Source organism: Mustela nivalis, assembly GCF_964662115.1.
Source record: "Mustela nivalis genome assembly, chromosome: 12".
NCBI classification, from domain to species: Eukaryota; Metazoa; Chordata; class Mammalia; order Carnivora; family Mustelidae; genus Mustela; species Mustela nivalis.
Window position 1 is genome coordinate 66,128,180 of NC_139031.1, and position 60,948 is coordinate 66,189,127.

The 60,948-nt window shown below is 39.3% G+C and overlaps 1 protein-coding gene and 1 long non-coding RNA gene across 2 annotated transcripts; one reads left to right on the forward strand and one right to left on the reverse strand.

Annotated features, from left to right (window-relative positions):
- Positions 1–2,567: 2,567 nt before the first annotated feature.
- On the reverse strand, positions 2,568–40,032 carry LOC309845523. Its single transcript, XR_014301323.1, has 4 exons — positions 39,980–40,032; positions 6,539–6,760; positions 3,020–3,339; positions 2,568–2,925 (listed from the first exon to the last, which is right to left on the reverse strand). It is a non-coding gene; the product is annotated as an uncharacterized lncRNA (long non-coding RNA).
- Positions 40,033–40,146: 114 nt separating this feature from the next.
- On the forward strand, positions 40,147–54,231 carry PDK4 (pyruvate dehydrogenase kinase 4). The gene is made up of 11 exons (XM_082693607.1): positions 40,147–40,580; positions 41,742–41,883; positions 43,460–43,531; positions 44,286–44,470; positions 44,630–44,716; positions 45,173–45,250; positions 46,980–47,056; positions 49,171–49,269; positions 49,698–49,808; positions 50,109–50,222; positions 52,026–54,231. Exons 1-11 carry the CDS (start codon positions 40,451–40,453, stop codon positions 52,167–52,169), a joined length of 1,239 nt encoding a protein of 412 aa, XP_082549733.1. The 5' UTR covers positions 40,147–40,450; the 3' UTR covers positions 52,170–54,231.
- The last annotated feature ends 6,717 nt before the right edge of the window (positions 54,232–60,948 follow it).

Sequence of the window (60,948 nt, forward strand, 5' to 3'; positions counted from 1 at the left end):
AGCGGTTGAGTAGTCAAGATAAGGACTCCAACCCAGCTGCAGCTGCGAGGCAGATGGGGAGAGGACCTAGATGGTGGCACGGTGGCGTAAGTCACATCCTCAAGGCAAGAAGCCACCAGATCACAGTAAGGCTGACAGAGACAGAGCTGACTTCAGCTTCTTAAATGCTCGAACCAGGCTGAAGTAATCATTCTTTCTTCCAAGAAAAGAATGTTCAAGACCTCTGAGCTGACCTGGAGGACTTTGCCTGGGAAACTCATGGTGGCCGGAGGAGGGAACATGGCTTCAGCTGGGGTTACAGTACTCAGAGCAGGTGGAAGAGTTCGGTGAGGCTGCAAGCCGGGCCAAAGCTAGATGCTGGCCAGCCGCACCACGCAGAACAGGGCCATTTGGAATCCTTCCAGTCGGAAGCAGGTTTGAAACCTGGGGTGGTATCTGTGCCAGTAATCTACAGACGGCATTTTATAGGATGTGGGGGATGGGGGACTTGAGAAGTAACATGTGGATGGATGGGGACCATCAAAGCCACAGAATTTACTCGGTACCACCGTGCAAGGACTCTGTGGCAAAGATGAGGGGATGTTATCTGCAAGGAGCCGAGCACATTTCATTTTCAAAACAGCAGACTTGGCAATAGGACCCACACTGAGGTTGACGCCCAGAGCATGGCCAATCCCAAACCCAACACTCCTTAGCTTGAGCCGGTTCTCTGACTCATTCTTAGGAGTGACCGGGCAAAACTCTATTCACAAGGACGTCTGTCCCCGAGTTCCTGGCTACGCCAGATGCAACTTTGGTGTTTGGAGAATAAAAATCAATTTCCTGCAAGAATGCTATGCAAAAGAATGTGTCATTTCAAAGTATTATGAAGAGTTCTATGAGCATTATTGACTTGGAAAATCACTTTGAGGGGAACACAATGATATTTCTTGAATGGGAAACTTATCCAATTTCAGAATAACTTTTTCAAGACCAGTTTTCTTCCTAGTTTACCTCTCACTGAGAACATTAGCAATGTTCTCAGAGAGTCAATATTTGCTTGTGGATGCGTAGGTTTCCTCTATAATTTTAATTAATTTCAGCACATGCATTATGGTTTGGGATGCCATTTTTCACCTGGCATAAGTATGTCCCTACCCAGGGCCCTCCAAAGTGCTGTGATTTGACATTTGGTAGGACAGGTAGCTTTCTCTGTCACACAAAATCTCTTATTCATCATCAGTGACGCCAAAGAAAACACCTGAGTGCTTTTGAGCATCAATAACAAAGGTCTGCTTTTTCCAAATGCCCTTCAACTTGAAAAGAAATAAATCCTCGCAAATTCTACCGCCCACACCAGGAAGTTTATTTCATCACAACTTAGAGTGGGAAGCAAACTCTTGGGGGGAATAATTGGACTTTCTAATCCCAGAGTAAAAGGTTTAAGGTCTTAGATCATGACTCAAGATTTTTAATTAATAATATTGTTCTGTGTTTCTTCCACTCACCCTTTCTTTTACCTAGTTAAATATTCAATTTGTTTTTAAAATGTCTTTATTTCAGTGTCTTTATTACACATCTCTAAGCTATAAGATTCATTAGTAAAATCATCATAATTACAATTTCGGGTGCTGGGTTCTCTCCAGTACTTTGGGGAGGGGGACAATGTCCCGATGTTCCTCCTCTGTTCTGGCTTATAGATAAACTTAAATATTCTTCCATTAAAAAATCTTTTTCCCACCAGCCTCAGCCTCTGTGGCCATCCAAAATTCTGACATTTCTCTAGAATATTCCATAGGCTTCAAACTTAAATTAGATCCAGGCCTATTTTGGAAAATTGGAATTTTGTTTGTATATGAGGAAAATAAAATTGCCTTTAAAAATTTTTTTTAAGTGAAAACACTGGAGCTGTGTTCTAAACAGGTAGCAGGATTTATCACTTTTCTTTGGGAGGATTTATTTCCAAGTCTTATTGTCATTCTGGTAAAGAACGGCCTGTGGGCTAGTCTGGAAGGAAGATACTGAGAAAGGGCAGAAGCCAGATTATATGTTGTATGATAAAATTACAAGGATTCTTGACTTCCCCCCTGGCAGCTAGAAGGGTATTGGGGACCCCATGAAATGTAGGAAGTGGGAAGATGGGAACTTGCAGACCCCCCCAGTAACACGAGACAATTATGGCTGAAGAGAAAGATGGCCACTAATGGGTTCTCCTAGAGAAGGACTGGCCACGTACTTTAGGAATACTGAGGTCAGCCATCCAGTTAGCTTCTCCTCTGTATTCTGATCCTTCTACTATTCCCAAATCTTTATTAAAATCCTGTGACAATAGCAGCTTTGTTGTGACAGAATTGCTGTGGAGAATAGGGTAGCTTATGCCTGAAGGAAGGAGAAAGAAGTCGGCAAAAGTGTTGACAAAACACACTTGTTGGCAGAGGCAAAGCCAGGGAAGGAATTCTGAGGGACAGATGACAAACAGCATCCAGAAGAATGTATACTTCTCCCATCCAAGGAGCTTCACACATACCATAGGATCCGACCTTTTCAACGCCCTATGGCATGGGGATGTAGCTCGAATAAGACCTGTGTCCAGAATGCTATAAGACTCAGAAATCTATGAATTATGCATAACTCACAAACCTCTTTTTCCTTCTCTGAAAAGTCAATATCATGTCACCATCTGATGATATCAATGTGGAAAACACTCATTGCCATTCTTCTTATGGTTTATTCTCTTTGATCGAAAGCACATGAATCCAAAGGAACTGGTTATTATCTGCCAATCCAACTCATGAAAGATTTGTTTTGTTGGACACTGACAAAAGAATTTTGTTCTGTATTACATCTTATAGTGGAATCTAAACATTCCTGTGAGTGAGAGCATTTTCAAACCGTTGTGCTGCTTTCTGGCGGCTCTGTTCACTACAGTCCTCCTCAACTTCATTCCTTTCAAAGATGCAAGCAAGAAGACAAAGTTATGACTCTGTATATCCAGAGGACGTAAAATGGGGATAAACTTAAGAAATGCCATGACTCCCACCTCATGGACATGGGGTTCTTTGCTGATAAGTCCAGACTCATCTTATGGATTCTTCTTAATCCCAGACTCCCAGCAGCCACTACAAGTCGGTTAGAACTGACATGTTGAGATGTGGTAGTTTCTTCCCGCACCCTGTCTCTTCCCCTTGGCTCACTTTCCACTGCAGACACTGCTGCAGCCAGTACCTCTGCTCGCAGGTGCATCCTGATAGCCCCTCACATCGACTTCACCCCTTATCTCTTGCATTCCGACCTCTGGCTTTTCTGCTGCCATCTTGAAGGACCCTTTGGGAATCTGTCACCCTCTCTCACATGTACAGCCTGGAAAAACAAGGGAGTTAATACTCACAGGTCAAATTTAACCCATGAGGGTTGCAAGCTAGTAGATAAGGGGCACATGCCCCCTTTTTCCATCTCCTGGGTAATACACTCTGAGGCACAGTCTACACTGTTAGAGAGTCCCAGACGCCAACAATAGTGCCCAACCCAAGAAAGCACACTTATACTGGCTTTCCCTCCTTTTTTCCACTACCTACTGTCCTCTGTTGCTGTTTCTTGGGACTGCTTCCCAAAATGAACTACCCTCATACAAGCCTTTGTTTTTTAAGGGGAAAACCAGGCTAAGCAAACTATACCTTAACTCGTGAAACAACATTTCATAAATAAAATAATTTCATTTCTATTTGTTATGCTTCTTTTAAAAAAGATTTTATTTATTTATTTGACAGTGAGAGACACAGTGAAAGGGGGAACACAAGCAAGGGGAATGCAGGAGGGAGAAGCAGGCCCCCTACTGAGCAAGGAGCCTGGGCTCAATCCCAGGACACAGGGATCATGACCTGAGCCGAAGGCAGCTGTCCAAAGACTGAGCCACCCACGTGCCCCTGTTATGCTTATTTTATAAGCTCTCCCTCAAGAAACCTACAAAGGATTTAAGCATAGGGCCATGACAAATTGTCCTTTACACCTCTTCCCTGTCTGGTGTAAAATACTGTCATGTCGATGAATTTAATCTCTAATTAGTTTCATGTTTGCATTTTTAATAATAATCTATAGATGTTAAAAATATTTGTTCTTGGTTTAGTTGTTGATGATTTAAAGTAAATAGAATTTATCACTTAACTTTTATTTTTACTTTAGATCTGGCTTTGCTTTTATTCCAATTTAGTATGTTGACTTATTTTTATACTAGGCACTTGTTTTTGTGGATTATATGAGATGGTTTTGCTCGAATGTAATGTCAAGTTTACCCGTATTGTCCCTTCCCTCTAGGAAACTCTGGCTGTTAAGGCATGCTTTAAAATAAAAAGGACAGATCTGAGATGTCTCGGGACAATCAAGGCTTGGAGTTTGCTCTCTGCTGTTGCTGCCTGGTTTCTGGGAATCCATGGAAATGGGAGTTGCATGGCAAAGCTAAGTAGTTACAATCAATCTCAGCAGTCAATTGTGTTGAGGACAATATAATCAATAGTTAATGTAACCATTGTAACTAATAGCTAGAACTCTCCAATTCTAAGTCTTAACATCGGACTTGCTCTTTCCCATCTGGACAGTGAAGGCAAGTCTCTTTGTACCTGAATGTGAGGGTGAACCCTTGTTCACCCTCACATTCGTCATCCAGCAGGCTTCTCCCTTCCAGTGCCATCACTGGGGGTGGTGCTGGATGCCACCTGCCCAGAAAGCTGCCTATCACAATCTCTGGCTTAGGAGTGTCTGCGGGTGGGGAGAAGGTGTAGAGTGGTGGTTGGTTTCCCAGGACCAGGGAAACATCACCTTTCATTGTCTTTGAAGGAAGGTCTAAGTGATTGGAGAGGAGTCTTTAGTATCAAGAATAAAGGTCCTCCTTTGTTTCAGCCTGACAACCTACCCACATTTTACACACTCATAAGACTTCCAAGGCTAGGGGTGCCTGACTGGCTCAGTGGTTTAAGCCTCTGCCTTCGGGTCAGGTCATGATCTCGAGCCCCACACTGGGCTCTCTGATCAGCATGGAGCCTGCTTCCTCTTCTTTCTCTGCCTGCCTCTCTGCCTACTTGTGATCTCTGTCAAACAAATAAATAAAATCTCAAAAAAAAAAAAAAGACTTTTTCAAGGCTAGTGCTTTATAATTTGTTGTCTTATTCTTTTGTAATGTCAAATAACTTTTACATTATTTCAAAGGCAAGGGCAGAAGTCCCTCTAAGAAGTTAACCTGTGATAACTTGCGATAAGTTAACTCTTGATTTTGTGTGAGTGAGTTAGGAGTCCAAAGGGATCAAGGAGATCTTACCCAGTGGCATTTGAGAAAAGCTATTCAAAGCCAAGGAATAGTCATGATCGAATCAGTGAAAAACAGGCCAACGTGACCTCTAAAATGAAGTATTGAGCAATTAATGGTCTTAGAAAACAGAAATTCTCATAAGATTACGCCTCCAGTAGGTGTGAAAAAGAGTTGGGGTTAATCCTGGACTGCAGGTTCAAAGCTTTAGGACAGCTTAGAAATGAGAAAAACGAAAGTGTTTCCCTAGGAAAGAAACTATGATTTTTCTTGCTATTTGGTTTATTCATACTTTTAAATCTAAATTCCACCATTGGAATTTTTCTTTAATATCATCTAAAAAGCTATATAAATAAAAAGATACCTGCACTTTTAGAATAGTGAAAAGTTAGAAACCATCTAAATAACACCTTACATTTTAATTGGCTAAATACATTATAATACATCAATCAATAGAATATTTAGCAAACCAAAAAGGAAAGATTATGAAGACCTTACAGTGAGAATATAGAAAACACTCCAGATATCTTATTAAAAGGTAAGGTTTCTCAACTTCAACACTATTGACATTCAAGGTCAGATCATTGTCCTGTGCATTGCAGGATATTCAGGAACGCCACTGGTCTCTAACCCTCTAGAAGACTAAGGCACTGCCACCCCAGCTGAGATGACCAAAAATGTCTCCAGACATTGCTAAAAGTCCCAGTCTGTGAGTGGAGTGTGGGGGAAAAGCTCCAGGTTTAAAACTACTATTAAAGGGAAAACCAAACTACAATATCTCTTCTCTACTATAATTAAATCTAATGAAATTAGGTATGCATCTAGATCAGAACAAAGATTAAACAAACATACAAAAAAACCCCCAGAACACTAATTTATTAAGGTGGTGGGATTCTGAATGATTTTCTTTTTGTAAATTCTTAATAAATAAAAATTTATAGGGAAAGTATCAGGATTGGAGTAACATAATATTACAGTGGTATTACATTTGCATGATAAATGAATGGTATGGTTAAAAGTATAAATGAAGGAATGGTTTTCTTACCTCTCATACTAATGAAGTCTACCCATTAGACATCAATCACCTAGAGCAAATTTCATGATTTATCTTCTAGAAGTTTCCTACTCACAGAGTTATGATGACTGAAACATGATTAGGTTTTGAAAACCTTTTGTTTTCTTCAGTGATGGAAGGTCAGTGTATGGGTTTGCTAGGGCTGCCATAACCCATACCACAGATGGGGGGACCGCCAGAACACTTACCACAGAACAGGTGGCTTGAATAATAGAAATGTATTATCTCCTAGTTCTGAAGACTAGAAATTCAAAATTAAATTGTTGGCAGAGTCGGTTCCTTTTGAGAGCTGAGAGGCAAGGATCTGTTCCAGACATTTCTCCCTGGCTTGTGGATGGTGGTTGGTCTTAATGTTCACATGTCCTTTTCCTTATATCTTCATGTTGTCTTCCTCTGTCTTCTGATTTTCCCTTTTCGTAAGAATACGAGTCATATTGATTAAGGTGCACCCAGTGGACTTCATTTTAACTTGATTATTTCTATAATGACCCCATCTCCAAATAAGGTCACTTCTGGGGTAATATCAGGTTAGGACTTGAACACCTGAGTTTGGGGAAGCATAATTCAACCCATAATAGTCAGAGTCTCAAGATGAGTGGGAAGAGCTATTTCTAACTGCACACAAAGCCCTGAAAATTCTGATGGGTTTGGTTTTAGGTTGGCTCCTCACACATTTCTTCCAAATGGACAGATACCCCTCTTTCTTCCTTTCCCTGCCCCATTTCCTAAGGGAGTATCTTGCCTTGTGAGTGAAGAAAATGTGTGGTATCTTCCAGGTAGTATTGGGGTAAAGCAGTCACCATTGGCCTTGGATAATGATTTAATAGCCTAAATAATAAATATTTATATGCCCTTAAAGCAAGATTTTTTTCCCTCCCCTTCCATGCATCAACTACATGCAGATGAAGAGCTGCAAATAATATTCCTTCCTGTGGTTTAAACACAAAGTAGAGGGGCACCTGGGTGGCTCAGAGGGTTAAGCCTCTGCCTTTGCCTTGGGTCATGATCTCAGGGTCCTGGGATTGAGTCCCACATCGGGCTCTCTGCTCAATTGGGAGCCTGCTTCCCCCTCTCTCTGCCTGCCTCTCTGCATACTTATGATCTCTCTCTTAAATAAAATAAAATCTTAAAAAAAAACCAAAGTAGAAAATTTATAAGTAATAGCCATGGGATGGATTAATTTCCTTAAAGTGGTGTTCTCTGCAGTTTCAATTTCATGCAGAGAATTCTAAGAGTGCCAAGATGCTACTCCACAGAGCCCTGCTTATTTGATGTGCAGTGGAGGAAACAGTTATGGATTCTGGCTTAGTTTCCAATCTGAAAGGATTTAAAGAAAGTAGTATTTTCATCTGTAAGTCTCAAAAGTTCACCATATTTTAGAATTAGATGAAACAGAAGTCATAAATTATGCTTTCTATGGATTATATAGACCTACACTCAAAGTTGATGTTAAATTGGGACCATTTCATAGAGATGCCAGTGCACATTTAAATGTGCACATTAAACTGGGCCATGAGTAATTCTTTATTAAAGAGTATTGGGACGTTTCCCCAATAAGTCAGAGGTATGAAGAGGGTCTATATGCCTGTGTTTATTTATCTCTGCTCTTCTTATATCAGACAACTGGAAGCCCAGATTCAGAATTCAAACTCTTCCCATATTCCCACAGGAATTCCAATGACTTTAGGCACGGATTTGGATTTTGTACACACACTGAAGAGCCAGGGATGACGGGGAGCCGAGAGAAGAGAATTCTGCTAGTTCCTAAGCTTCTTTCCTCCTAGTTTCTTTTCTTGTTTTATCCTTTCTGTATTCTTTCCACCCTATGCCCCTTCTTAAGTCACCACAGCAGCAACAACAATTCCTTTTGTCAGCTTGTGCATAATATGGAACGCAACATGTCAAATTATTTCCTCGAATATATGCGTGCTTAATATAATCAGGAGAATAAACCTTTCTCTATTCCATGACACACTGACCGTGTGTAATTTACTTAACCTCTTTAAAGGAATACGGTGAAAGTCACCCTATATGGTGAATTTCTGTATACCATGATCAGCAATGACTTCCATCCTCTGATCAGCCCCTTCTCAATCAAAGGAAGGTTAAGTTTGTCTGGGCGGGAGGAAAAGAGGGTGAAGATAGAAGGAACAATAGGGATCGATATCAACTTGAGGAAAGCAGGAAGAGGAAAATGGATTCCTGAATCCTGGAATACCTTCCTGGCCCAAACTGGCCTTCTAACTGGGAAATTTCAGACTGCAGCAAGGTGGAGGTGGGCACGGACTGGTACTCTTGGGTCCTGGAACTTCCTGCATTTCTTGTGCAATCAAATTACTCCCTATTGGGTATGACTGAAGGTTTAGACCTTGCTTATTGTGTTCTGATGGAGTTTATCTGAATATGTTATTATTTTTTAAAAAAACACTTTAGTATGTCATCTTACAGCAGTCTCAAAATAACTACCCCATTTAATACTAACACAACACCACTGCCAACAATCAGACACTTCTGAAGGAAGCAAAGTTCTTAACAAATTAATAACGAGAGTTGGGACTCCTACCAGTTCTTCTGATGGCAACTACACTGGTTTTTCCTGGACAGCATGCTTCCTTCCCCAGGAGACCTCATCAAGACTAGATAACAGGAACCTATTCTTCCTCCAAAACAGTTATTTGGACTGATACTCGGTTAATTATCTCGTGATTCTCCTGGCCTGTGTCCATATGTTTTAGGCACTGTGTGGGCCCGTGCCTTCCTATTGGTGGCCTCCAACTGCAAGCTGGGTCTAAACCTGGCAGTTTGGTGAATTCAAAGAGACAAGCAGTCACTTCAGTTAAATAAATAAGATGAGTTGTTCTAAGTCATCCTCTACTTCCCCCGAGTGAAATTTTCACTCCCCACTGGGATAAAGAGTTTTGCAATAATATCAAAATTGGAAGTGGGAAAAAATTGGCTCTGTAGTGATTCCCTGGCAAAGATGTGTAATAATAATAAGAAGAACAATAGCATCAACCTCTATTTCTTGATTATATGCTTACTGTATTCTAGGTACTGCACTCAACACACCATATAATTTAATTAGAAACAATTTTGTGATCTAATTTTGTCTTTTTCACTATAAATGAAGAATTTTGTGTGGATGACAAAACAAGAGTTAGGAGTCCTACCGGTTCTTCTGATGGCAACTGCACTGATTTTTCCTGGACAGCATGCTGGGCCTTGGTGCCTACTCTCTGATCTAATGAGCAGATGTGAGCAATTACAGTTCAGCCTCCAAGCACTGCTGTCTGGTGGAAGAACAGGAACAGCAAGAAATGACCATGATACTTGATTTAGTCTTTGCCTCTTATACACTGCAACATTTGTACTCTCCATTTATCTACCCAGTGGGTATAAGTTAATGCTCATGACCTGGTGTTCTGTATCGGCTACTTCTCATATGGCAGAAAATACTCATACGTCTTACAAGAAAAACACTGTCCATAGCCAGGAGCAAGTTTCTCCCTGAGGGTCCAGGATGATTTGCCTACTTTTATCAGCACGGATTTTTCTCTGCTTTCACAAGCAACTTGAACTTGTCTGCTAGATGAGGAAGGATATTGGAGCAATTTTGGTCTTAAGGTTCCTGTAGCATCATTTATTGAGGAGGACGTTTACATTTAATCCCAATGCTGTGTAGTCTGTTGGTATTATCAGAAGGAGGATTTGGAGACCAGAGCAAAAAGAGTGGACATCTAGTGACAGATTGCATGTTGGAATTTTGATCACAGGCAGCCTGGGTTTAAATCTCCCGTCTACCATTTATGAACTGTGTTATCTTAGACGTTTTACCTGCCTTCCCCAAGTTTTAATTTTCTCATCTTTAAAATGAAGACAAGAGGGTGCCTGGGTGGCTCAGTGGGTTAAAGCCTCTGCTTTTGGCTCAAGTCATGATCCTAGGGTCCTGGGATCGAGCCCCGCATCAGGCTCTCTGCTCAAGCAGTGAGCCTGCTTCCTTCCCTCTCTCTGCCTGCCTCTCTGACTACTTGTGATCTCTGTCTATCAAATAAATAAAATCTTTAAAAAATTATAAAATGAAGATAAGAACAATGTCTGTTTCATAGGGTTAGTTTGAGGGCTCAGGGAGATATGGCACAACAATGTGTTGGCATACTGCTTGGCACCTAACACAGCTCAATAAATGCTAGTTATTGTGTAAGCAATTCCTCTCTTTGCCCCTCCTTGGATATGCAACTTTGGCCAAGTCATGCAATGTTTCTAACCTCTGCTTCTATAAGAAAATAGACTAGACAAAATGGTTTCTAAGATCTTTTTCAGGGGCACCTGGGTGGCTCAGGTGGTGAAGCATCTGCCTTCGGCTCAGGTCGTGATCTCAGGGTCCTGGGATCGAGCCCTGCATCAGACTCTCAGATCAGTAGGGAGCCTGCTTCTGCCTCTCTTTCTGCCTTTCTTTCTGCCCACATGCTTGCTTTCTCTGACAAAGAAATAAATAAAATCTCTTAAAGATAAATAAATAAATAAATAAAATCTTTTCTCACCCCTGGCTCCCTATACATCAAAATCATTTTGTACATTCATAGCACATAGTAGTCACCAAACACTCGATAGGCTCCTCTGCATTTTTCAGCACTCTAGTTAGTTTGGGATGTCATACATAGTTTTGGCCAATGGAAATACATGTGTAAATGATGTGTAATTAAAGATCAACATGTGGCCTGAGAGGCATGCATGAAAAAACATAGAAGGGGCCAAAAAACCCAATACGCAGTGTTGCATGTGTAGCTCCAGGATTTTTTGGCATTTACTAGATGCTACCCTTTTCCTCATTGGCATGGTTCCAGGTTTATTTCACTGTATATGTAGGATGGCTCTAACTCTCAAGTCGGAAATTCTTCAGCCTGTTTTTTTATAACACCTTAGCATTTCTCCTGGTATTTCACAGGGCATTAGGAAATTCTGAAGCATAATTATTTCTGTTCTAACTACACTAATTATAAGAAGCAAAACTTTTCACATCAGTAAAATGGAAAGGCACACAGTATCTTGCATCTCCATCTCACAAGATTGTTGTGAAAATCAAAGTAGACAGCAGAGATTGAAGAGGGAAGTGTTGTGCAGTAAGGCGAGGGGAACAATGTGATGGTGGAGTGAGAAGGGTATTGGAAAGGGTATTGGTATTTTATTGGTATCATAAAAGAATTTGAATGTCTGATAGAGGAGACCTATATTTTTAAAGAGAAGAAACATATGAAAGTCAAAATGCAAAGTATGGCCAGAGACCTACACAGGAACTTTAATTAGAAGAGCCTAGCTTCATTCCACAGATTACATCTCATTTCCCTATTTTATTTCTTTAAAAAGAAAGAGGTACTAACTTAATATATCCAAAAAAGAAATAATAACACCTTCCTCAGAATAACTGAAATTCAAAGAACAGTGAGAATGCTGTTTTTAAGTAGCTGTTTACTTACCCAACTCTGGATAATTTAGGGAAACTGGAATTCTTTGAATTTGCCAACCCTATTTTCTTAACTAAGAAATAATGTTGGTTGACATATATCAATGTCATTTTATTAATAATGATTGATTTAAATGTGAATCTGAAAAGTAAATAAATACTAGTGATTCAGCTCTCCTTGTCATTTATCAAGATGCATTTATCCAAGCCATTTGTGATTTGGATAGAATGTTGGAACACAGACCAATGCACTGTAACAAACAAGATAGATGAAAATCTCAGAGGATGACTGTTGACCTAATCCAAACAAAATAACTCCTGGTTCCATTTGCTGTTGCCAAGTCTCAGTAGAGTGCTAATCATAAATATAGCACAAGTATGGAAAGGGTTCTGCTTGTCTTTCTGTTTGTGACTGTTCAAGCAGATGAGTGATAGAACTGTGAGCTGATCTTCACTAACTGCCTGGAAGTCAGCAAGTCCTTGACGTCAATGCTCAAATCCAGGTATGCTGTGAAAGCTGTAGTCCTTCACCAGGTAAAAGGAAAAAGTAAACAGTATTATCTAAGGAAGAGAACGAGGCACGAGGCAATGAATCAGGTCACTGAGGCAAGAATAATGCATCACTTCACTACACCAACACACACCACCTAGTGAGGCCACACTTTGGACCCTAGCAGTGACGGGTGTCCTAAGAGGTTATTGATGAAAACTTGGTAGGTGATGTGAAAAGGTACTTAACAGTATCATTTCCATATCAGAAGGACCAATGATTCATGTCTTCTCTGAGCCTTTGAGCTAGGTACATTGTTTAATTTATGGGAGACCTGTTTCCCCAAATTCGGGCCAACAGTTGGTCATTTCATCTCATATTCATTCAAGCTATGTATTGAATACACTATGATTTTAAAAAGAGGCAAAAATGTATGTTTAATAATTGTCAGTGACTCTGCATTAGATGTTACTAACCACCAAATGGTGCCACGACACTGGTATATAGAATAGTTCTTTGGCTCATCACTCCATGTGGACCAATCAGCGAGAGGGTTGCTACCAATAGGGAGAGAGAACAGGAGTGAGATGTGTAAGACTTAGAGGATGGAAGGAGGGGGTAAAAGCACCATGGGAATAGACAGTACCAATAGTCTAACACCTGCATTTCAATAATTTGGTCTTCTCTTGGCCACAAATTCCCTAACTGGAGGAGCAGAAGACTTGCCAGCCAACTGAACTCCCCCCTTTTTACTCCTGCCCCCCCCCCCCCCTGTACACACATACACTTCTGAAGCCTTTATTTCACTTTCTTGTTTAAATGCTCTGGCTAGAATCTCCAGTACAATGTTGGTTAGAGGTAATGAGAGAAGACATCTTTGTCTGATTTTAGGGGGAAGGTCTTCAGTCTTATAGAACATTTGCTGTGAGCTTTTTGTTTGGGTCCTTTACCAGGTTGGGAAACTGAACTTTTATTCCTAATTTTTTAAGTGTCTTTATCATGAAAAGGTATAGGATTTTGTGAAATGGTTTTGTTGCAACTATTCAGATGATCATGCGGGACTTTTGTCCTTCATTTCATTAATATTACATATTACATTAATTGATTTTTAGATGTAAAAACCAAACTTGCATTAATCCCATTTGGTTAACATGTATAATTCTTTTCATATGTTGTTGAATTCGGTTTGCCAGTATTTTGTTGAGGACCTGCATCCACATTTATGAGAGATATTGGTCCATAGTTTTCCTTTATTTTGACATCTTTGGGCTTGATATTAACATAAAAATGATCTCATAGGATGAATAAAGAATTGTTCCCTCCTCAAGGCTCAGTCAGTTAAGTCTCTACCTTCAGCTCAGGTCACGATCCCAGGGTCTTGGGACTAAGCCCTGAATTGAGCCCTGCATCAGGCTCCCTGTTCAGCAGGGAATCTGATTCTCCCTCTGCCCCTCCCCCTGCTCATACTTCCTCGTGCTCTCTCCCTCTCTCCCAAATAAATAAATAAAATCTTAGAAAAATTTTTTAAAAAGAATTGTCCCCTCCTCTTCCCTCTTTATTTTTTGGAAGAGTTTATGAAGAATTGGTATTCATTCTTTAAATGTTTGGTGGCACTCACCAGTAAAACTGTCTAGGAGTTTTCTTTGTGCATATATTTTTTTTTATTACTAATTAAATGCCTTTTGTTGTTACATGTCTATTTAGATTTTATATTTCTTACTTAGTAAGTTTTGGCAGTCTGTGCTTCTGTAAGAACATCTTCATTTAATCCAAGTTACCTAATTTATTGTCATACAATTGTTCATATTATTTCTTTTTAATTCTTTTTTATTTCTGTAAGGTTGATAGTCACATCCCCACTTTCCTTCCTGATTTTAATAAGTTGAGTCCTCTTTTCTTCCTTGGTCAGTCTAGCCTAAGTTTTGCCAATTTTATTGATTTTTCAAAGCAGTTTTTATTTCATTGATTTTTCTCTATGTTTTTCTTATTCCCCATTTCATTAACTTCTGCTATAATCTTTGTTACATCACCAAAATGAGAAGGAGAACGTAAGCTATCTTTTTCAAAATCCAGTCTTATGAATGAAAATAAGCAGAGTCCCAAACTCATACTATAGGAAGATAGTTATTGCTTTAAACTGTCTTTAGACTCTCAAGTTCAATAACCCACTGCAGAAGTTGGTTTATGTGTACAGATCTTCCTTGACCTTCTGTGGGGTTACATCTCAATAAATCCATCATAAATTGAAAATATAAGTTGAAGCTGCCTTTAGTATACCAAAACCACTCAACATCGTAAGTTAACCTCACCTACCTTAACTAAGCTCAGAACACTTGCATTAGTATACAGTTGGGCAAAATCATTTAACACAATTCCTGTTAAAATAAATTGTCAAATACCATGTAATTTATTGAATATTGTACTGAAAGTGAAAAACAGAATGGCTGCAAAGGTACAGAACATTCATAAAAACATACTGGTTGTTCGCCCTCCTGATTGCATGGCTGCCTGGGAACTGTGGCTTACTGCTGCTACCTAGCATCACGAGACTATCCTATTACTTACATTATCCCAGGAAAAGATCCAAATTCAAAATTCAAAATATGGGTTCTACTGAATGTGTATTGTTTTCATACCATCATAAAGTAGAAAACTCGTAAGTCAACCCATGGTAAGTCAGGGACCATCTGTATAGGAATCCAAAGTCTGGAAGGAAGATCAAAAAATGTCATCTCCCCTCACGCTCAACAGCATTTCTCATCAAAATCACCACATGATGAAATCAACTAGGCTTCTGCAGAGGCAGCTTCTACCCTTTCTCTCTCCCGAAAGTGAATTTGTAAATGCTTCACTCATCAGGCAAAGGTGATTCCTATACAACCAAAAGACTAGAGCAATTGTTCACAAACTTTTCACCACCATCGTGACTTTCCAAAATGTATTTCATCTGTGCCCCCACCACCCATGTCAGCAGAGTCTTTAAAAGATTTTGTCTACCAAAAAAGCTACATATGTATTAAGCAAGATACAATTTGTTCTGCCCATCCTAATACTGTTCTTTGTCAACCTTAATGGAAATTGCAAGTGATTTATTAGCAGCAAAGTTTATGGTAGTATTATGAAAGCACAGACTATTAATAAACAAGAGTAACTAAGAATACAGTCCTTTAGAACACGGAACTCTTAGTTGCTCAATACTGGCTGTCATTGTGGCAGGATTCAACCCATTTAAGTCAAGCACTAAAATCACATGACTTGTGCTCTGAGAGTTGCATTTGGCTCAGTGCTCTTGTCCTAGTTGTTTCTTTGATGTCATCAATGACCAAATTAAGCTGGAATTACAGTAGCTTGGTCTTAGTAATATGGCAAACACACAATTTAGAGCCCTTGGTCAGCTCCATGGTCCCAAACTGTGTGCCAAGGCACCCCAGCATATTGTAACTAATTCACAAGAGCACTGAAATACATATTAAATTTTCTAAGGAAACATAGCAATTTCTCTCAGGTACCACACAAACTATCAAGTCTATCTAATAAATAGAACTGTTAGAAATTTCTTTTGGCCTAGGAATACTATGAAAAAATTACCAACTCACTGTGATCTGGAAAAAATTTGCAACCTCTGTATTATCTATTTTAGTTTTCCCCCATAGCCCTATTAAGGATACTGCATGGTTTCACTGGCCTTTTTGAAATGGAAATATTAAAAAGAGCTCAAGACCCTTTTTGGCCTCATGAGCCTCAAGCTGGTAACTGATAAACTAAGATGTCTCTAAAAATCACATCAGCAGAACAAAAGCGTGTATTATTGATAAGTGCATTCTTTATCATGATACATTTATAGCAATACAATGCTTCCTGCTCGTGATTACCTTCCCCACCTTTAAAATTTTCTAAAGGTAGAGAATGAGTAAAGAGAACACATCTGGGGAGACATTTAATTTAACAAAAATTGACTAAGCATATACTTAGGTGACATGTCAATTGAGATCTGAATGAAGAGGGAGAGAATCACATAGGTAATTAGAGAAAGGCTTCCAGGCAGAGGGTTGCAGCAGGTGCAAAGGTGAGAACATGTCCCGATAGGAGTTTGCATTGAAAGTTTGACTCTTTCGAATTTGACTCTCAGATACTGGTTAGCTTATAATAGTAACTTTGTGAACCTAGAAATCCAAGAGCCAAGTAAGTTCAGGCATGCCTCAGTGACTTGAGCAAGATGCAAACACCCCATTAAAACTAGCAAAATGAACTTGCCCTCCCTCCCTCCTTTCTTCCCTTCCTTCCTTCCCTCTTTCCTTCCATCCAATCTCCACCAAAGGTGATTGAAACTCCACTATCTTGGGTACTTACTGTACAGCAGTAAATAAAACACACATGGCTCCAGCCTGCTTGAAACTTACAGACTAGCAAACGAGGGTTTTTGTAAACAAAAAATCCTGAGTGTGAGAGGTATCAAATGTTTGTTCAGTGAACCTGGCCCAAATGAAAAGATAAATGTTTGATCAATGAATCAATATTTAAATGAATGAACAAATTAGGAGATGGATTGACTGACCTTTAAGATTTTATAACTCTGAGATTTTTACCATAGCAGGATAATTAGAATTTTTTTTTTCTGAATCCCATTTTCTATTCCTATATTGGTGTGAGTGAAAAATGTTGAGAAAGAATTGGGCTAAATCTGCCAGTCATAAAACTTCATAAGAAAATCAATTAAGTAGCTCAAAATCATTTCTGTACTTTCAGAAAAAAAGAAGCAGCTGCCTGATGATATTTTTAATTGAATTCAGAAGCTATTACCTACAAGAACCTTTAATTTATTCTTACCCAGTCAATCGAAAACAATTTAAGCAAAGCAGAATCTGTTTTCTTCTAAGTTGCAACTGAGCTGAGAGCTGTCATGCCAAGTTTCACCCAGTGTGAATTTCAGCAGCAGAATGATAAACACCAGTAAAAGAAGCCCTTTTCTAGAAAGCCAGCAGGACTGCTTTAGCCAAGTTTATGCTACTAGGCAACAACTTAAGAAAACCAATATTCTGTTGCTAATTACCCATCTAAAAGGCTAGAGAGGAAATTACAGAGAGAAGCAATCTTCTTAATAATTCCCCCATTACCAAATCCTGAATCATCTCTTACCCATGAAAGGATGAACATAGAAGTTTCAGAGAATCCCAGTTCTCATTAAAGTAAGAGAAGAGACTGCTTCCCTAAAGGAATGGGCTTAACGATTCTGTGTATAGATCTTACCCCCATCTAGAAACTTACAAATGTCATGGGTGAAAGGGACAGACAGGGCAAGTTTCTGGGGGCTAAAAGGGTGGGAGCTGGAACCCCAAACTTATGTCAACTCTGTCACCCACATTGCAACCCGGTCTCTACTAGTTCATCCATTCACTCATTACATGTGAACAAGACAGAAAAGTTTACAGTGTAGTATAGAGTCAGGTAAGAAATAGGTAAACAAATAAACGAGATCATAAAGATAACTGTGCTTTGAAGAAAATTTCCAAGGTGATATGATAAATAGTAACGTGAGAAGCCTCATTTAATAGGGTGGTTAAGAACCTTCAGAGCATTCTTCTGGTCCAAGGTTTTACATATATTGCAAATGTTCTCTGTGTTCTTTTTAAGTTGGGCCTAACCATGCTCCTATAACATTAGCTAATGATGCTTATTCTTTTCCAGCCAACTCATGATGAGTCTGAGGAAAGGAAGAGAAAGGAAGGGAATGGGGGAAATTCTTAATACAATGGTTCAAATAGCCCAACATAAGAATGGTTGAAATAAGCCAACATGAGAATACCAGAAGAAAACTCACTTTTTCCTTTATGATCACGGCATAGCCAAATTCTTTAGAAAGGTTAAAAAAGCAAGAATATTGAATAAACAGTTGCAAAATTGGATTTCAAAAAAATGTAAAGCTTTTGCTCTTAGAAAGACACCTTTTGAGAAAGGAAAAGGCTGACTGCAGACTGGAAAAAATATCTAATATACATCCAAAATATTATTTGTGTACACACCTAGTATTCTGTTTATATATACATACATGTGGGCATATACGCATGTATGTATATATACATATAGGACATATGTGTGTATCGTATTTCATCTATATCTAAAAAGAACACATATGGAACACAGAGAATTCTTAGATATCAATAAGAGGAAAAAACTCAATTTTTAAATGAACAAAAGGTTGGAATAGGAACTTCACAAAGGAGGATAAGCAAATGGCAAATGTCATGAAAGATGGTCAACACCATTAGACATCAGAAAAGTACAAATTACAACCACAGTGAAACACTCCTTTACACCCTCTAGAATGGCTAAGATGAAAGAGTAACCATACCAGGTGTTGGTGAGGATAGGAAAAATCTGGAACACTCCCCTCACAGCTGGTGTACAGGCAAACTTGTATACAATGTTCATAAAATCTTTATTCATAATATCTACAAACAGAAACCTATTGCCCATCACAGGTGAATGGATAAACAAGTTGTATTATATCCATAAAGTGGAATACTATTTAGCCATAAATTGAACGACTAATACATTCAACAACATGAATGAATGAATCTCAGGAACATGCTGAACAAAATAAGCCGAGTATAAAAGTATATGATGTGTGAAAACATTTATAGGAGATTCTAGAAAAAAGGAGATAAAAACTGCAGTAATAAAAAACAGATCAGTGGCTATCTGGAGCTGGGGTTTAGAATGGATTGACATTTAGAGGGCATAAGGAAAATTTTGGAGTGATAGATTCTACAATATGGTTGTGAATATGATGATGGTTACAGAGATGTATGTATAGATTTGTCAAAACTCTCAAAATTCTGTTTATTATATGTAAATTATAATAATGTTGATTATAATACAACAAAGTTATTTTTGAAAATTAGCTCCCTTCAAAAAGTGGTTTTAATGTTTGCTTATAATACTGGTAAAAGTGTGTCATTTGCTGGATCAATTCATAAAATTTGAAATTGGAAATTTAGGCAGACATAGGGCCAATATAACAACCATGGCCCCAAGTATTCACTGACCTGGTTTTACTAAATTTTGCCATACCAATATTGAAAGAAGTTCTGTGAAGAAAAAGTCTCTCTGGTCCAGTAGATTGTAAAGAGACTGAATGACTTATTCGGTCACACTATACACATTCGGTATAATGTGTAGATTCACATTATATCTGACTATAAATTTGGTTCTAAAAGTCCTATAAAGAATATCTAGTGGAACACAGTTTGGGAAATGCTAAGTTAGTTGATCAATGTCAATCTGGAGGGAAATGTATTAAAATGTTTTTCATCATCTATATATGTTTTAAATATCAAAAAGGTGATTTAGTACGCAGCATTTTCCACATGTGTTTGAGCATGGTGTTGATCTTGTAAAATTGGCTTTCCATATTGTTTTCTGATGAATAAAGTTTTTTAGGGTTCTTCCAGAGAGCTTGGTCTTTGACTCTATCTTTATAAACAACTTGGCCAAATGGTAAAAATGGGATTGTCAAATTTTTGGATGGCACAAACTATTTTTTTAAAATGATAGTCATTATTATAGAATTCAAATCTATTAAGATGCCTGTCTTGGACAGGCAAGATTGATGGGATTTTAAAAATTATTGAAAAATCAATTAAGTGTATATGTTTTCTGGGGGACAGAGGAGAGCAGGCTTTGGAGTTTTGGCTGACCACAAACTCAATCAAAAGTATAATCTTGCAGCATTAAAAACCAATTCAACCCAGTCTCCACAATTAAAAGAATAGTGTCCAGAACAATAAGAAGAGATCCATTATAGATAAGTGCCATTGTAGATCTAAAAGATGGAGAAAGGACTGAGAATAATACCAAAGGAATACCATCCAAAATCTGGGGAAAAGAATACACAGGCATAATGGTATTTGCCTCCAAGTATGTGAGGAAATGTCATGGATTGTCACTCAAGCATCTTGGTTGCCAGCTTCTAGACCTTTTGAAATCTTTTAAAATCTCTAATTGGATCTAATCAGGACTGTTTTAATCAGAACAGAAATTTGTTCACAAAATCCACAGAACATGGGAAGACCAGGTTCCTCCCAGGATGGAGGGAACTCTGGGACAGGGTGACCAGATGCCCAGCAGGGGTCACAGACAGTAGAATTTTGGTCCCCACTCCCCTCACTTTACCATTAATGATGAACCACCAGCACCCGCCCCATCCTTGCTTTTGCAGCACCCAAGACTCAACATCGGTTAAATGGCAAAAAAGGTGGACCAAAATCATGTGCCTGGTCCGGGCTCGATGTGTTTAGAGTTCTTCCAAAATCAGAAAGGCAATAATTACTCAGACTATTCAGTGAGAATTTTAATATCAATAATGGAATCAAATTTTTAAAAAATTAAATTAATAATGGGCAAACAATATTTTAGGAAGGGAATGTACCTTAGAAGTTATCTACAAAACAATTAATCTTTTTCAATGTGGAAACTGCAACCTCCCTTGAGTAATCAGATGAGATTTTTCATAGACTCTCAGTGAATGAGTACTGTAGGATCCAAGGGCAGACTGCCCCAAGTTGGGCCACTTTGGCATGAAGATTATTTTTAGTTAAAAGCAAACAAAACCCAGCAGACTCAGGAAAAGCTGTTTAGCTTTACACAAATGCCTAAAAGAATTTCAATAGAGTAACTACTCCAGGAAGAGAGTTATCACTGTAAGTAATTACATTATAACTGTGACTAGGTATAGTAGAGAGGGAAGAACCCAACAGGGCCTGTTTGATCAAAGTCATCTATGTCCCATTGTTTCTGTCTGGCCCAACTAAACTTTGTTTACCAAGCATTTACCTTTTTGTCTTCCTGTGAATTGCATTCCTTCCCTTATGAAGTCCCAGATCCCCACTCACAACAGCCCCCCCCCCCCCACAACCATTCTCCTTAGTTCGGAGTGACATATATACCTCATTTCCGCCTGACTGTCTTTGGAATTTTTATGTCTATGTGGATTCTCTGTTTGTACAAAATTAAATTTGACTTTCTCCTGTTAATCTGACTCCTGTCAGTTTGATTCTTAGTCCTGCTAGAAGGACCTTATAGAGCAAAGGAAATTCATACCCCTGACAGTATCAAAAGAAACGCAGAACCTAGGATCTCCATGTCTTCAACCCATTTTTCTCTATAATAAAATACTGCTTCCTTTTTCAACTGAACAATTTCACTTACTAATATGTAGATATGAGATCCCCATATCTACATATTATTGTTAACAGAATTAATGTGAACACAGGAACGTATGACCATGAGGGGAAGAGGGAGAAAGTTAAGGGGGGAGGTAGAGACAAGATAAAATAGCCATTCAAACTTAATGTGTTTGTGTAATTTTTGTTTGTTTGTTTGTTTGTTTGTTTCTGATACGACCTCCAATTTACTAGCATGTCCTTGGTTTTGAAGCTAACCTTTTCTGGTAAGAGTGTTTAAGGAAAAACAATGCCTTTGACTATTAACAAAATGTCCCTGTGAAGGCAAATTATTTTTCATCTGCTTAGTAAACTTTTTGACTGATGAAAAATCAATGCTTCACCAATTCTTCTTTCAGGTGTTGTATGTCTTATATGTCTCCTATGTCATCTGGAAACTACTGTTTAAATACTACTTTAATGAGAAAAATCACCTATGGCTGGTCTGGTACTGCCTTGAATTGATTTGCGGCTGATAAGTGACTGATAAGATGCTTGTTTGAAATATTTCAAATATTTCGGAAGGACAAATCCATTATTTGTTGCCACTTTTCCACAGTCCATGGAGAAATTAGCTTTAATTATTTTTTTAGTTGCCAGAACACAGCAAATCCTCCTTTCTTGAGAAAGGGCAAACACTATTAGACTCTTATTTTGCCCAATTCTTTTGTAAATCAAAATACTGAAACTAGTGGATTAAACCATTAGACAACATTCCCTGAAAGACAGATTATATTAATTATTTCTCCTTATTGTAGAGGCAGAAAAAGAAATAAGAATTTCCTCAAATTTTGAGTCAAAATTTTGGGATAAAACGCGGAATTTCAGTCATTCAGAGTCTTCATGTATATACCTAATAATTTTCTGGCCTCCCACTTCCTTTCAGATTGATGTAGGGTGTAGATTCTCTAACTGCTCCCATCCTGAAACAATGTGTCTTTTAGCAGCCAAGAATGTAGCACAACCCAGAAGCACTCATTTAAAAGAAAATTAAAAAATAGGAAAGAAGAGAGGGAGGAGTCAAGATGGCGGAGAAGTAGCAGGCTGAGACTACTTCAGCTAGCCGGAGATCAGCTAGATAGCTTATCTAAAGATTGCAAACACCTGAAAATCCATCGGCAGATCGAAGAGAAGAAGAACAGCAATTCTGGAAACAGAAAAACAACCACTTTCTGAAAGGTAGGACTGGCGGAAAAGTGAATCCAAAGCGACAGGAAGATACACCCCGGGGGGAGGGGCCAGCTCCCGGCAAGCTGCGGAGCAACCGAGCACAAAATCAGGACTTTTAAAAGTCTGTTCCACTGAGGGACATCGCTCCAGAGGCTAAACCGGGTCGAAGCCCATGCGGGGTCAGTGTGGCCTCAGGTCCCGCAGGGTCACAGAAGGATCGGGGGTGTCTGAGTGTCGCAGAGCTTGCGGGTATTGGAACGGGAAAGCCGGCTACAGAGACAGAGCCGACAGTAAGCTCACAACTCGGTGTTACCTTGAATGGATCGCAGGCTCGGTGAGCTCGGAGCGCAGCCGGAGGTCAGGCAGACGGGAGTAACTGGGCGCTGTTCTCTGAGGACGCACTGAGAAGTGGGGCCCTGGGCTCTCGGCTCCTCCGGGCCAGAGACCAGGAGGCCGCCATTTGTATTCCCGTCCTCTGGAACTCTGCGGAAAGCGCTCAGGGAACAAAAGCTCCTGAAAGCAAACCCGAGCGGATTACTCACCCCAGCCCCTGTTAAGGGCGGTGATTCCGCCTGGGGCAAAGACACCTGAGAATCACTACAACATGCCCCTTCCCCAGAAGATCAACAAGAAATCCAGCCAAGACCAAGTTCACCTACCAAGGAGTGCGATTTCAATACCAAGGAGAACAGCAGAATTCCAGAGGAGGAGAAAGCAAAGCACGAAACTCATGGCTTTTTCCCTGTGATTTTTTTTAGTCTTGCAGTTAATTTAATTTTTTTCTTTTTCATTCTTTGTTATTTTTCTCGCTTTCTGATAAATTTTTTTTTAACTTTTACCTTTTTCTTTTTTAACATTTTTTAACTAGTTTATCTAATATATATATATTTTTTCTTTTTTATATTTTTCTTATTTGTTTTCTTTTTTAAAATTCTTTTCTTTTTTCTTTTTTTTTTTTCTTTCTTCCTTTTTGAACCTCTTTTTATCCCTGTTCTCCCCCCTCACGATTTGGGATCTCTTCTAATTTGGATAAAGCATATTTTCCTGGGGTTGTTGCCACCCTTTTAGTATTTTACTTGCTCCTTCATATACTCTTATCTGGACAAAATGACAAGATGGAAAAATTCAACACAAAAAAAAGAACAAGAGGCAGTACCGAAGGCTAGGGACCTAATCAATACAGACATTGGCAATATGTCAGATCTAGAGTTCAGAATGACAATTCTCAAGGTTCTAGCCGGGCTCGAAAAAGGCATGGAAGATATTAGAGAAACCCTCTCGAGAGATATAAAAGCCCTTTCTGGAGAAATAAAAGAACTAAAATCTAACCAAGTTGAAATCAAAAAAGCTATTAATGAGGTGCAATCAAAAATGGAGGCTCTCACTGCTAGGATAAATGAGGCAGAAGAACGAATTAGTGATATAGAAGACCAAATGACAGAGAATAAAGAAGCTGAGCAAAAGAGGGACAAACAGCTACTGGACCACGAGGGGAGAATTCGAGAGATAAGTGACACCATAAGACGAAACAGCATTAGAATAATTGGGATTCCAGAAGAAGAAGAAAGAGAGAGGGGAGCAGAAGGTATACTGGAGAGAATTATTGGGGAGAATTTCCCCAATATGGCAAAGGGAACGAGCATCAAAATTCAGGATGTTCAGAGAACGCCCCTCAAAATCAATAAGAATAGGCCCACACCCCGTCACCTAATAGTAAAATTTACAAGTCTCAGTGACAAAGAGAAAATCCTGAAAGCAGCCCGGAAAAAGAAATCTGTAACATACAATGGTAAAAATATTAGATTGGCAGCTGACTTATCCACAGAGACCTGGCAGGCCAGAAAGAACTGGCATGATATTTTCAGAGCACTAAACGAGAAAAACATGCAGCCAAGAATACTATATCCAGCTAGGCTGTCATTGAAAATAGAAGGAGAGATTAAAAGCTTCCAAGACAAACAAAAACTGAAAGAATTTGCAAACACCAAACCAGCTCTACAGGAAATATTGAAAGGGGTCCTCTAAGCAAAGAGAGAGCCTACAAGTGGTAGATCAGAAAGGAACAGAGACCATATACAGTAACAGTCACCTTACAGGCAATACAATGGAACTAAATTCATATCTCTCAATAGTTACCCTGAATGTTAATGGGCTAAATGCCCCTGTCAAAAGACACAGGGTATCAGAATGGATACAAAAACAAAACCCATCTATATGTTGCCTCCAAGAAACTCATTTTAAGCCCGAAGACACCTCCAGATTTAAAGTGAGGGGGTGGAAAAGAATTTACCATGCTAATGGACAGCAGAAGAAAGCAGGAGTGGCAATCCTTATATCAGATCAATTAGATTTTAAGCCAAAGACTATAATAAGAGATGAGGAAGGACACTATATCATACTCAAAGGGTCTGTCCAACAAGAAGATTTAATAATTTTAAATATCTATGCCGCCAACGTGGGAGCAGCCAACTATATAAACCAATTAATAACAAAATCAAAGAAACACATCAACAATAATACAATAATAGTAGGGGACTTTAACACTCCCCTCACTGAAATGGACAGATCATCCAAGCAAAAGATCAGCAAGGAAATAAAGGCCTTAAACAACACACTGGACCAGATGGACATCACAGATATATTCAGAACATTCCATCCCAAAGCAACAGAATACACATTCTTCTCTAGTGCACATGGAACATTCTCCAGAATAGATCACATCCTCGGTCCTAAATCAGGACTCAACCGGTATCAAAAGATTGGGATCATTCCCTGCATATTTTCAGACCACAATGCTCTAAAGCTAGAACTCAACCACAAAAGGAAGTTTGAAAAGAACCCAAATACATGGAGACTAAACAGCATCCTTCTAAAGAATGAATGGGTCAACTGGGAAATTAAAGAAGAATTGAAAAAAATCATGGAAACAAATGATAATGAAAATACAACGGTTCAAAATCTGTGGGACACAACAAAGGCAGTCCTGAGAGGAAAATATATAGCGGTACAAGCTTTTCTCAAGAAACAAGAAAGGTCTCAGGTACACAACCTAACCCTACACCTAAAAGAGCTGGAGAAAGAACAAGAAAGAAACCCTAAGCCCAGCAGGAGAAGAGAAATCATAAAGATCAGAGCAGAAATCAATGAAATAGAAATAAAAAAAACAATAGAACAAATCAACGAAACTAGGAGCTGGTTCTTTGAAAGAATTAATAAAATTGATAAACCCCTGGCCTGACTTATCAAAAAGAAAAGAGAAAGGACCCAAATAAATAAAATCATGAATGAAAGAGGAGAGATCACAACTAACACCAAAGAAATACAAACTATTATAAGAACATACTATGAGCAACTCTACGCCAATAAATTTGACAATCTGGAAGAAATGGATGCATTCCTAGAAACATATAAACTACCACAACTGAACCAGGAAGAAATAGATAGCCTGAACAGACCCATAACCAGTAAGGAGATTGAAACAGTCATTAAAAATCTCCAAACAAAGAAAAGCCCAAGGCCAGACGGTTTCCTGGGGGAATTCTATGAAACATTTAAAGAAGAACTAATTCCTATTCTCCTGAAACTGTTCCAAAAAATAGAAAGGGAAGGAAAACTTCCAAACTCATTTTATAAGGCCATCATCACCTTGATCCCAAAACCAGACAAGGATCCCATCAAAAAAGAGAGCTATAGACCAATATCCTTGATGAACACAGATGCAAAAATACTAAACAAAATACTAGCCAATAGGATTCAACAGTACATTAAAAGAATTATTCACCACAACCAAGTGGGATTTATTCCAGGGCTGCAAGGTTGGTTCAACATCCGCAAATCAGTCAATGTGATACAACACATCAATAAAAGAAAGAACAAGAACCATATGATACTCTCAATAGATGCTGAAAAAGCATTTGACAAAGTACAGCATCCCTTCCTGATCAAAACTCTTCAAAGTGTAGGGATAGAGGGCACATACCTCAATATCATCAAAGCCATCTATGAAAAACCCACCGCAAATATCATTCTCAATGGAGAAAAACTGAAAGCTTTTCCGCTAAGGTCAGGAACACGGCAGGGATGTCCATTATCACCACTGCTATTCAACATAGTACTAGAGGTCCTAGCCTCAGCAATCAGACAACAAAAGGAAATTAAAGGCATCCAAATCAGCAAAGAAGAAGTCAAATTATCACTCTTCGCAGATGATATGATACTATATGTGGAAAACCCAAAAGACTCCACTCCAAAACTTCTAGAACTGATACAGGAATTCAGTAAAGTGTCAGGATATAAAATCAATGCACAGAAATCAGTTGCATTTCTCTACACCAACAGCAAGACAGAAGAAAGAGAAATTAAGGAGTCCATCCCATTTACAATTGCACCCAAAACCATAAGATACCTAGGAATAAACCTAACCAAAGAGGCACAGAATTTATACTCAGAAAACTATAAAGTACTCATGAAAGAAATTGAGGAAGACACAAAGAAATGGAAAAATGTTCCATGCTCCTGGATTGGAAGAATAAATATTGTGAAAATGTCTATGCTACCTAAAGCAATCTACACATTTAATGCAATTCCTATCAAAGTACCATCCATCTTTTTCAAAGAAATGGAACAAATAATTCTAAAATTTATATGGAACCAGAAAAGACCTCGAATAGCCAAAGGGATATTGAAAAAGAAAGCCAAAGTTGGTGGCATCACAATTCCAGACTTCAAGCTCTATTACAAAGCTGTCATCATCAAGACAGCATGGTACTGGCACAAAAACAGACACATAGATCAATGGAACAGAATAGAGAGCCCAGAAATAGACCCTCAACAATACATTAAACTAATCTTTGACAAAGCAGGAAAGAATGTCCAATGGAAAAAAGACATCCTCTTCAATAAATGGTGCTGGGAAAATTGGACAGCCACATGCAGAAAAATGAAATTGGACCATTTCCTTACACCACACACAAAAATAGACTCAAAATGGATGAAGGACCTCAATGTGCGAAAGGAATCCATCAAAATCCTTGAGGAGAACACAGGCAGCAACCTCTTTGACCTCAGCCGCAGCAACATCTTCCTAGGAACAACGCCAAAGGCAAGGGAAGCAAGGGCAAAGATGAACTATTGGGATTTCATCAAGATCAAAAGCTTTTGCACAGCAAAGGAAACACCTAACAAAATCAAAAGACAACTGACAGAATGGGAGAAGATATTTGCAAACGACATATCAGATAAAGGACTAGTGTCCAGAATCTATAAAGAACTTAGCAAACTCAACACCCAAAGAACAAATAATCCAATCAAGAAATGGGCAGAGGACATGAACAGACATTTCTGCAAAGAAGACATCCAGAGGGCCAACAGACACATGAAAAAGTGCTCCATATCACTCGGCATCAGGGAAATACAAATCAAAACCACAATGAGATATCACCTCACACCAGTCAGAATGGCTAAAATTAACAAGTCAGGAAATGACAGATGCTGGCGAGGATGCGGAGAAAGGGGAACCCTTCTACACTGTTGGTGGGAATGCAAGCTGGTGCAGCCACTCTGGAAAACAGCATGGAGGTTCCTCAAAATGTTGAAAATAGAACTGCCCTATGACCCAGCAATTGCACTATTGGGTATTTACCCTAAAGATACAAACGTAGTGATCCAAAGGGGCACATGCACCCGAATGTTTATAGCAGCAATGTCCACAATAGCCAAACTGTGGAAAGAACCTAGATGTCCATCAACAGATGAATGGATCAAGAAGATGTGGTATATATACACAATGGAATACTATGCAGCCATCAAAAGAATTGAAATCTTGCCATTTGCGACAACATGGATGGAACTAGAGTGTATCATGCTTAGCGAAATAAGTCAAGCAGAGAAAGACAACTATCATATGATCTCCCTGATATGAGGAAGTGGTGATGCAACATGGGGGCTTAAGTGGGTAGGAGAAGAATAAATGAAACAAGATGGGATTGGGAGGGAGCCAAACCATAATTGACTCTTATCTCACAAAATAAACTGAGGGTTGCTGGGGGGAGGGGGTTTGGGAGAAGGGTGTGGGATTATGGACATTGGGGAGGGTATGTGCTTTGGTGAGTGCTGTGAAGTGTGTAAACCTGGTGATTCACAGACCTGTACCCCTGGGGATAAAAATATATGTTTATAAAAAATAAAAAATTTTAAAAAATAGGAAAGAAGAAAGGACATTAACGGGTTAATTTTTTTTTTTTTTAAGATCTCAAATGAGGAAGGAGAGGGACAAGATGACTCTGTGCTAAGAGTGGAGCCCCAAGTGGGGCTCCATCTCTTAACCTTGAGATCATGACTGAGCTGAAACCAAGAGTCGGACACTTAGCCAATGGAGCCACCCAGGTGCCTCTGTGTTCATTTTCTAATAACAACTCCATAGTCCTCTCTTCTGTTGCTCAGCATCTCCAGTGGTGACACCTCTACCACTCAGACTCTGAATCCTACCATTTGGCTGATTTTAGACATTATCACATTGTCACTAACAGCCTGTTTACCACCCCATAATACCACAGGTCAGAAGGGCTATCATGGCCTTTTCTAAGCTAGCTCGGTTTTCTTAGAGCAGAGCTCACACTGAGCAAGTTTTCTTCTAGAATTCCAAGCAACCAACCTCTTTCTCATTTGAATTTCACCATTAATTCACCTTGGAGTATTTGTTGTGACATCTATCTTTACATCCCTGATGTTTCTAGAGGAAATACTTATACTGAACTAACTCTGGGAATCATCTGGGAGGAAGGGTTTGCACAACTGTTTCCAAAATAACATCGTGGCAGCCTTCCCAATTCACAGCCACAACATCCTGTGGAAGCAGCAAAACTGTTTAGAAAGCCAACAACCAATTTGAATTAGAGCAATTCCATGGAGGGTCAGAGCAGCAGGGCTTCTTCTTCTTCTTCTTCTTCTTCTTTTTGAAGATTTTATTTATTTATTTGACAGACAGAGATCACAAGTAGACAGGGAGGCAGGGGGAAGCAGGCTCCCTGCTGAGCAGAGAGCCTGATGCAGGGCTCCATTCCAGGACCCTGGGATCATGACCTGAGCTGAAGGCAGAGGCTAACCCACTGAGCCACTCAGGCACCCCAGGGCAACAAGGCTTCTTTTTCTAGAATGTAGAATAATGGTATTTTTATATCATGATACAAGATAGATCTGAAACAAGTTTGAGCCCACCCCCCAATCCTACTTAAGATGAGTATACTTTTTTCCCTCTATGCTATTGCATGTTCACGATAGTTATGATCCATTAAACCGACTTCATGATCCACTAAGTTGTCATGACCCATAATCCAAAAACATGAAGAATTTCTCTGTTATGTGGGGTCATTTCAAATGGCCATGTTTTAAGAATTCTAAAGCAGTGCTTAGACCCACCGAAACACTAGATAAATGAAGATGGCTTTGTCCCCTGGCTAGAGTCTGATTCAACCAGTAAGGAGCAAGCAACAGTCATTGTGAAGACTCTCTAAGTAATTCTAACATGGGGCCAGGACTGGGATCCATTGCTCTAGTGTAGAGCCACTAAAAAGAAAACCTACTAGATCCTTTATTGTAGTACACTTGTCCCAAGAATCTCTCCCAGCAAAGTTATTCTGCATAATGCAAATTTGTCCCTCCATAGCTTGTTTATATCGGTTTGCCACATTCAGTACAGGATGATCTTGAAAGTACTTTACAATCTCTGTTTTTCCACTTGAGCAGCAGAATCCCTAAAGGCCAGGAGGCCTGAGCACTTGGCCTCCTGCCTTGGACACAATGTGGAGGCAGGCCTGGGTTATGATACAGCTGTCTCTGCTCTGTGTGACCTTTCCCCTAGTAAGCTCGGTTTCCATGAACAGAAACTAGATGCCTGAAAGCTGACACATGGAAAGTGCCTGCTGGTCTACAGCAGTGACCCTTCACCTACTAAACTTCCCCTTGTTGACTCTACTGCCAGCCGGAACAGCCAAGGCTGTGGGTGTGGGACTGACCTTTTACCCACTTAGCCCTGCAGAGGCCCAGCATCTGCAAACGTCTGCAGAATGGGCTGTATTTCTTCCTTCCAACACAATGTTGATGAAGAATCACTTGCTTTTTATTTCTTAAACAGGAAGTGGGACTATAAGTTAGGGCTGTTAGCATGAGAAAACAATCCTTTCGTTCCAATACACAGTGCATTCGGAGGTGTCTGTTTGTTGCCAGAGGCGGTGGGGGCACCCTACTGTACGAGGGCTGAAAGAAAGAACACAGAAGGGGTCCCCTCACACCTTTGTTCTCTGGACTCAAAGAGGACTAGTGAAACACAGCCAGGCCCCTTTCTTCAGTCAAGAACATAAACATGTCACCCAAACTCGGCACTGCTGGATGTCCACATTTAGTTTTCAAAAGACTGAAAGCAGAAAGGAATGTGTGTTCGTGTGGTTACTGTGAAAGCTAAAGATAGTGTAGTTTTCTTTCTGGCAAAGTCTAACGGATGCTCTAATATGAAGGACATCAGGAAAAAAAAAAAATCAACATTCTCGAAGAAACAAGCTGTTGAGTTGCCAGCATCTTTTTTTAAAAATCTAAATTCAATTAGCCAATCTATTATACATCAGTAGTCTCAGATGTAGGGTTCAATAATTCATCAGTTGTGTATAACCCTCAGTGCTTATCACATGACGTGCCCTCCATAATGCCCATCACCCAGTTACCCCGGCCCTTCACCCATCTCCCTTCTGCAACCCTCAGTGTGTTTCCCAGAGTGTCTCATGGTTGGTCTCCCTTTCTGATGACTTCCCATTCTGTTTTCCCTCCCTCCCCCTACGGTCCTCTGCCCTGTTTCTTATATTCCACATATGAGTGAAACCATATGAACATTGTCTTTCTCTGATTGACTTATTTCGCTCTGCATAACATCTTCCAGTTCCTTTTGGTTTGTTTTTGAACTCAGTTTTATACAATCGCTTCATTTGGGCCAGAAGGAATATGCATTCTTCGTTCTAAAGAGTCAGAATGGCTAATGTAAAAAAATCTGAAATTTCCCAAGCTGCAGAAGAGTGTGGCAAAGATTCTCTTTTAAACTAAGATTGAGAACTCCCATTTTCTACTAGCTATGTGTCCTAGGTGACTTAATGACTCTCCTGCCTTGGTTTTTCCTCTGCAAGAGAAAGTGCTGGATTAACAAAGGATTTTCATGCTTGTAGTTGACAGTTTTACTCAGGGGCAGTTTCTCCAAGTGGAAAGGGGACTTTGGGGGCAGGGGTCCTGTTGCAGGCCAAAATGTGAAGACAGTTTAGACCTGGAATATCAAGGCGTTACACCTTCCAAATCTGATGCCCTGATTCCCTGATGTCTAGAGAGCTATGTTGAGAAGAATCCTGAGCCAAACCAGACCTAACAGGAAAGGATGTTATGATCTGTTGGTGGTGGGGTCAGCTACGGTTGGAGACGGAAGAACTTATACAACGTGCACTTGCTTAAACTAGTATTTTCAAACAAAGAAAAATTTAGTGTGACATCTGGTTATCTATCCTTTTATTGCTAAGCATTATTAAAAAGAAAACCACAAGTCAAAAATGGTATCACTTCGACTGAGTTCCCAAACTGGGGCTTAATATCTGACCTAATTGTAGTTTCGTCTTTCCCAGAAATGCACTCTTAACTAGTTGGTCAGGAATTTTCCCTCCAGTGCTGGGGGGGGGGGGTCAGCCACTTGGACTCTCTTCATCTCTACCCACCTTCCCCAAAGTGGAGGAGGTGATCTGCATGATAAGGTCCCTTGCTTTTCCTCTAAGGGAAAATGGCCTCCGTCGAACAATCCTTTTTCTTTGCTAGTAACTTTCTTGTCCCACCCTTTTTCTATAAAACCTTCCCATTCTGTATGATCCTTCAGAGCTTCCCTCTACTTGTTAGATCAGATGCTGCCCAGTTCATGAATGGTTTAGTAAAGCTTAATAGGTCTACAAAATTTACTCAGCTGAATTTTGTTTTTTAGCAGCATATAGACATACAATGCGTTGCATATACTAATAGCCAGTACCCAGGAATTGACTGAACTAACCAGTCAGCAAGGAATGTGTGTATAACTGACTAAATTTTCTCATTTTCTTCTTCTTTTTTTTTTAATTTGACAGACACAGCGAGAGAGGAAACACAAGCAGCAGGAGAGGGAGAGGGGGAAGCAGACTCCCAGCAGAGCAGGGAGCCCGATGAGGGGCTCCATCCCAGGACTCTGGGATCACAACCTGAGCCGAAGGCAGACATGTAACAACTGAACCACCCAGGCACCCCTTAAATTTTCTCATTTTCAAGTGGATATTCAGGGAGATGTTGACATGCTTTTGATCATACCCCCTGCACTGGGTTAAGCAAAGAAGTCACAAAAGAGGAAGCGACCTCTAAGATTTGTCTTCCAGATGACTTGGTGCCTGATTTGTGCTCCTTTTATTATCCGGAACACCAGGAAAGCCTGCCTGAGACAGCCAGTCAGTTCTACACAAACCAAGGCTGGACTTTAGTTTTCATTGTTAGCGTTTTGGTTTTCCAAATAAGAAATTCCTGTTTGGACACCATGTGGGGGTGAGGGGCCGGGAGGGGGGTGAGGGTTCAAAGGAGAAGAAATGCCTTATTTGGTGATAGTCTCAGGAAACTTGGGCAATGATCAGCAATCAGAGAAAAGGAACAAGCCACAGGCTTGGAAGTAAAGTTTCAGCCGACAGTAGCTCCGATAGTAGCTCCGTGTCAGTCCACAGAAGGCAATAGCAGGGACAATAAGGGGCTAAGAGCTGATTATGGGCTCCTCAGGCCTGGAGTCTCCTGGCCTCTTGGTATGCCCAAGGGGGTTAGAGTAGAAGGCAAGAGAGCACTAATCCAATTCCTTGTCCTTATTCTGCCTTCCAATTCGGTTCAAAAGCTTATTCTGAATGGATACATGCCAAATTCGTTTGCCTATTCTTTAGCTATATTGACTGTCATTTCAACTTTTGAAATAACCTTAATTTTTCCTATAATCAAAAAGTAACACAAGTTTCATTGCTAACATTTGGAAAAGCCCAAGAAAAGCCAATGGAAATACTGATACATCTAACTGACCCGCCCTCCCCCATAACCGCTACGGACATTCTGGGATATTTTCTTTTATTCATGTTTATACATATAATATTAAAAATATTAACCATGTATGTTTTCCACTAACATTTCTTATTAGTCCATGACCCCTTCTCTCATTTGGGCAGCTGAACCTTGATTCACAAATGGAAGCCAAAAATACTTACATATATTTGGGAGATTTGCTTTATTGAAGAATTATGATATATGGGTTTTTTTTTTGTTTTTTCCCCTCAGATACATAAAATCCTATGTATGGTTTCTGTGATCCATCACTATTCCTCTCTTAAGTTTCATTTGAGTCTTCAACAAATCAGTGTCTGCATAATATAGTACCTGGAACTATATTAATCTGCTTGAGAAAACACACTCCGTGCAGCAAGGCAGGACCACCACTCCATTGGTTTATAACAGTCTATAGTCATTCTCAGGGAATTACCCAGTTTCCACAGATGAATTCAGTGGAGACATGAAGAGAACCAATACACTTGAAATACTTATAATGATGGAGATAATCTCAAATCATTCCTAGCAGGATACCGTATTGGTCTGTATTTGCTACCTTGGTCAGGGGCACTTTCAGAGGTTTATACTTGGCCTTCCGCACTATGACAGCTCTGTAACCCCACAGGCCATGAACCTCATGTGGAATTTTTCCAAATGCCATTTGCCAAGTTTGTAAATCCCAGTTATATATGCATTCAAGGACCAGGGGAATGACCTCTATATCTGCCCAGGGCAGGACCCCTCTCCTGTGAAATGTTTACTCTGGAGCTCCCAGCTGGGTTGACTGGGGGACGGTCAGTGAAAGACTAATAGGAAAGAAGCAATACTGGGTAGGGAAAGCTTGGAAACTGTGTGGCATCTGCGACATCTGTGGAAGGAAAGGGGGCATAGAAAGCAGAATTGACCTGGGACAGACTCACCCTGAAATGCAAATGTGACAAAGCCGTAGCCACCCAGAAGAGGTCCTGGGAGCAAAGAATTCCTTAACAGAGTCCCACATAGAGGAGAGATGGCCAGCCCCAAATGCTTGTCCATCACTGGGGATGGACGGGAAGAGCGGGGCCTCAGTTCAAACACTGCACAGATCAAAAAACTGCTGCAGATGGCTTCTGTCAACCGATGGCCTCCTGCTGCCGACTGCACGTAACTTAGTGCACGGGTACGTCATGTATTTCTATCCATTCCCTCATGAGTACACATGTTGTTTTCACATTTTTGTTGTTGTTGTTCTTGCAGGCAATATTGCCACGAACACTTTTGTACAGTGTATCTGTACAGTATATCTGTACAAGATACTGTATCTTGCACACTATCTCTGCATTCTCTGTTGGTAAAACAGAGTGGAATGACTAAAACACCTGGTAACTATCCTTACAATTTTTGCAAATTCTGCCAATTGCCTTCCAAAAAAATTGCCAATTATACGCTCCCACAAATAATATAGGAGAATGTTTATTTCTCCAGGATTTGCCAATATGAGATGTTATTAGCCTTTGTCGTTATTTGCCAGCTGACGGAACTATGATGTGGTGTTATCTTACTACTTTTTATTTTCCTGCTTCACTCATTCAAGCATATTTCCATATGTTCATTATACATTTGTTTTTCTTCCTTGGTTAATTTTTAATTTCCTTCGCTCACCTTCCCTTATTGGTTTTCAACACCAACATCAGACACAATTAAGAAATTTCTGGGTGGGGAGAAATAATGCTCAGCCTGTATTCTGAAGCAAAAATTCTTCTTGTCTTCCCACAAGCTTCAGGATTCACCTGTTTTTTGATAACATTGAAGCTATAGGTGCCAAAAGAGAAAAATGAACTATTTTTGTTTTGGCCTTGGTTCAATGAGGGGAAGAATTTTCGCCTTTATAAGTGTAAGGAAGCAAGAATGAAACCAAAGCCTTCTTCAGAAGGAAGTTTTGTGCACAGAAAAAAAAAGTGATCTAGAACTGTGGGATAGTAGGAGAGGAGAGCCTCGTGGAAAGAAACAGGCAAGAGGCTCACCCATCTATCTTCACTTCTCACCAATGGCTGAACAACCTTGAGTTTGCACCTTCCCCTCCCCAGGAACCACCACCATGACTACTTCCCCAGTGGTTTCTCATTAACTCAGTGTTCCCAAATAAACGCATCATTTGTGTTCCCCCTCTTTAGTCAACCTACCCTTTCCTCCTCACTCTTTGATTTCCCTGCTTCTATTAATAAAATCACCCCCTCCCAATAATACAGGCTTATAACATCACAGAACTTTTAGTTTTCATTCTTCCTTCTCAGATTTGACAAGACCTGGAGAGCCCACCAGAGTAAAATGGTTCCTTACATTCTCTCTCCCATTGCCATAACACCTTTCCTTTTTTTGTGTGCCTTTGAACTTCTTTTCAATCTTTAAAACTCAGATGACCTGTCATTGCCTCGAAAGGAGTCTTCCTTGACCACCCTGCCCCACACACACCTTATAGATACCACATTATTTTTTTCTTTAGATTATTCACAGGTTTTTCTCCTGTCCTTGAAGGCAGCAACTATGCTTTTTTCATCTTTATATCCCCAGCACTAATCATGGTATCTGATACATAATGGATGTTCAATGAAGTTTTATTGCACTGAATTGTTTAACTGCTACGAAATTTGAGCTCCAACAGTTCCATGTTCATATCAGCATTTAAGGTTTTTTATGATATAACCCTAAGCTCCCATCTCCTTCTTCCTTGGGTACTCCAGATGGCAGCTGTCCCAATCTAGTCATCATTTCTCCACTATATCTCTAGCTCCTATGTTTGTGCTTCTGCTTAGGCTTAGACATCCTTCCTCACTGTCTACCAATAACTTTCCCAAATCTTTCTCCTGTTTCTCAAGTCATCCCCAAAACCAGTTATCAGAGGAGGCATTTCCTGATTCCCAACAGAGCCCTTCCTCCAAACACCCCTGAGCTCCATTACTATCACCATCAACATCACACACTGACCGAATCTGTTTTTAATATGCACTTAATTGTATTTTTTGCTCTGAAGATTAAATGAAAGTCCCATGAATAAAAAAATTTTTTTTTTTAATTAGCCATTTTGTTGGGGCGCCTGGAGGGTCAGTGGGTTAAAGCCTCTGCCTTCGGCTCAGGTCATGATCCCAGGATCCTGGGATAGAGCCCTGCATCAGGCTCTCAGCTCAGCGGAGAGTCTGCTTCCTCCTCCCTCTCTCTCTGCCTGCCTCTCTGCCTACTTGTGATTTCTGTCAAATAAGTAAAAATTTAAAAAAAAAATTAGCCATTGTTTTCCATCACCCACTGTTAGTCTGAGATTCTTGAAAGAAGATGTTTTTACACCAACCAAAGCATCTAGTTCAGCTCCTGGCACCTACTAGCCTCTAAAAATACCAATTATAAGAAATATCACAGACCAAATGGTGATTTAGGCCTTGCTTTCCCCAATCTCCTCACCAATATGCTTTCCCTCATACTCCCTTCTAATTGCCAAAACAAGGCTGCTCAATCACCTGTAATTATCACTTCCTCAGAGAGACCTTCCTTGCCTGCCAAATCTAAGGTAGCTCCAGGCCATTATCTATAATCCCTCAAAGAGAAAACATCATGACTATTTTGTTCCCTGCTGAAACAGATATTTCTTAACTAATCATTTGTCTCTTACATATTTTGTAAAAAGTTTCAAGTCTGCTGCTAATTTTTAAAAATATTCCACATATATATTCTATTACACACATATACACATATATCTATATATATATATAGAGAGAGAGAGAGAGAGAGATATTTGGCAACACACACACACATACGCTCTCTTCCTTCCATCATGGCTTTTGAAATTCTCTCTCTCTCTCTCCATATATATAAACATGTATATATATATATGTATATATATATATACATGCACACACATTATATATATATACATATATAAACAAATATATATATTTAATGCTCCCTTCCAATATATACCTAGAGGTTAAAAAGTTGAAAAGTCATCTTTTTAAAGGTCTTGAAGCATTTTGTCAAATTGGACATCTTTAGCCCTCCAACAAGTGTCACTTGCATTCTTAAAGTTCTACCAATGACCTTATGTGACCAGGTTCTGCTAGGCCAGCTGGACAGAATTAACTTGGTGCTAGCTAAGCATACTCTTAAAAATTTCAGGAATCAGGAGCATAAAGCAGGGGAGCTGTGTTCAGCACTGTGTACACTCCTCCCTGCTCATTAGCACCAAATATTTGATAGTCCTCTCATGATTTACCTTTACTTGAATGAATGCACAAATTTGTCCATATCCATTGCACCCACATGCTAATTCTCTTTGCTTTATTTCTGTAGAGACTGGATAACCTCCAAGATCTGTGGTCAGCTGGAGAACAAGTGCCACTATCTTTCCAGGTCACTCTCTAATTGTGGTAATACATAGTAACTTAGCCAACTGTGTAAACAACTTTACCTGGCTATTCCGGTCCATTTATCACAAATGTTGCCAATTATAACAGTTTCCATCATAGAGAAATGACATAGAAGAATGCAATGCACTGTGAGGGTAATCTGGTAAATATTATTGGATAGGATGACATGGAGACAAATTTTGGTGACCTCAGTACACACTTAGCACCGAGCCATTTCTGTGAGCGTCATATGACTTCCCCTGATCTTTAGTCATCCTGCAACATGTAGGAAAACAGTGCTGGGTGATACAGGAGAGCACTGGGTGCAGCTTTCCTAAACTACACCTGCCTGTAATACATCATTTTCCCTGGCCTTTCCTCTGCAAATTAAAAAGTGTAATTCTTTATAATACACATTTTTGCCTCGTCCAGATCCCACAGACGAGGAAAGAAAAACAAATACATTCTTTTATTTCTGTTCTTAAAATGTAATCTAGGCAGGGGAAAGTGGGGTGGATTTTTACCTTAAAATTTTCTTGCTTTGTCAGAGAGAGTTTTATTTCATTGTTTGACTTCTTGTACACATTTTTTGTTTTGTTTCGCTCTTCTTTTTTCTTTTATTTTTTATTTATTTATTTTTTTTTTTTGCTTGATCAAGCTATGCAAATATGTAATAAAGAATTCAGAGTACAAAAACACAAATCCTAGGGGGACCTGAGTGGCTCACTCAGTTGATCATCCAACTCTTAATTTCAGCTCAGGTCATGATCTCAGGGTGGTGGGATCAAGGTCGACATCTAGCTTTGACCTTCTGGAGCCTGCTTAAGATTCTCTCTCTCTCTCTCTCCCTCTGCCCCTCGTCCCCACTAGTGCACACACTTTCCTTCTCTCACTCAAAACAATTTTTTATATATTATGTATATGAAAATCGTGGTGGTATCAAATCCTATCTCCAAGTGTAGATGCAATTTAGAGCTTCCCCCTCGTTTCCACAACTGTTTAAGCTTAAGTAGTGTTAAAGCAGGGTAGGAGTAACGAGGATATACCCGGCTTGGTCCCCACCCTGATTGTTTCCACCGGTGGGGATTCAGAGAAATCAATACAATAATATGAATAGCTACAATACCATGTCCTAAGTGGCAAAGGCAATATTAGAAGAAGATTGGAGGACAGGCTATCAGGAAAGACCTCTTGCAGAAGGCTGCGCTAGACATTTAAGAGCTGAAAAGAATGTCTTGGACAAATATTTGGATTAAGGACATTCTACACAGGAGGTCAGAGTGAATAAAATCTCTGATGGTAGAAGGCGGCGAGTTAAACTCGACAAACTGACCCCTTTATAACTTAGTTGTTAATTAACAGAGTTAAACCTCATGAAGAGACTGCCTTCCTGGAGAAACCCAAAAACTGATGGCCTTGTATGGCCACCAGGAAAAAAAAGTAAATGTATTTTGGGAAGTTACCGAAGCCTCAGTGTCGACAGAAGGAACTTCCAGTTCCCAAGCAGTACAGATCGCTCCTGGAGAAAACACCAGAACCCGTCCTCAGGCTATTTATTTCCCTCTCTGTCCGCTGGCACAGGGGCTCACTTTTGAACGCAGCTGATTGGCTACTGTAAAAGCCCGCTCTGAGCAAGAGCCAATGACATCCCGGAGCTCAGATTCTTGGAAATAGTTTCTGGTCAGGAATGCGTGACATTGAGACAGCTTCTTGCTTGTAAACAAGGACGAGTCTGGGCGGGCCCCCAGCCCACGCGGTCCCGGACTCCTGTCCCAGCGGCTGATCTTAAGCCTACATACCTCCAGATGCCCGCTTCACCTTCCACCTTTCCCCTTACTCCTCACAGTCCCGGGCACTGGTGCCAGATCTCTCCCCCGACAGGACCCCGCGCCCGGGGGGTGGGGCCCAAAGTTCTTTATCTGAGCTGATTGGCGCGGCCCCAGCTCTGGACGCGTCTCCAAGTCCCAGTGACTCCTCCCCCTTTGGAGCTGGGGGGAGCGTGCGGGGAAACAAATAAAACCACGGGAGGCGGCCGGGGGTGGCCAGACGGGAACTTGAAGTCTCCAGCCACTCGCTGCTCCTTACACTCACTGCCGGCCTCCTCCCCTCGGAAGCACCCCAGGATCTCAGCCCAGGCAGGGTGCACGAGCCAGCCCACCTGCCCTTCCTGCCCAGACGCGCACCGCCCCAGCTCGGTCCCAGGTTCTGCTTTCCTGAGCCTTCGTCCCCTAAGCCAGCCCCTGCGCTAGCCAGGCCGGGTGGGCATCAAGATGAAGGCGGTCCGCTTCGTGATGCGCAGCGCCGGCTCGCTGAGCAGCGCCGGCCTGGTGCCCCGCGAGGTCGAGCATTTTTCACGCTACAGCCCGTCCCCGCTGTCCATAAAGCAGCTCTTGGACTTTGGTGAGCTGGGAAGTAGGGCCGGGTGGGGGCGCTGGGGTTGGGAAGTTTCCTTAACTTTCAGCCCTGGAGCTCATTGCTTAAAATAGCTGGAGTCTGTTATCCCGCTGAACCTTGGAGCCTCGACGCCAGTGCACCTTGCCCTTTCCTAGATCTGCCTTATTTCTGACAGTTTGTGCCTACAGCTCAGGGCCACTTGCTGACCTGCGGATGCTGGATGGTTTGAGCTCATCTTTCTGTCCACAGCTTCCAGTCAAGATACTTTTTACTTTGCGCCAGTATTTCGCAGTGATTTAAAAAACTTTATCCCCCTCCTTCACAGCAGAATACTTTGGGGGGAGGATTCTTAATGTTATAAAGTGGCCTCAAATTAATTCAGATTTTCTCCCTTAGCCACCTGCCACCTGTTTACGGGGTATATACATCTGTCTGCATTGCTAACAGATTTCTTTGTCTCTTTACCATTATGGTTTTCCATATATTTGCATTACTGCCAAAAATGTTTACAAGCTTTCTGCAGTGTTTTTTTTTAAATATTTTATTTATTTATTTGACAGAGAGAGAGAGAGAGAGATCACAAATAGGCAGAGAGCTAGACAGAGAGAGAGATAGGAAGCAGGCTCCCTGCTGAGAAGAGAGCCCCATCCATACCAGGACCCTGAGATCATGACCTGAGCTGAAGGCAGAGGCTTAACCCACTGAGCCACCCAGGCGCTGCTCTGCTGCGATCTTATAAGGAATATTTCAAGGATTTAAATGTGGTATTATTTACCACTAATGTGGAAACATCATGACTCCTACCCACCCTTTTATTCCTCTACTCCAAATTCATATCTAGAACTCTCTGTATGATGTTGTGGGGTTGACATTGTGCTGTCGACTGAGCTATAGGAGATTCTGACTTCATGGAAGTGAATCCTCTTCCAAAAAAAGAAAGAAAGAATCCTCATATTGGTCTTTTTTTTTTCTTTTTTGTTTTTAAGAAAGTAGAGAAAAAGACAATGAAAAAGGAGATACTTCTTACTTTAAACAGTAATCCAACTGCAGGTGAAACTCTAATTTTATGATTTGTGTGTGGGTTCAATATTGGGGAGTTAATGCTATTCAAATGTATCATTTAGAGCTACTTTTCCCCCAAAACTAAATAAAGGTTATTTATTACAGGTTCAGAAAATGCATGTGAAAGAACTTCTTTTGCATTTTTGAGGCAAGAATTGCCTGTGAGGCTAGCCAATATCCTGAAGGAAATTGATATCCTCCCTGATCGATTAGTCAATACCTCTTCAGTGCAATTAGTTAAAAGCTGGTAAGTGGTGAACCATTTCGAAACAGTATCTATTTTTAAGACAAGTATTTGTATAGGAATTCTTATAATACCATCATAATTGGAAAACGAGAGGCCTGAAACTAAGTATTTTGAAGAATGTCAAGATGTTTTTGTAATTTATGCATTTATTTATTTATTTTTAAGATTTTATTTATTTATTTGACAGACAGATCACAAGTAGGCAGAGAGACAGAGGGAAGCAGGCTCCCTGCTGAGCAAAGAGCCTGATATGGGGCTCAGTCCCAGAACTCTGGGAGTCATGACCTGAGCGGAAGGCAGTGGCTTTAACCCACTGAGCCACCCAGGTGCCCCTGTTTTTGTAATTTAGTGTGAGTTGTCATAAGGACAGTTATAAAGCTATGAACAGACATTTTCCCTGAAAAAGTACATACTTTTCACAATATAACTGTATTTTGAATAATAAAAGACAGAGTTTGATATGGCACACAGAATCCTATACTAGAAATAAACAGAAGGACGGCTATTTAGAGGATCTAATCTTTGTTACTTACAAACTAATTAACAGCAGGCTTTGGGTTCAAATCCTGTCTCTACCTCTAACCGGTTGTGGAATTCATGGCAAGTATCTTAAATTCTTTATGCCTCAGTTCCCCCATCTGTTACTGAGGAAAATAAAGTATATGCTTCAAAAGTTTACGTGAGTGAAATTAAACGGGCTAATCTATAAAAAAAGGTACTTAAAACAGTACCTGGCACACAGTCACCACTTAATAATTGTCAGTTATTATCATCGCATTTTACAGATAAGGATTTTGAGGCTTAGAGAGGGTAGATCACCCAACAGAACAAATTTTCAGAGAATGGAACCAGGATATGCACTGAGGCGGATATATACCAGAGCCTCACTCTAATTCATTGACCACACAGCTTTACTAATTTAAGAAATCTCTATATATTATAATATTATAAATGTATATTATATGATTGTGTATATTATATAAGTATTATATTTATAATATATTATTAAATATATATCTATATTATATACTATAAATATAAAATAAGCATTATATTTATAATAATTAAATATAGATATATACTATAAATATAAATAAGTATTATACTTACATAAATATAAGTATTATATATTATAAATAAATATATATAGATTATTAAACAATTACTATCTGAAACACATCATCCATAGTATTTACTAATGATTTCATGACTTCTACTCACCTATGAGTGAATATAGCAGGAAAAATATGAAGCCTTCCTTATAAAGTTATTTTCTAAATGCTATAAAAAAAGAAAACACTTGCCAGATAAAACAAAAAGCTGACTACTGATCTGGAATGATTGAAGCAATATCAATTTTAAGTTAGAAAGTTGAGTGTTAACGTAGTAGCTTCGTTTGTTGTTGTTGTTGTTGTTGTTTGGTTTTTTATTAAGATACAGTGTTTTCCAGATGTCATGAAGAAAAGTTTTAATTTTAAACATAATACTTTCTCTTTTGCAACCATTTTGAGATGATTTAGCTACTTGTATCTGACTGTTCAAGTTTAAAACTTAAAGCACAACTGTCCCTTTACAGGTATATCCAGAGCCTGATGGATTTGGTGGAATTCCATGAGAAAAGCCCAGAGGACCAGAAAGTATTGTCAGAGTAAGTTCTATGCATTTGAATATTTGTCTAAAACTTTGACTATTTCCAGACATAGTTCTAAGATTTTTTTTTTTTTTGGACATAAATTAAAGGAGTTACACTCTGAATAACAAATAGCCTCTCCCTTACAAATGACAAGTTTTGACTTGCTGGTTTTTTAAAAGTGAAGAGGAATGATGGCATTGAAAATGATGCTGAGTCTGAGCAAGTGCAGGGAACTTTTTATTTTTGAGGAAATCTATTTTTACTATAAATTCAGTCAGATGATTAGATTCACAGGTGGATTTACTATTACATAATATTAATATATGTCATTGTTACTGGAGATTGAACATTATCTTTCAGAGTAACTGATCATTTCTGGCTATAAGAATAGGAAAGAAGAATCTTTTTATAAATCCAAGAAGAAATCTTGAGGGTTTTTTTCCACAGTGGCCTTCTAGAATTCTCTTTAATATTAATTATCTTTTAATTATTATTTTTTAAAGAGAAGGCTTAATGAATTCCCAGAATGAATTCACCAGTTAGAAAGCCGGTATTTTTACATTAAGCTAGAAGGAAAAAAAAAAAATCTGTTTGTGATACTATCTTTTCTATTGTAGTCGAATCTGTAAGTGAGAACCTTACATTTTATCATTTGATTTCTTTAGATGGGTACTTAAAAAAGTTTTAGCCTTCTTTGGGGTAGTCTAAGAGATATAAGTGAAGGAAACTTATTTGAATTTTCAGTAACTGTAAATGTGTTTTGGCTTAGTTTTGTAGATACTCTCATCAAAGTTCGAAATAGACACCACAATGTAGTTCCGACCATGGCACAAGGAATCATAGAATATAAAGATGGCTGTACAGTTGATCCAGTCACCAATCAAAATCTTCAGTATTTCTTGGATCGATTTTACATGAACCGTATTTCTACCCGGATGCTGATGAACCAGCATAGTAAGTTAGCTCATTGTGGCCATGACCTACTGAGAAGGGTATGGAATATAAGCCATACCCCAACCAGATGTTTCATTATTCAGGGGCTCACGTTCTTTTTCAATAATCATGATTATACTGATTTTTATAACAACATCTTTTGTTTTTATTTTTCAACAGTTCTTCTATTTAGTGACTCACAGACAGGAAACCCAACTCACATTGGAAGCATTGATCCAAACTGCGATGTGGCAGCCGTGGTCCAAGGTAATCTCTAGATTTCTGCATTTCCCTTATTGAAAATATACGCTATGGAATTGACATATCTCTGGTTGAAGTGAGTTTGTGAATAACTTTATATTCGGAGTGTTACATTTATATTTTTATAAATACTGTCATGGAGGTCCTTTGCTTTTGAGAGCCAGAGGTTTAAAACTCATTAATAAAACTATAAAAATCCAAACATTACTGGTTAATGTGCCATATTCTTATATATTGTATCCAATATCTGAATTGTGCGTATTCCTATTGCCACAGCTATAACTTCAACACTATCTTCATTTTTTCTTCAATAAAGTATTAAAGGTTTCTTTTTTCATATATAGAAACCTGTACTCTCAATGAATATTCTAGACTAAGGGTAGTACATGCAATGAAGATCATGTGAAAATTTTACTTGGCATAAATTCGTTTCATCATTATGAAAAAAACCTTCTATTTCAGATGCCTTTGAGTGTTCAAAGATGCTTTGTGACCAGTATTATTTAACATCTCCAGAATTAAAGCTCACACAAGTAAATGGTAAGCTACAAATAAACCATATTTTAACCTATGGGAAAGTCACTGTTCTCCCAGTATGATTTACTTCTTGTAAATACAAAGCAACTTTTGTGTTCCTTTTCTCCCTTCTGAACTTCTCTAGAATTTGTACACTTCTCTTTTGAAGCCAAAGTTCTCTTCATCTCAGTTGGAAAGCTCCAATTGAGTATATTCAGTTGTTAATGTTGATTCATAAAACGGAATGGTTTGAACAAATAATTTAAAATTTAAAGTAGCAACCTAGTTTCAGTATCTTAGATCAAAGAAAGAGAGCTTATTGCAAAATATGGGAGTCAGGGAGGCCAGAAATAGGAGGAACCAATTGGTAATGGAAATATCCTCCTGGAGAAGTTACTCATCAGACCTAGAAACAAAAATACTTTAAATTGTACTGTAAGAAATAAGCCAGTCATGGACAAATACTGTGTGGTCCCACTTACCTGAAGTATGTAAAATAGTTAAATTCAGAGAGGCAGAAAGTAGAAGGGTGGTTGCCAGAAGCTGGGGGCTGGGGTAGAGGGGAGTTGCTATTTAATGAGTATAAAATTTCAGTTATGCAAGATGAATAAGTTCTAGAAATCCACGGAACAACATTATGCCTACAATTAACAATACTATATTGTATACTTAGGTAGTTAAGAAGGTAGATCTCATGTTAAAAGTTCTTTTAAAAAGGTTTTCAAATTACAAAAAAAATTAACTGCACTGTAAGTGTACACCACTCTTTTGAAAGCAGAGCATAACTCAGTGGCTTCAGCTCTAGGGTACCTGAGAAGAGAGGTTCTTCCCACATTGAAGTGATAATATAACGAATGCAGGGCACCATTTTTATTGTATCCTGTAGTGCTTCTCAGAGCAAGACAGTTAAAATTAAGTTGCTCACATTTAAAGTACCCCAACTCTAACTCATGGATTGGGTTATATGGATATGTAATTGATTGCTAAAATAAAAATAGGAATACAAATAAAGGTTGAAAAATATCTCTAAGCATTAACAGCATTGTTGCATAATATGTGTAGATAAACTGCTTGAACTGTTTGATAAAATAAAGAGGGAATTGTGCCAGGCCTTCTGTTTTCTGATTCAAACTTGGCCAGGGCTTGGGACACCAAAGAATAATACTTTGATTTTTCTTCTCAAACAGTATTAAGAGGTTTTTGTTTCTCTGTTTTCTTTTGCCTCTCAGTAAAATGTAAGCATATTTAGCCTGTAAGATTTAATGTTTGGGTGATAAAAAGCAAGAATAATCAAATGTGTTATTTTCCCATAAAATATGAAAATTTTAGTTAATATTAATTTTAGTATTATACTGTGGCTAGGTGAATTTTTTTCTTTCTTAAAATGGTGATTTTAACTCTGAAATAGCACAGTCTGAAAGTTTTGAAAGCAGAAACAAATAGTTCACGTGACCTAATTTAGAGCACTCTTGTCATGCCCTTCATCTGACCTCATACATTTGTAGAGAAATGCAGAAATTAATGATCGAGCACAAGGCAGCACTGTGATAGCATTTTGAAAATAAGCCAGCTGTGTTCACTGTTTAAGAGGGAAGTTCTAGGACAGATCCTAGAAGGTTCTAAGGTAGTACAGGAAGATGGGGGATATTCTAATCTTGGGAGTAAGGAGTCTCTATTAATCAAATAGATACAGAAGTTTTTCTTCCTGAAATACTTGTTCACCAGTTCTAAATGAGTTTAAATTATTTTCTAGGAAAATCTCCAGGCGAACCAATTCACATTGTTTATGTACCTTCTCACCTTCATCATATGCTCTTTGAACTATTCAAGGTATGACACTTCCAAATAATTGCAATCTTGTTTTGTTTTTAATTCCCTGGTTACCTTTTTATTTCCTTTATTGTTTCCCACTGAGTGGGAGCCTCACTATCTTCTCCCAAACGTGCTTCAGGGCTCCGAACAGAAAGGAGCCACTGTTAATGTTGGAAAGGGCCCCCGCCGTTCAGCAGAGCCTCCACACGTACTGGAGAACACATGATAGGACTCACGATGTCTTTGTGCTCCCTGTTCTTATTATTTTTTCAAGTGTCCAACAAAGCGCTAGTCATACATGCAATTGTTAAGGAAGGTCGGCGGCGGGGGGGCAGTCAGTTCCCTCCATGATCGACTTTAATGTACCTATGAATCATCTGGGGTTTCCTTGAAATTCTGATTCAGTGGCACTAGGCTGGGGCCTGGGGTTGAGAATTTGTAATAAGCTGACAGGTGATGCACACTTTCCAGTGCTTCTCAGACTTCGGTATGCATTGGAATCACCTGGAGGGCTTCTTTCTTTCTTTCTTTCTTTTTTATTTTTTTTTTGAAGATTTTATTTGTTATTTGACAGAGAGACAGTGAGAGAGGGAACACAAGCAGGGGGAGTGGGAGAGGGAGAAGCAGGCTTCCCGCCCAGCAGGGAGCCCCCCTGGGGGGGGGGGCTCGATCCCAGGACTCTGAGATCATGATCTGAGCTGAAGGCAGATGCTTAACAACTGAGCCCCCAGACGCCCCTCGAGGGCTTCTTTAAACATAGATTCTTAGGCACTGGTGCAGAGATTCTGATTCTGTACATCTGAGAATTTGCATTTCTAACAAGCTCACCAAGGATGTGAATGTTACTGGTCTGAGGTAGCCAGGTACCAAGAATCAAATCCTGTCCTGGGTTCTAAGACAAAGCTAAAACTTTATTTACACCAAAAAAAAAAAAAAAAGAAAAAGAAAAAACACCCTAAGCTTTATGATGCTTTCCATGAATCTCCTGGACTCCTTGAGGAGGAAGCCTTAAAAAAAGTGAAATTTGCCTCTAATTCTGACATAGCTTTTCTCAGAATTTATTGTTTCTTACTTTATTCTAATGTTAGTGTAATGAGGTATTGATTGTACCTCAGATATTCTGATCTATTTTCTTTTACTTCAGCTAATGATTAGAACTTAGTATTATATAGAGGGGCACCTGGGTGGCTCAGTGGGTTAAGGTCTCTGCCTTCGGCTCAGGTCATGATCCCAGGGTCCTGGGATCAAGTCCCGCATTCCATCGGGCTCTCTGCTCTTCGGGGGCCTGCTTCCCCCTCTCTGTCTGCCTGCCTCTCTGCTTACTTGTGATCCCTGTCTGTCATATGAATAAATAAAATCTTTTAAAAAAATTTTTAAAAATTACAAAAAAGAACTCAGTATTGTATAGAAACCAGAAAACAGATAATGTACCACAAGGACGATAGAGAGGAAAATGGGTGACATAAACCAAAACTTAATCTGTATGAGACCTATCCAGTTGTCTGCAAACTTGTTTGAGTTTCTTCTCTGTTAAAGGACACAAGATACTTTTTGCCTTGATTTCATTTATTTTTAAATTGAATGGTCCAGCTCTTAGAGTTGTTTTGCCATCATTGGTAAAAGTTAAGATGATAATCAAATGCAAATTGAAATTTAATTTAGAATTATTTACTATCCTTTTAAATAGTAACAACCTTTCCCAGCAAGTTTTATAAAAGCCAATAAATTGGTTCAATGATTCACTGTTCATTTGTTATGTAATAGTCTTTGGTGCTTGGATGTAAAATGTAATGGAAAGACAGAAAAGAGAGAGCCAGGAAATGGACTATAAAAACCAATTTCTACATTTAAATTAAGCTTACAAATAAGAACTTGACAGCTAGCAGAATTGTTTTTCCATTAGACATTACTCCCAGGAGCTATATTACATGGTAAATGAATATTTTTCATTATACATCCTGCGTGACACATTCATAAATGGCTATTTACAGAGCTGTTTTACTACTAACTTAAAAAAAAAATAGGAACTTTGAATTACCCTCTGTGCCGCTTTTATTTTAAACATAAAAAACAGTTATTTATTGTTTCTCATTCTTCTGCCATTGAATTCCTTATGGTTTTGATTTCTTTAGAATGCAATGAGGGCAACCGTGGAACACCAGGAAAACTGGCCTTCCCTTACGCCAATTGAAGTGACTGTGGTCTTGGGAAAAGAAGATCTGACAATCAAGGTAACCATTTTCTGTTGTTCGTTGGAGTCTCTCTCTCTCTCTTTTTTTTTTAAGATTTTATTTATTTATTTGACACATAATAAATAAATAAATAAAATCTTTTAAAAAAGATCACAAGTAGGCCTGGGGGTAGGGTTGGGGGAGAAGCAGACTCCCTGCTGAGCAGAGAGCCTGATGTGGGGCTCAATCCCGATCACGGCCTGAGCCGAAGGCAGAGGCTTTAACCCACTGAGCCACCCAGGTGTGCCTGGAGTCTCTCTTGAGAGAACGGAAAAGTGTCAATAATAGTAAAGTGATCTGCTTTGAGCAGCAGATCAAAGTCTATGGTATACATAGGCCATAATGACTTTTTTAAATAAAGGAAAAACCTTTTTAGATGGACAAATGCATCTTGTTTTTCACGTGTAGCTTTGGTTTGTTTGTTTAAGATTTCGGACAGAGGAGGTGGCGTTCCCCTGAGGATCATTGACCGTCTCTTTAGTTACACGTACTCTACCGCACCGACCCCCGTGATGGATAATTCCCGCAATGCTCCTCTGGTAAGACCAGTTACACGGCTACATTCATCCCAGCCACCTAGTCCGAAATGCAGAGCAAGGATTACAAGGAAGTATTTAGGCAAGTTAGTCAATTTAGTTAAATTGGGCATGGGGGATAGGAGAAAGCAGGAGAAATCAAGCTGAAGAAGAACAATTTACCGGAGGTCTCTGATTGGAAGCAGAAATCACTTACCTTGGCTCTAGAACATCAGTAGCAAGGAGGCTAATAACACTTGCCTATGTTTTGCATTTCCACGAGTATGTCCACTTCTTTGCCAATAATTGATCTTTTCCCTTTAGGCTGGTTTTGGTTACGGCTTGCCAATTTCTCGTCTCTATGCCAAATACTTTCAAGGAGATCTGAATCTCTACTCTATGTCGGGATATGGAACCGACGCCATCATCTACTTAAAGGTATCCTTTCAATTCAGTAGAAACAATCGTATTTCTATTTTTGTAAAGATTTCATTTGTTTGTTTGTTTGAGAGAGGGAGAGATGGGGAAGGGGCAGAAGGAGAAGGAGAGGAAGAGCTCAAGCAGGCTCCTCAGTGAGGGTGAAGCCCGGGACTTCGCCTCATGAGTCTGAGACCAGGATCTGAGCTGAAATCAAGAGCCGGACGCTTTTGCCAGGTGGCTCAGATGATTAAACATCTGCCTTTGAAAAAAAATAATAGGGGCACCTGGGTGGCTCAGTGGGTTAAAGCCACTGCCTTCGGCTCAGGTCATGACTCCCAGAGTTCTAGGATCGAGCCCCATATCAGGCTCTTTGCTCAGCAGAGCCTCCTTCCCTCTGTCTCTCTGCCTACTTGTGATTTCTGTCTGTCAAATAAATAAATAAAATCTTTTAAAAATAATAATAATAAACATCTACCTTTGGCTCAGGTTATGATCCCAGAGTCCTGAGATCGAGTCCCTCATCAGGCTTCCCTCCCTCTGCCTGCCTGCCTCTCTCTCTCTCTCTCTCTCTTTCTCTCTCCGTCTCTCATGAGTAAATAAATAAAATCTTTAAAAAAAAAAAAAAGAGTCAGACGCCCCACTGACGAAGACACCCCGGTGCCTCGAAACAATATTTCTGAAAGCAATGTTGCTCTTAAGGTCCTGAGTTCCACGCTCCACAGTGTGAATACCTCAAACTGAGTTAATGCAAATAACAACCACATGTCATTTTATTTTCTGTTTGGTATGTGTAGATTTACTCATTAGTAAATATGGTAACTTACCAGTTAGAAGTGGGACCTGGCTACCTGCTTTAAGTGAAGCAAAATTTTTTCTCAAGAAGCATATTAATCTCCAAGTGAGGACATCCTCATATGAATTTCTTAAACCAACGCCTTTTGGCATCTGTGAGAATAGCTGTGCCTTTGTTTTACTTAAACTCATGGGAAATATATGCTAATAATGTTCCAGCTGAGAAAACAGCTGATACCAAGATACTCAAGACCTTAAGTTGACCTTATTAGAAATCCAGGGAAGAAAAGCTAACTGCTCACGAGCTGTTACTGGGATGTCTGGCATTTCCTGATTAAACTTTAAAACTTGGCACTTGTTTTTTCTATTTCTGATAAAGCCTCGGTGTATTCGTTAAGGTCACTGTCCTGATTTGTTCATTGTTTTCCAGCAGTTTTGACTGAAAATGTATTTACAGATATTAGTAACTAAAACATTAAGCTTGTGGGTTCCCATTTTGTGCCAGGGAATTATGTGCTGAGAGGCCTTTGACTGTCTGAAGTAGTTACTGTATTCATTTCTTAAATGAGAAGTCTTCAAAGTCCTGGGAAAGATTAAGAGATGATAGACTTATAGTATCAGATTTTAATAAATGAATGGTATCAGATTAGGACTCTTCATCACAGATACAAAAGAAAAGTTTTTGTAAAGAAATAATAGCTTTGCTATTCAGTTCTATCACATCAGCAATATCCGAACAAGGGACAGGTGTAAATATTGGAGACAAATTCTGTTCCCCAATTTATAACTATGTATATATTATTTTGGCACCTAGAGGATGGAAATAATATTTACTTTTTTCGTTTTCTTTTATACCCTGCCCAGCATACTATGAGCTATGGTGTGCTCTTACTAACTGAATCAACTAAAGGAATGTATTTGAATGTTTGAACACTTACCTCTGGATTTATTTTGAATAATCACTTCGTGGTACAAATTGTGCCACGAATAATTTCTTTGAGTTTACTTTTCTTTCCCTTCTTCTTTTAGGCTTTATCTTCAGAATCTGTAGAAAAACTCCCAGTCTTTAACAAATCAGCCTTCAAACACTATCAGATGAGCATCGAGGCTGACGACTGGTGTATCCCAAGCAAGGAACCAAAGAACTTGGCAAAGGAGAAAGTGGCTCTGTGAAGAGAGTCGCTCGGGACACTTTACGGGATCAAAGTGGGTCTACGCCAGTGCTGCTTCCGGAATGCTTGCGTGTGAGCTCTCGTTGCCTCAGAAACAAAAGCACAAAACCCCGCTGATCAGAACAGTGGTGCAAAGAGGAACAAAGCCTGTTTCTCAGACCTAGGATAGTGTAACGTAGGCGTTATTCTTTCAGCCTGGCCCGACATACGAGCTTATATCAAATCCTGAAGCAGGAAAGGCCTCAGTTTGCCCTGTCTTTGTCAACAAGGATGGGAATGCAAGCAAAGTGGCGATAGAAGCTGGCACTTGCAGTAGACTGCTATTTTAGGCCTGCTGTTGATGGCGTAAGATGTTGGTATTTATTGCATATCAGGTGTCACTATGCCAATATTTCCCTGCCATCAAAGGGTTGGAGCTTAGTTTACTCTAAGTCATTAGAAATGTATGTAACGGTACTTTTCCTGCGTTTCTATGTTCTCTGGGGAGGAAAAGCTGGTGACTAAGTAACATTTACTTTGTATGTTATTTGAACGAAGAAGAATGAGTCGGAACACTTTATTCAAAGTTGCAGCCAAGGCATCCGGCCTGTGTAGAAATTCAGAAGAAACCCTCTTCTGATAAATACTGTGTCTTCATTAGGCTGCTCTCCTGTTCACACTTCATGTCATAAGTGAACACTTATTGCAGGTGCCTGCCTAGTCTTGGGTGAGTTTTAAAATAGGCACTGAATTCAGGATGTTGGTGGTTGGAGGGGGAGAAGAATTGCCAAAGTGATAACAAAATTATCTCTCGCCTTGCTTTGTTTATAAATGAGATGGTGGGTTGGAAAAAACCAATGTTAGGGAAAGAAATCATGCATTCAGGACCTAACTCAGTAGGAGGGTCTGTTGTCTCCCCTGCAATGGTGGTAATCCAATGATGTCATCCCCTTTCTAGGCTTAAAAAGGTATATTTTGGATACGTGTAATTATATTCTTTACACTCCTGCATTAACATGTCTGTATAAAAAACTCCTAATTATCAAATGGCTCAAGAACATTCGAATTTAAATACTTCTTGGGACAGTTTTAACAAATAGCCTGAGAGTAAGAGGTTTTCATGCCAGGAGGCTTTCATTTGGATCTTTGAGACTGAGGACTGATAACTGGAAGTTGTAACGCATATGGAACTTTGGGGGACTTCAAGTATAATAGGCAGGTGGACAGGCCTGTCTAGCACATAATTCTCACAGAATGAAGGACAGGAGGAAGGAAGGAAACAGAGGGCAGGCATCTTGCTTTTTCCCCTACAAAGTATTTCAAGAAATTGTCTATATTTTCATTAGATAAGTTACTGGCAAGAGGATGAATTGATGTTTCCCAGAACAGAATGGCTTTTTTAAATGGGTCTCTCACTTTTGCAACATAATAGGCTTTCATGAGATTAAATAAGCTCATCCGTATCCAACTGATGTGTCAACCAGGATATAGAAAAAAAAACCAAACTAGAATTTTCTGCATTGCAAAAGAATCAGTCCTCTTTGTATATGTTGAATTTAACATCTGTGTTTAATTTTGTTGTGACCTAGAATTGTGGTGCTTCTGGTCGTGGCCATAGAGGCCTCAAATGATTTGCTGCTTATGTCAGACTTTAACACGAGAAGTCCTAGAGAGTGACTTTTCTTGATGGTGGGACTCTGGCTCATGCATTTATCGATTACATAAAATTTCTTGCAATAGGTCATTTGACTTTTTACTGAGCTTAAACATTTTGCACGTATATACTTGTATTTACCAAAGATTTAAAGCAGTTGATTAAGGAATTAACCCCAACACTGTGAATTATCTTTAAAATACTAGAGAAGAAATGTTCATATCACAATAACATAAACTGTAAATAGAATTCTGTAAGAGAGAAATTGTATTGGTATTTGTGAAATCTGCAGAAGCGCTTTAGGATTCTAGCAGATGGATACTGAATGTTCAGGCCCACTTAAGTTATTGATGTATAAACTGTGTTTTTGTCTCTATGTACAGAAAGATGTAATCATTTTTATAATAAATATTTTTATTATAACAGTAAACATCGTCTTTTGAAATTTGTTTCTCAAATAGATGGCAAAATACTAAGAAATATTTGAGGTAAAGATTTTCTTCATTTTGCACTCAAATCTAATTCATCTCTATATTGGGGATAGCCTTTTAAAAGTATTGAAAGCAACTTAAAATTTTGATTTTTAAACTAAAAGATAAGTACTTTATAGAAGTCCACAAATTTCTGATTGTCTTTTGCTTCTCATGTATGCCCCAGTTGCACATAATACATAGTGCGTTTATTACATGAATATATTGAATATATTCAATAATCATTTTTGCCATGTACATATTATGCTTTTTTTTTTTTTGTAAACTTAAAATTCCACTTGGTGACTGTAATTACGTAATAAATAAAGTACCAAAATAATTACCTAGATAATTTAGGTTCCCAAACAACTTCTGGATTAAATATCTGAATAAGATAGAAAATATCTGAAAAAAGATAGAAATTACTGAATTAATCTTTATGTTGTCTTTCTTCACTAATTTAATCCTACTTTATCTTTAGATAGCATCCTTTGTCTACCTTCATAATGCCCTTATTGGCAAAGTTCTGTAAATAAAAAAGAAAAAGAGGGAGAGGGGAGAGAGGAAAGAAAGAACAAAAGAGAGAAGAAGGAAAGAAAGAGAAGAAAATTAGTGGAATGGATTCGTCATAACTAAATTCTAAATTTTGTCAGAGTAAGCATATTTGAATCAGAAATGCCATTAAGCTAAGGCATTAGACCTAAAGAACGTAAAGATACACTATATCATGACACTCTGCTTGACTGCCTTCATTTCTTCTGTCAGAGAAGTGTAGCACCATGTGACTTAAGAAAGCACATCACACAGGCACATGCAAACACGTACACACACACACACACACACACAGAATTTAGCTGTACAGTGTCCTTGGATTAAGCTGCTTGGATGGTAGACAGTTCATGCACTACACAGGCTCAGAACCTCCATCCACATTTCCATAAAAACTGTAAGACTTTAAATCCCACAATTTCCCATATATGCGTGCACGCGTGCGCGCGCGCACACACACACACACACACACACATCTTTTTGACTCAAGTCAAAGGATACTAATTTTTGAGTAAAACAAAGTTGGCTAAATTTTCATCAAACCATCTTTATACCATTTCTCCCAAATTTCAAATTTGACTAGAAATGGCAAAAACATTTGATCTTAACTACAATGACATATGCAGAGAGATCTTTGAGGGCTAGTAGCTTGGGCATTGACCTTAATAATTCCTTCACTCTCGGCTCTGCTTCCAAGTAGTGCACTTACCCTTAGCTGTGTACCAACACATCAAATGTACATGAACTTTGCCGATCACTTTAATCTGGCCTGGGGAAAGAATTGAGGGACTTTCATAATTTCACAGGATTTTGGCCAAGAAATCCCTAAACCCCCTGCCATGAACACTGAAAGCAGTCAGGTTTTGATTTCCAATAATGTTTTGCCCATATCTCTCTTTCTGATTTTTCACTTTTTATCTTAAATCACAGTTATTTGGGCAGTCCATAAACATTCACTGGACAAAGAGATGAATAAACACATAAATCAACTACTGCCTATAAGGACAGCCTCTCTGCATTTAAGGGGAGATTGGACCTCTGTGTTAAAAACAATGTATAGGGGCATTTGGGTGGCTCAGTGGGTTAAAGCCTCTGCCTTCGGCTCAGGTCATGGTCTCAGGGTCCTGGGATCGAGCCCCACATCGGGCTCTCTGCTCATTGGGGAGCCTGCTTCCTCCTCTCTCCCTGCCTGCCTCTCTGACTACTTGTGGTTTCTGTCTATCAAATAAATAAATAAAATCTTTAAAAAAAATGTACATCAAATCTTATACAACTTTATGCTTTAAATGGTATTCAAGAAGTTTTACAACACTGCAGAACCTCTGGAATACGTCTCCAAGTTGCAAGTTAAATTGCATCTGATCTTTGTTTAATGTCACTCTGTTGGTGCTCTCTGTCATTGGAAATTATCACATATTTCAAAAGAAATGAAATAACAGGGAAAAGTTATTACTACTAAGGAAATTTCTTGAGCAAATGGGTCAGGGTTTCAGATCTATGAGTACTGTTTCTTCATGTTCACCTTGGACTCAGATGAAAAAATATTAACATCCATATTTCATGGCCCCTTAACGGAAATGAACGACTGTCTTTTAATGAGATTTTTCAATTGCTACCCAAGTGCAAATAAACATTAAAAGCCACTCAAAACCAACAGAAATGTCAGTAGCCTTGAAAACACGTTGAATCTACTAAATGATGTGAAATAGATGTGAGCTGTCTCAGTGATAAATTCAGCAAGAAAATGATAAAGTTTATCAATGCGTTATGAGACATCATTTTCATGTTTACTGCTACCATTTAATGTAATGAAAGTAACTCGGGACTGGTTGTCGAATAATGCAATATAGCTAGGAATTATTTATTAGCATATTCTTTTCATAAATGTAAAAGGGTGTTTTAATATATAAGACAAATAACATATCGAATAGGAAAGTCTTGAGGTTTTTTTTTTTTAATGGATTCCATTAAAGCTATGCCTTTTAATGTTTTTCTAGCCCCAAAATATACTTTGACAGCTGGTAGAACTGCCCTTAATTCAGTCTTTTTCTTTTAAACTCATTTTAAAGGATAACAACATTTGTTTGAAATTACAAATTTGTGATCTGGAAATAAAATAAAAACTTGAAAACAAAAATAAAAGCCTCATACCGCGTTCTTAGGCAATTCTCTTTACCTATTTCTTTACAAAGGAGTTGATAGCAATAAAGTACCGTCTTTCTGATACAAAGTCCTGGAGTGCGAACCCACAATATCAATGATAGTAACACATTTTCCATATACCCTATTGCCTGATTATGACCCCGGAGTTAGGTTGTTAGACCAAAGTATGCTTTGTGACTCAAAACTGCTGAGCTAGACTGAAACCTCTTCAGGCAGGGATCAAATGAAGACCTTGACCTCTTTGTAATGCTGTCCAACCAAAAACTGGGTGGATGGTGGTGCCATGTGTTACCTAACGAGGTCTATTAACCCTTTCAGGTCCCTTTGCGATCATGGCACAAGGCTGCCCCTCCCTGAATATGGGGCAGAAGCTGGCTTGCTGCACATTATCAATAAACACATAGACGGCTTAACGCACACTTTGCCCAAAGCATACTCTCAGTAATTGTGGATAAAAAGAGACTTGAGCTATTAAAGTAACAATCAGTCTTCAGATGTTCCTGAGGCAGCCTCTTTCCCCTACTAAATATTATATTTCATCTTGTGAAAGCAGACCTCCAAATGATAATAAAAACAAACACTAAACATAGTTTTCAAAGAGCCTTTGAAAACAGTTCTCTGGCTGGATGGAAAGTAGAGAATGTTTTCCTGCTTTTTTTTTTTTTTTTCTTAGAGTGTTTGACAATAGTTCTTTGTAACTAAAAAGTAGATCCTGCCTCTGTATAACTCAGATGTGATTCTTATTTCTACACAATCCAGATTGTTCCAGGCAGGATTTCACTTACCATGCACTACTCTGGGGATAGTTTGTGGGATAAAACTTGCCACTGAACCTGAAGAAATGATTTCTTAATCAAAGAATCTATAGGTTAAAACGTTGACTTGATCTTTTAAACTATATTTTTCATTGGCCAAAATTTTTTTCCTATCCACTGTACTTTTTTCCTTCTCTCTCTGAACCCTTTCTAAATTGAATACTACATGGGCAAAAAAAAAAAAAAAAAAAAAGAATTGTAGAACTTATTAGGTGGCAGGTATTTTTCTAAGGCTTTTATGTTAATTAATCCATCTTCTCCCTCACAACAACCCATTATATTATTAACTCTTATGTATAAATGGACTCCTCTAACCTCACAACATGGGTGATATTCCTTTTTTTTCCCCAATGGGTGATATTCTTATACTGCCCATTCTACAGATATAAAATTGAGCCACAGAGAAGTCCAGTAAGTTGCCCCTGTCAAGGGACAGAGCTGGGATTTGATTCAAGGCAGTGGATAGTCCAGAGCCTTTGCTCTGAAGAAATAGTTCTTCTGTGAGGAATGTATCCAGGAGAGTAACAAGTCAGAATGATGTCCCAGGCTGTAGGAATGAGTAACCCAAAACTAATCTATCAGGTAACGGGACACTGCCACTGGCCTCATCAGCACTGAGACTAGTGACCAGATGCAAGCCTCTGGATTCCTTCAGACCATGTGACCGGAAGCCCTTACCTACTTGTCCAGGCATCGCGCGCTTTGGCCTATTAGACCAGCTGTCCTGTCTACTGAATGATGCTGAATCATTCTTCAGGCATTGAGGCAATTCACTTACTTACTCAATGAGCGACCAACAAAGATTTCTTAAGCACCGCATACCACCAGGCACTAGGAATACCGTAATGAATCTCAAGGATCTCTACATGCAAGGACATTATAGTCCATTTGTGAACATAGAAGTTAAATTTGTAAATATTTTGATCTGTTTTAATATCTCTATTTATTAATATTATCTGGGGAGTTGGAGACAAGATTTCTGGAACAGAGAAAAACTATCTGTGTTTACTTACATTAAAAAAACAAACAAGCAAAAAACAAAACTGCACGGGTTTTCCAGCCCCAGAATTTCCCCCTTCCAAGGTTGATACAATGAGAGCCAGATATCGTATTATATCTGCTGGAGTTTATTCTGTAAGTGAAGAGCCCCAAAAGCATCTGAGAGTTTTGTAGAAGAGGGATGGCTGCCCCACCCACCCCCGCCCTCTCTTCCTAAGTCTGTGAAAAAACTCTCTGCTCCCTCAAGTACACAAACTCTCCTTCAGGAGAGAACAGAAAGCATCCTGAGTTTTTACCCTTTGGAATGTAAATGAACGTTTCCAGGAAGATAGAAGACACTGTTTCTCTGAAATGAGCTCCATACAAGGATCTCATTCCAAGAGCACTCTTGGACCGTCTTCATGCCTCAGAATCTTAGCATCCCTTGAAATAAACAGAGAACTCCAGGGAGGCGAGCTTCTTACTATCTTAAGTTTCAAAATCTTTCCTTTAACCCAGTCCTCAGAAAAATCTGCCCGAAAACTCTAATTATGCAGAAACATAAAAATATTCACTTCCTGCCAATTGTGAGGCTGGTGACCAGCACAAATGAGACATTCAGAGGGCTGTGGAAGGGGGAAATGAGACCTAGTCCATGCTTAGTGAGGGAGGGGCGGATCGTGGACGAGAACCCTGAAGAGTGACATTTGGTCTGAGGCATGGAGAGGAAGTTAGTCACGCAAAAGACAGGGCTGGTGGTGGGGTGGGGGTTCAGCTGGTGGAATGATTAAGGCAGATAACTGGAAGGTGGTTTCAGTGAAAGAAAAGCCTGTGCTGTGCCCGAAATTGGTAATGAAATGGGAGACGTAAGTAGAGACCAAACCATAAAGGGTCTGGTCAGCCTTGAACCTTTCTTTTACGATCTGGCAGGTGCCTGGCTGGCTCACTAGGTAGACCATGCAAATCTTGATCTTGAGGTTGAGCCCCACACTGTGGGTAGAGATTACATTAAAAAATAGTGGCGTGATTTCCGGTTGTCGTTTTTATTTGTTTTTACTTATTTTTTTCTTTCGAGATCTAATTTAAATTCAAGTTAGTTCACACATAGTGGAGTATTAGTTTCTGGAGTAGAATCTAGTGTTCCGTCAGTTGCAAATAACACCCAGGGCTCATTACATCAAGCGCCCTCCTTAATGCCCATCACTCAGTTACCCCATCTCCTCAGCCACCAAGCGTCCAGTAGGTTCTCTACAGTGAAGAGGTTTTGTTTTTTGTTTTGTTTTTAATTGCTTGGTGCTACATTGTGTAGAATGGATTTGATAGAAAACAGAAAAATTGGAGAGGGTGGGAGGCTGAATAAACCTCTATAGTATTCATAGGCCAGGACATCAGGCTCCCAATTTTTTGTCGGTCATTCTCTTTGTCTCCTTTTGGATGTTCCGGTCTTAGGGAGATCATTTGCTTAATGGCTGGCAGCTACAAACATGCATTTAAAGCTTTTAAGACGCTACAATGGGCAAAGGAAAAGTGACACTGGAAAAGTAATAGACATGAGGCCACTGAGATTTTAAGCATCTATCAACCACTTAAATTTTATTCTCTACCTTTACCTTATGTCCATTCTCTCTCTTGCTCTCTCTCTCTCTCTCTTTTTTTTTCCACAGAGCCTGGACAGAAAGTTCCTCAAATTTGAGGCTATTAACAAGAGATGGGGAAACAGACCAGAGGGTCTCCAGCACTGGGGCAGTCTGAAAAGTTACCCACCCCCTCCGCTCCCCAATGGCCTGGGGATACAGATGAATGGCACTATCTTTCCAGGCCAATACCACAGTCGAGGAAAGAAAGATACACTCTCTGCGTATATTTAGCTTAGGGGGGAAGGCCTAAAAACTCCTACCAGGTTCTGAATATCCTCTTCTGACTTGGACAAATTTCTGATCAGAAAGTTACTGAATCCTTTCAGATATCTTGTCCGTTTTCAGCTGGTACAATAACTATACATAGCAGTGCATCCACATACATCCCCATACATCCCATACATACATCCACCGTGCAGGTACAAAGGATAACTTCCCAAGTCTAGAGTCACTGTCGAAGAGAGTCCAAGGAACCAACAACCTTCACATCTAATCTGAGCAGAAAGCTAATCTGAGCTCTTAAGAGATGAAATGA

Excerpts from the sequence above, each read along its gene's own strand:
- PDK4 (XM_082693607.1), top strand. The coding sequence starts at position 40,451 with ATGAAGGCGGTCCGCTTCGTGATGCGCAGCGCCGGCTCGCTGAGCAGC. Across the intron at positions 47,057-49,170 it reads TGCTCTTTGAACTATTCAAG|AATGCAATGAGGGCAACCGT; the intron begins GTATGACACTTC and ends TGATTTCTTTAG. Across the intron at positions 49,270-49,697 it reads AAGAAGATCTGACAATCAAG|ATTTCGGACAGAGGAGGTGG; the intron begins GTAACCATTTTC and ends TGTTTGTTTAAG.